Raw genomic sequence first — 60,948 nt, forward strand, 5'->3', positions numbered from 1 at the left:
TCCATGTCAATACCTTTAATTTAATCACACAGCAAAGTCCCCTTTACCATGTAAAGTAACACAGTCACAGGTTCCAGAGATTAGGATGGGACACTTTAGGGTGGCCATTGTTCTGTCTACCACAGCCAGGACATAGTCTAAAGAGAGTCTATTATCTATCATGACCCTTGACCTGCACAAAGGAGGTCAGACTGTTGGTCTTTAGTGTCACTGCCAATAATTACAGGGTGTGTGGGGAGATCGGGGGGGGGGGGGGGGAGATAGGTGGGTCAAAAAGTAGCTCCCATCCCCAGTGGTGAGACATTTCATGCCCATTTACTTCCACATACAAATATATAAACTGAAAGCATCCCAGTTATTCCAGAATGGGATTTTTGTTGTTAAACTTTATTCGAATCATCATTATATTGATATAGTTAATAAACGTAGACAGCATCCCCAAGTAGCTGCAGCTTCAGTCTGCATACACGGCATAACCCAAGGCTGCTCAGGCATCAGGAGAAGCATGTGAGCTTGTATCGGTCAAATTGAGATAATGCTGTGCCAGACTGCTTGTTTGTAACTGTTAATGACATCAGACACTGCAGAATAGTTCATGACCATTCAGGTCCCAGGTCCCTTTGCCCAGGCTGCCACCTGGAAAGTGTACCAAACAAGCTGACCTATGTTCGCTGTTAGGGTAAAGAAAGCTATGTCCAGGAATGGTCAGGATGAAATCACAAATTTTCAAAATAGGCCCATATAACTCTCTACTCCTTTTCTCTTCATCATTACCCAGCAGTGACCAAAAGGGATGAGTACTTTATGAGACAGCCACAGTAAGTGACCAAACTGCCTTACTAAGTGTGTGGACCAGGAAAAGGCAAGGGACAAAGAACCAGAAATCTTCTGAGTTGATTTTTGAAACTGCCATTCCAGCACTCAACAATACTGTGGACGGAAGGGAACATGGGGCGTCTGTTAAATTCTTTGACTATGAGCCCATCATTGCATGGTCTTTGCAAATGATCCAGAAAGCCTAACACATGAAACAGTTTAGTTGTAAGGGCCACAATGGCGTAGCTAGAGTCAGCTGGTTGGACTGGAAGCACAATACCATACCCTGAAAAACCATCAGCAGTGAGGTAACAGCAGTAGTCCCAAAAGGAGGGCAAAGCTTCAATGTAGTCCATTTGCCAGGAACAGAGAGGTAATGTTCCATGCAGGGAGTCTTCTTTCACCATTGAATAAACAAGCCAAATTTTTGCAGGAGTCACAAGTCTGGCGTGCATTGGAAGCCTCTGTGTCCCTCGGAAACACACAATCCTTTACCGTCGTCCTGTCTGTGAGAAGGAATGTTGCCACATCCAGTGCAATGATGACACCAGGTGCCAATGGCGGCAAGCTAGGCATTGCAGACTTGATCATGGCTACTTCTAGTTCATCTGACCAAAGAACAGGCCCTCACCATGAGTACCTACCCAAGTGACCATGACTGATGGGCAGATACAATTTGTTTGCCCCGTTCAGAGCCCCAAGGAGAGGTGTCTTTAATCCACTAGTGTTAGTCTTCCAAGTGGCAGACCAACTGGCTAGGCCATTGGTAACTGCCCAAAAGTCAGAAGGAGATCTCCCATCCGTGGTTTAACAAGCCTTCCGGGTGATTCTGATGTACACTGAAGTTTCAGAAAACCACTGACAGATGAAATCACTTGACACTTGTTTGGCCCAAATGTCTGCTTTTCACTTACTCATTCAGATTTATTAGCCACTTGAATGAATCCCAGCTAAGCTGCAGAATTATTTATCCTCCTCTGACTTGGCAGATGGGAACAGGGGTGGGAGACGTAGGAGCAGATCCTGCTCCGTAACCCAAGTGTAAATGCTTGTTTTGGCTGCTGTTCCTCTTCTTCACAGTTATCACAATTTCACCAATCATTCCCTCCATGTTTGTATTTTTCTTTTTTCTCCATTTCTTTATTTGTCAAGGAGTTGTTTCAATAGGCTCTTTTGTACATACGTGAATAGCTATGCATTTTACATAGATATATATTATCTTATGTAAATGAAAACCATGAGTTATCTTTCTGCTTTAAACATTTTATTAAATACTTCTAACAGTATGATTTTGCTGCAATATTCAGGGCCCATCATTTCTTTTTGATGCAATCAAAACAGAGTAAAGATACTTTGTGGAAAAACAGGACTTAATAACTAGCTTTTTGGCAAACTGTGAGAATGCCTCAATTCCATTCAGTGAGTGATACCAGTTTGAAAAATAAGGCTAATTTTGCTGCAGGTTTAAAGAAAGTGGAAATAACCTGTAAATAGTGGTGGATCTGTGCTTTGCAGTAGAAGGTTCTTAGTTTATACTTAATTGAAAAGGCTAGTTGCTGCTGAATTTTGAAAATCCTGGTAGAGTTCTTTAAAGTAATTTAATGTAGCATTTTACGGTTGCTTTTGTAGTTTGGAATTTGCGATGGATATCGAGGGATGCATCTCTCTTCTGATCCCTTAGATTTAATCAGACTTCTCACTTGCTTGCCTGCATAATGGTTTTTGGTACCTTTGATGATTTGCAGCCAACCTAGCACTTTTAATAATTTACTGTAAATGCCTTTAATTTTTAATGGACAAGAATGGGTTAGAGGTACCTTTTACATTGGTAAGTGCTCTCCTGAAGACTGGGGAAAAGGAAGAGCGTATTTAAATTCCAAACATTATTGAAAAGCATGAGTCGTATTACCAAAATCAAATGCATAATTGAAGAACATACCTAACCCCAAATTACTGCTGGTGCTTTATTTAACCAGAAGATAACATTGCATTCACAAGGCTATCATGAGGACATTTTTTCAACTTCTCTTTTTTTTTTCTTACCTTCCATGCCATTTTCAATATGCTGTCCCACCAGCTAAAGCAGACCTGCCACAGGGCGAGCATAGACGTCATTTTATTACATCTTGCTAATCAAGAAAAGCCCAGTGAAAGAACAGCTTGTAATGTCTGGTACATAAAAGAAATAGCATCTTACATTCATTTTCCTTAAAAGTTTTTCTAAAATCTCCATGTAATGTGCATACCTTGTAGCAATGCTATAGAAATAGCAATGATTTCACAACTAGTCTTAAAAATATAAGGTTTCCATGTGGAAGGAAAAATGGGAAGATGCCAGGATAAATATTTTTTAAGACTTGATGGAGTACAAAACATATCTTGCCTTCAGAGGCACATAAAAAACGTTCCAATGGTTGAATAATCCCTTTTTCAGATATGCCATATGTAAAAATAAGAATGGCTTCACAGGACTGCTTTCTGGGGAATCCTCTAAGAGCTTATAGCCCTGGAAACAGATTCTTCTGCTCTAACATTCCACAATGGATCGTCCTCAGGCTTAGCCTGAAATGTGCTTCAGGGAGAACTCCGATGGTCAAGGGTCCATGTCTGAGCTCTGTTTCTGAAACACCTTTGGAATTCAGACATTGGAGCGGCTACATAAGAATGTGAAACTCATGCTGTTTCACATGCTGAGTCTCACGCTGAGACTCACACAATCTGAGTCTCAGTCCTGCTACAGACCTCGGTTCTCAGGAACCTTTGGTACTTAGCCAAAAAGTGTGTGCCCTGTCAAAATAACCCCATGTAAAGGTGAAAGTTAGAGCATCTAGTCACCGTTCCACATTTGGTTTCCTGGGATGAGCCTGCAGGTACAAGATTTACCTGGTTAACTAGGACTGCGGGCTTCCTGGCAGTGGTTATATGTAAAACAGCTCCTTTCTCTATTAGCCAGATTCTCAGCTCCACCCGAGCTAATGAACAGAAACTTCTAGATCTGATCAATTGTCCCCACAGATTTGAAGAAGCAGGAATAGCTCCTGAGTAGACAAGTTCAGGGGCACATGGGGTGGGTGACCTTTACCAATCCCATATATAATCTCTCTTTCCTCTAGTTCTCCCAAATTCTTTATCTCGCAGCACCAACATTGACATTTAGAGTCCTTCGAGATCACCCAGCAATCTATAAATTTTCACATGAAGAAACTATAAGAGAAGTAATTGCCCGAGGTTCCACAGAAGCTGAAAATCTAGAATTTTCTAAACTGAGTGCTTTCTAGAGTACTACTCAAAATATGCTTTCTGAATCAAGTGCTTTGCCTTCTATGTCATGGAGTCTCCCTCTCCCCTTCCTCTGTTTCTTTCTTTCTCTCCTCCCCAGCTACTGTCATCCCTTTTGCTTTTTTTTTTTAGGCCTTCCCTTGGTACCAGGGGTGTCGCTTAGGTGTAGTGGTAGCCATCATTGCTAAAAAAAAAAAATAATAATAAAAAATTGAGGGATGGGGGGAGGGGGGCAGATAGTGGGTGTTCCTGGCCCCAGTCTAACCACCTTTCTGGTTTAATTCCCTTTTTCCTCCTCCTCTTCCAGTCAGGTGCGCTGCCTCTTTTTCACATTCTGACAACACTGCAAAGTGAATTGACTTAACCCTAGCTCATTGCCAGCCTGGTCTCTATGACAGAAACCTAATTAAGTTTCTTGTGCATATTAATTCCCCTCTTTTGATGCCCTTACCAGGTTAGAGCTTTGTGAATCATCTTCAAAACACAATAGGAGAAAAGAGTCAATATTATCATAATAACTTCGGGTGGTAACAAATGGTTACTTGACTTATTGTGGTGATCACATCATAAAGACTATAAATGTCAAATCACTATGTTGTACACCTGAAACACAGAATATTGTGTGTCAACTATACTTTAATTTTTTTAAGATAAAGAATAAGGAAATGTAGAAAAGAATATTGTAAATGTATCCTTCTAGCCTTCATCCTGGCCTGGTCCTCACATCCCCCAAATTTATACCAACCAAACACATGCAGTGATACACCAGAGTGTTAACATTGGTCACTCCATGGGCATACAGCCGCAGTGGGGTGGGGCCAGGGAAGGATATTATTATGTTTATTCTAGCACATCTTTTAAAAGATTTTAAAAAGGGGAGGAAAGAAGGAGAAAGGAGGAAGTGAGGGAGAGAACTGAGGAAAACATATCTAAACCACAATAAAATGTGTAAGCCTGAAACCTAGCGCGTATCAGAAATAAATGTTTTAAGTAGTATAAATGAAAGGGCTATAAGCATAATACAGTCAAATCTGTAATCCTTTAAATGAATAATGCTAGGTTTTTAAAAGACCTACAAATTCTATTTTCCCCATAGCAGTTAAAAAAAGGAAAATTCTGAGTTGCGGACCAGCCGTGAGTATAAACGGTAAAAAGTCTCTGTTATAACTCGGTGGTAGAATCTCCTGTCTACACCGCTCATGTCTACATGCAGAAATGGTCCAGCTTGTATTTTGCACAGGCTAAATGATTAACCATTTAACATCAGAGTCAATCTCAATCCCATCAACTGTGTGGAAATTAGTCTCTATAATGGAAAAAGTACTTAACTCAAAAGAGTTCGTTCATTAATCACATATCAACACACCAGAAAGATAATCTTTCTGCTTAAGTTCCCGGGCTCTACTTATTCACTCATTCCTGCAGCAGGTATTTGCTGGACTCTTAAAGTGAGGCTGGCACCCTGTAGGGCACTAAGAAGAAAAACACATTCCTTAAAATAAAGGAGAGTATAGCTTAGAAGGGGAAAAATAAAATATAAATAAATTAGCACATGATTTAAACATTAACATAGGTTTGCCCCCCACACACACACGCGCACAAATGTTATGGGGGTAGGGAGCAAAAGGGAACAATTATATACCTATTGTTGCACAAGTGGAGAAGTCTTCACAGAGGAAGTTGACACCTGAGCCAGGATTCAAGAGATAGATTGGGGTTCATCATAAAGTTTCCAATGAAAATCAAAGCCTGAAAATAGAAGAGGCCAAGTTCATGTAGACTTCTATTTGGCCAGCATTTTCCACTGTGTTCACAGATCTTATTTGGAAAGAAGAAAAAAAAACCCACCAGGAAATGCTGGATCCAGCAACATTAAACAGCTTTATTTACAGCAGAACTTCTTAGAACCTCTACACCCTCAAATTTTATGTCAACCAAATACATGAGATGATACACCCAAGGGTTAGCATTGGTTATTCCGTGGGTGTGGAACTGGAGTGGAGCAGAGCCAATAAGCATTGCAAACCTAGAAAAGAGGGACATTGTATGCAGTGAATCCTAGGCCTAAAGAAAGACCCTTTTCCTTTATAGAACTTGAGGGTCTGACTTGTCTCTGTACACACTTCCTGTCTGTATTTATGGTCTGTACTCATGGGTTTATTTTCATGTGTATTTCAGACTAAGGTAAGAAAAGGTAATTGTGTGCACCTCTAAGGCATGTCCGAATCCCTGTTGGGAAAAGCAGCAGACAAGTCTTAACGCTTATTATTACTGCTCTCAACACTACAGTCGCTCTCATTCCAAAGGGTTACTGTGGTCCTATAGGGTGAACTCTACAGAGGCTACGCCACCATTTTTCTGATGTCAGTGTAAGAAGAAGGCTAGAAACCCGGAGTGGGGTGACTAGACAGTACACGTGCATGGGGCTGGTGATCATGTACCAGACAACTCGTCCAAAAGCTTTTCTTCTTTGTATAATAATCAACAAAGAATTCATATAGGTTAATAACCAGATCTTTCCTTCAAACTCACTGCATGTTTGTGAAATAGTATCTTTTTCTGTTTATGAAAAACACACAATTTAAGTGTATTTTAAGGTGTACTTAATATTAATAAAAAGGGGAGAAATGCAGATGGTCTAGATAACATAGTAAAAGATGAATGACTTAGCGGGTCACTACTCCTGTGAATAGAACTTCCGAAACTGCCCAGAAAGAAAGACTTCAGGCCTGTTATATGACACTATTTAAAGCATGCACTACCTGTATAATAGGCTGGGGAAGGACTGATTCAATGGATGAAGGGTGATTTAGATCTATGGCTTACATTATCATGATGAATCCCATATTAATATTAAAGTTCTATCCATCACGTTGGAAATCTCCCTGCAGAGCTTTTAACATTTCCCTCGTGGCTGCTTTAACATGTAAATCACTGCCAACCTGCGAGGCCAGTGCAGAATCTCTGCTTATAACGTTTCCTGCATTTCATTTTTTTCCATTTTCTTTCTGGTCACACTGAGTCCTTTTTAGTTTTAGAAGGAAGAAAGTCACCCTCTCTACAGATTACCTGAGTGTATAACACCCTCCAAAACAGAGGGCTCTCATTCAGCTCCTCCACATTGTTCACTCTTTCCCTTTTGTCTGCTGGTGCTAAAATAACCAGCAGTGAGAAGAGGTCTGCTCTGTAGGCTTAGGAAACTTGGTTCAGGCTGTTAGTACAGGCAATAAATGCTGGCCAGCTTATATTTTGTAGCCTGTAAAATGTTGGATAATGTAGCTCAGACTCTTTGGTCGGTGGCCACAGTCCGCAAATGTCACAACTCCTCAAAATCACTTCAGCAACTGTTGTTCATGGGCCCATCCAAAGAGAGGGAGGGTGAGAGGGTGATGCAATCAGACCACGCGTGGGAGGAGTTACAGTCTCTGGGCGCTAATTTAAGCCTGTACTAAAAACAGTGCTGCCCCAGGTTCTCAGGTGTGGCAAAACTCTGAGGATCTCCTTGGCCCTAATTGCAAGATGCTCCAAATTCAATAACTTTTGAGATGGAGGGAGGGGGAGATGGCAGTGAGGAAAAAGAATTACAGGCCAAGAAGTATTCACTAGCCTGGTTCTCTCTTCAGTGCCAGAAAGAAAACCTATAAGATAGTAGTTCATCTTTTACCAGCTTTCTAATTATGCCCTTCTCCCACTGCCTCTCCCTCCCACCACGCAATTAGCTCTAAAGGACAGTGAGAATAAGAGCAGCGGCGGCAGCAGCAACCAGTAAATGACCTCTAGGGGTGATCTTCTGGGCGGGTGACTCAGCCCTGCTGAGGATTGGCTCAGTGGTTTCTCCAAACAGGCCGTTCAGACCTGACTGGGGCCACTGAACAGAAAATAGCGGGCACCGAGGCTGCCCTTCAGCCCGTGGCTCTAATTTGTTCCAGAGTGCAGCCAGCCCACATCACTCGCCCCCACTCCAACTGTGCTCATGGGGGGAAGGAAGCATGTGTCCTCTGCTCAGGCTCTACCCTGGAGAAGAGGGTCAGCATAACCCAGGGCATCCTGAACTTCCGTTTCGAGAGGTTGGTTAGAGGACAGGCTGTGGAACCAAATGGCCCGGCCTCTTAGATGGCGAGCACCCACGGCTAGCGATGGAAGGGAGAAATGTCCTGGCAGATTTTTCATTTAAAAAACTTTATAAATTTTTAAATCTTACTCTTTCAAAATGAGCCATAAATGGGTCAAATGATATAGAATAGTGAAATGGATGTGATATGAATTCTTTATAATTATGGAAATGGCAGCTTCCTTATTGGTTACATGAGTCACGTAATATGTAATTCCCTGCCTTGGGTTATTAATAATGGATACACAGTTATCAAATTGTTTTAATGAACACTTCTAAAATACTTTCTGTCACTGAAAGCAAATATTTTATTGTAGACAGATATGCTTGCAGGACTGAACTAGGATATCCCAGTATTACCACTTCCAATTTAATGTAAATACTGTCAAAAAATTGACAGAGAACAATGCAACTAATTACCAAAAGAATATATGCTTATATTTGGAATTGTACTCAAGAGTCCTATTTTTACCGTCTCCAAAATAAACACTCCTTACTGATCTCTACACTGTTCATTGTATAACGAGAGGGAACTCTGGATTGTTTCCAAGGGAAGACTTTTCAAGTGTCAGGCAGAGAATGGCAAATCTGCCAGCTTAATAAAAAAATAAACTTTCTTTCTCAAAAAACAACGAGTCCCTCTACTCCAGGTCATAGAACTCACCCGACCCTAATAAACTCAGTGGGAAGAAATGAGGCAAGAGGGTATCACCACAGCAAAACAAAGGACATGAAACATTTAGGAAAGAGGCCCAAGTTGAAAAAGAGGTTAGGACTATTTAGGGACCAAACCACCTGGCCTTGAAATTCTCAGGATAGCACTTCATAACTAGTGCTGAGAATAACACTGGAAACCGGAGCACCTCCAAATGCCAAAGAAAGACACCTGAGCCAGGGCTCTCACCTGCCAGGGGGAAAAGGGAGTCTTACAGGCCCTCAGAGTTGGCACTGCTTTTGATGGATATATAGAGAAATGGCTGGGAATTGTGCCTCAGCTGCCCCTGGGGAAGGAGGATCTAGAATTTGTTTTGTTTTGTTTTGTTTTTATCATCAAAGCCCCACATGAGCCACAAAAATATCGCACAAGAACACCTGCTTGCAAAAACAAAGACCCAGATGGCATAGATGAAAGCAGTGTCTGCTGGAATCGCCCGGCTCGGATAGAGACCTCCTCAGCATCTTGAGAGAGAAACAGAGAAATGTCCACACCGACAATGGATAAGTGGTCCTCTGAATCCAACTCAGAACTTAGTTTTTCATCAACTTGGGAAGTAGTTTTTCTCTGAACAGGGACATGGATTCAGGGAGAGAAGAGTCCAGATTTCCCTTATATCTATCCAGCTGTACTGGACACCTTTTTGATTTTAGTCTTCCCAGTAGCATCACTGACCCCCAACTCTTTCACAAGTTTGCAATTGGATCTTATATGTTCATGCAATTTGACCCACTTCTGGTCACAGATGATTGGTTCAGGATGGGGCACCTTATCTAGATGGGGCCAATCAGAATCTTTCGCTCGTATTTTGCATCTGTAACTGAGATAAAGCAGTTCCTTGAGGGATGGAGGGAGGGGCTGAAATTGAAGCTATGTAAACTCAGAAGGTATTAACAAATCGATAGAGAAGTAGAAAAATCAAGACAGCAGTAGGAGGGGATAATGAAACTAACACGCTGAGAGAAGAAATGAGAATCCAGGAGCAAGCGCCACTGGTAATCTGAGCCCTAGGCTTCAGATGTTCTGTAGTCCCAATCACATTCATAAGACATCCCAGTATCCTCATAATCAGTTCCCCATTTTGCTTACCCACATTAGAAATTTCAGTAACAGGCAACCAAGGAGATCTGAGCAATGTATCAGGTAAAGGAGAGCCTGTTTTTGCAGCTGTGCCAATATGAAAGCCACAGCTACAAAATATTTACAAGAACAGGAAACTGCTCCAGAGGCAGGGAGGTCCAAAGTGAGTCCACAGTGATTTCTCCCCTATTCCATCCTCACCATGCACCACTTAGCCCAGGATTCTGGGACTCCTTAACCCTGAATATTTTCACCCAAATCAGGTCAGGATAAGATACACAGTAAGGGAAGTTTTGAAATGGTAAATTTAAACAAACAAATCAGGCTAAAGACCCAGAGGTCGGCGGGTAGGGCGTGGGCAGAGGTGGTATTCACTGGAAGATCTACATGAGTCTTCCCAGTGGGATGCCTCTAGACCATAGATCATTGATGACTCCTATGAATGAATCAGGAACACACCCCTGTGGAGGGGGCAATAAAAGCAGAGTTGAAGAGAAGTGTAATCCCCTTCTCAGTGATGAAGTCCAGCCACTATGAACCCAATGACGCAGGAGACCACCGGTACAAGGTACCCACATGAGCTCAGACCTAGAGCAGAGGGGCAGATGGGATGACCAAAGCCAAAAGACTGGTAACAGAATGGAACAAAGGCCAAGTGCCAGTGTGTTAATGCAAGGGTGCACAGCCCTGCTTCCTGCTCACAACCACTGCAGTTGCACGGCTGCTGTGAACCTTTGGGGAAGCTCTCAACAGCCCTCTGGAGCACAGACACCACAGAAGCCCCCATCAGAGAAAAAATTCACATACATATTTCAATTAGCCCTGTTATCTTTTTCAAGAGAGGTGGAAGAGCAACTCACAGGGTCTGCATCAGTGATGATGCTCATCTGTACTAGCTACCCATCTGCGCTTATCCCTATTTGAGATGGGAAAACAGTCATCCTTTCTAAACATCCTCCAAACCCACCCTGGTGTAGGTTTAAGCAACAGATTTCCTCCCCGTTGTGGCTAGGCTAAGCCTAAGGAAAAAGCTTAAGGATTAGGCTAAGTTCTTTCTAAACTATTGAAATTGGCAAAGTTTCTTTTATGAAAGCAAATTATTATTTGCACGTTCCACTTTTCAGAGCAAGATCCTCCAAAACAAAGATAAAACAAAACTCAAAAAACTCAAAATTAAAAACCAAGATCTTGAAAAAGCACACACTTTGTCAGAAACTAAATTATTCTGCTTGGGTTGGAATAACAAGGTAGCTGCTGGCTTATTTTTAAAAATATCAAAAGCAAGACTAGCCAAAGAAAAAGAAAAAAATCCAGGTAAAGGTCTTAGTTTCTATTACCTATATTTGTATAAAAGCTACGTGTTGTTTTAACTAAACATATGGTCTTTGTCCCTCATGTAAAGAATTCTGAGTTTTCCTGACACTTTGGCAAGAGGTACCACAACCCCCTGCCAGGCCAGTAAAAATCACACATTTTTTTCTGCAAGGAAAAAAATGTCAATAAAAATGAGCATAAAAAGCATAAAAAGCTTGAATTGGAAAGCTGTGCTGGAGAGAGGCTGCTTCCTGATCAGCCTTGCACAGTGCTTTAACAGTTCTTTATACCACTAGCACTCCGCTCTGTTTGAGAGATCTAATACTGATACTGAACGTTTGTTCAATGTGTTGTTCTAAAATATGTCCTTTAGACAGAGGGACCTTGCCATTTAAACAACCTTCTAGAATAAATCACATGGATTAATTTTTATAAATATTTAATGTTCATTCTTGTATTGTACAAATTGATTCTTTAAGTTACTTCAACTAGAATTGAATTCCAACGGCTCTTAGTGCATGGAGGAATAATCTTTGTCTCATTTTCGTGTGGGCACCTTTCAAGGCCTTGGTATTGTAATCTGTCATAATAAAAAGCAGAGAAGTAAATATAATACTGCTATCAAAATATGACAAGCTCATTATAACAAGCCACTCATAAATCTTGAAACAAAGGCACCACCATACATTTTAAAAATAGTCATTTTATGCAATTTGCATAGGATGATTTTATTTGAAACCAAGGCAGGTATTTCTTTCTCTCGGCACACGTAATGCTGAAATGAATTATGCAGTAATTCCACCACACACCTCTAAAGAGGGCCTGAAATTAGTTAACAAATGGCTGCAAAACACTTTGCAATCATGAAATGCAAAATAAAACTATAATGCCCATAAATTCTTCTGCATAGCACAACTAGATTGTCAGTAGATGGAAAGGAGGGGAAAAAAAAACCCAACAGTGTAAAAAGGTAGATGCCCTGGAAGTAATCTGCTGGGTCAAGAGTGAGAGGAAGGGCTCTATAATGAGGTTCCTCTGGATATTAAAATTCAGCGCCTCTCTGGAAAGTCTCACCATGACCTCAGGAGACACAAATAAATGTGTGGAGTGAGCTAGCCCTTCTACATAAAGATTAAAATAACAACTTGCAGCCTGTGGTGCAAAAATAATCTCTAATTTTAAATATTTAAGTAGAGCCTTAAAAATTCCTAAACCCAACTCAAGTCAGCTCAGTTCCTGATTGGTGGAAATGATTTGCCCCTGTTATCTACCTGCCTGTCAGAGGTCAGGCTGCATCCAGTGGGCATGGAAAAATAATAAGCAATCAGAGAACCCTTTTCTGCCCCCAGCCAGAAGAGCCAGCAAGCCTATGAAGTCTGCAGGATGGGAGACCCGCAGGCATCATCAAGAGGCCCTCCATAGGACTGTGTAGTTCCTTATCACACCCTTCCTGGTGTTTGGGCCCATCAACACGGCCAGATCCATACTGAACCTGAAAAGCAGTATGCTGCACTACACTACAGTAAATCTAAACACACATCCAACCTACTTCTACCCGACTGTCCATGTATGGATCATGTATGGATCATGTATGGGCCTTTGTCCTGGAAAGCCTTACATGTGAATCCCCAACAAGAGAACGTTAAGACGTTATGATTTCAAGATAAGCCAATAAACAAAGCTCTGATCATGTGTAAGTCACAGTAAAGGGCCCAAACTGGGAAAAGCAATTCACCGGCAACCTCAGTTTTAACTCCTATTTCCAATACTAATGAAAAATGTATTCATTCATTTAGAAATAAAATATCCTGAGCACCTGGGACAATGGAAATGCCACTGTGGTCTGCACAAGCTAGGTCCTGCCTTCCTACAGTTTCCAGAGCACCAGAGGGGGAAACAAGGAAGCGAGACAGTGAGAGTGAACAGAGCCTCGATTAGGAACGAACAAAAGAGCCGTTTGTTGGAGCTGGAAGCCAGGAGAGACTTCTCAAGACCTGTGATGCCTCAGGTGAGACTCAAACAATGAAAAGGTGTAAGAAGTGGACGAATATTCCATGCACAGGAAAATCACGAACAAGAGGCTTGGAGGCAAGAGATAGCACATCCATTTGGCAGAACAGAAAAATGAGCGTCATAAAGCACAGAGTTGGAAGGGCGTGGAGAGAGGGAATGCTGGAGAAATAAGAGTACAAGTAATGAAAAGTGGGCTCTCTAAGGATTGTGAGAGAAGTGGGAAATCATAGAAAGGTATTAAAGAAGAAATCATAAATGTGTGTATTTTATTTTTAAAACTCTGATTGCATTCTGGAGGAAGAATTGGAGAGGACCGAGAGAAAGGTCTAGGCAGGAGAAAAAATGGTAGCTGAGTGATGGCAATTGCAACAGAGAGACCAATGTCAAAGCTATTTTGTAGTTAGTAGACACCAGACCCGATTGGGCAGGCTAGCACAGTGATGAAGTATTCAGATGGCTTAAGTTCAAATCCTGACTCGGCCACTTACAGAGAAAATTGCTTAATCCTTCTGCACCTCGGTTTCCCTTTCTGTAGTGTAGGAACAATAATAATAGCATCTGCTCATGGAATGATCATGAAAGATAAGCTAATTCACAAAGTACTTACAGCAGCTCATGGCACATTGTAAGTGCTCAAAAAAATACTGTCTATTGAGTGTAATAGCTCAAAACTAGAAACAATGGTTCATGAACGGCAGATGGGATAGGATGTGGGAGACGAGGAAGGAACAGTCATGGATCCACGAAGGCTTTTGGCCTGGACAAAAGGGTGGATGGTACTAACTGTGCCAGCGACAGATTTGCTGCCTCTTCGGCTCCAGATCCACTCTTCATTTCCTGCTCTGAGATCCCGGAGATGGGCCCAGTAAGCACTTCTCCTTCGCAGCTGGCATTTGGCTTTTTCTATAAAAGGCAGGAAGAAAGGACTTTTTCTGGTTCAGATGTGCTTCCATTTGCTTCTTTTTGCTCCTCCACAGGGCCGCCTATGGTGCATGTGAAGACACCCAGTACCACCCACCCCCACCAAACTCCAGTGGCCCAGGCCCACCGTGTCTGGGAAAGCCCAGAGGGTGCTTTTTCAGCCTTGGCCCACCTGCACCCTGGAAGGGTGTCTCCCACTTGTAATTGTGGCCAGGTGTGGCTGGGGGTAACCCAGCAAACTTCTCTACCATCCACACCTTCTTCCATACAGTCTAAATTCCAGGCACCTTGTCCTTTCCTTGGATAGTCTCCCTTGGCCCCAGGGTGTTATTTACCCTTTTACAGTTAGTCCCTGTTATAGTGCATAATTCTTTATGTTAATCATTTCCTGGTCAAATTACTGTGTCTCCTGATTGGACCCTGCCCAATACAGTACTCTTCATTGAAGTGGAAAACATAGGAGGAGAGGCAGGTATTGAAAAGATAAATTTCATTTTGGACATACTGGGTGTGAGACGCTTATTGGACATCCTGACAGCACTCTCTGGTGGGAAGCTGAGTACCTGGGGGTCTAGAGCTGAGGAGATGTGTCCAAGCTAGAGAGAGAGAGGCTTAGAAGAGAATAGCTTTAAAGTCTCCAGAATCTTAGTAAATGAAGCATGTATGTAAATGCCAAGTGCCAGGGAGACAAATATATATTTTTTAATTTTTTGCATGCTCATATGTCTCCTCAAGAACCCCTAAATGTGATGTATATGTGGCAGCACGTTTCATCAAATGACTTACGGTGATTTTGTATTGTGTGTGTGAGGTAATGTTGTTTTATATCTATTAACGTTTTCAAAGCTAACTGCAAGTAGGGTTGAAAATAGCCAAGCCCCATAATAAGATAACTCTAATTACACTCCCAACTTGGAAGCTTAACGCTGGTGGAGGTAGGGGAATCATTCATCATTCAGCTACTCCGGCTCTGTAAGCAGGAAAACGGCATGCAGCACTGAGGACTGGTGAACTGCTAGAGTGTGAGACAACTAGATACACACATATTTTAAAAGAGACCCAGGACAATCCCTTCCACTTTTTCCAGAGTGTGAACTCGACCAACATACGGTAACTTGCTCCCTGCTTCTCCCATCTCTCAAAAGTTCGGAGCTCCTGACCACAAAAAAAGGAAGTTCCATCAGCAGTTTGCGAAGAAACAATTTAGAAGAGAAATGTATTAAATCCTCAGGGAAATTAAACCCAAATAATCCAATAACAGCATTACAAAATTAACAATAGAGTATGAATTGAATCAATTGCCTCCTACTGTGGGGATCCTGTGGCTACCCACAGACCGAAACAAACACAGCCGATGATGTCCATTGCCTTCAGACAGGTGGTGGGCAAGGGTGGCCGGGGGTACCCCAGAGTTTACGCACTGGTGTTCTCAGCTTTCTGATTTATTCTGGACGTCTCTACTACAGAGAAAGGTCTTCACTTCTGCCCCTCTCCTCTCTCAGATGATGGCGGGTTAGTGAGAAAGGCCAAAGGTGCTACAATTCTTGAGACAGAAGATGCAGCTTTATGACTCGCTCTTTTGTGAATTCCCCTCTGTCTGTGTCTAGAAGTAGCCAGAGTGTTGGAAGTCAATCAGTGTAAGGTCTCTTTCTCCGGAGAGGGCTGAAGGACAGGTGGGAACAAGTAATGGCTTCTCTAGAACCTCAGCAGTCTAGTGATTAGGTGGGTCTTTGAGAATACCAGGCATCTGCTCCAGAAAAGACTCTGACGTTTCAGCAAATAAGCATTTATTTCTGTAACTTCTTTTCTTATGCTCTGATGTCTGTCTGCCTGTGGCAATGCGAGATTACTTAAATAACGTGGGCCAGGGGAGCCACAAAAGCCGCCTGTGTGCGACTTACCAAACCTCGGGCTCGGGTTCTTAAGGGCTTTGAGGAGGAAGGTAGGATGCAGCATCTCATAGAAATAAAATCCCGGTGATTTATACAGTTTTGCCCAATAAGGCCCACGGGGCAAATGCAAACGGCCTTGAACTGCCTCCAGCTTCCCCTGAGACAGCCAGTTTGTCCAACGCCTATCACAGGGCCTTATCACATGCACACCCTTCACGTTCGTTACAGCTGGCATTTACTCCTGAAGCTTTTTAATAACCAAACAGCATTTCACAAAAAGTTAATTAATGGCATTTTGTTTGGCTATTATGTGACTTAGAATTATTTTCACATTCTTAATCTTGTTTGACATTTTGAAAACACTATGCCTAATTCTTTTGTGTGGATTAAAAAAATGTTTTTAACGTGCCTAGCATGTACTGAATACTATTTTTTTCCTTCCCCCAAGAACTGACACAAACACCAATATACTTTTTGTTTGAGCTCGGAGAAATAAAGCATTCTGTTTGGAGTCTTAATTACTACGGTCCCAAACTTACCTAATTAGAAGCTCCTTTTTAATGAGAAAAAATGATTTTCGAAGTTAATGAATTTGCAAGCAGAAACACTGCTGTCTTTCAGAACGAATTACCCATGTTCCTCACAGACATATTTTTAGTTAAACACTCTAATTAATATTAGGACTGAAAACATGTGGGATTGATTTCCCTGTTACAGCAAGCTCTCCTTTGTTTTTAGACAGTCTAAAAAGACCACAGTTTCCTTCCTTGGAGACATCAGGCTGCACATATACACTTAATTCTAGATTTTGGACAAAATGGATGTTATTTCATCGAAACCATTCATTGTATTGACATAAGCCACTTTGAGCTTGTTAACATCAAACATCTTTTGTGCAGATGAGTTAACCATGTCCAATCTTCACAGCAAAGAAAATTATGACCAATATTCTGAAGCAAGTTTTTGACTCTCCTGTGACTAGCACTGACTATATATCTGTCCAGAGCCAGCGCTTTCATGAAGGGTAAGGAAGTGCTCGCTGTGCTTGTTTTTCGTCACGCGTCAGCCTTCCCGTGACAGTGGATTGATGTCACGCGTGTTTTCGAACCCAGCAGCGCACAGCCCGGCCTGTCCGATGACAGTGTACATGCAGGGTATGACACTTACTTAGCGAGCACAATGTGAGTTAATGCTTTCCATTGACTCAGAAGTACCCAGCTGTAATAAATAGTTGCAGAATTAAGATCTGGATACATTGAAGCTGGACATCTCAACTGTCTTCAAATAAAAACAAAAAATATGACATTTATATTTTCTACTTAGCAAATGCAAGCTGGTAAGTTTGTGGTAAATCTAACTAAAATGTTTATCCCTAGATGGTGGAATTGCAAGTTATTTTTATTTTCTTTATGCTTTTAGATATTCCAGATTTGCTGAAACAAGTATATGTTACTTTTTACAATCAGAAAGCAATCATTTAAAAATCCTTATATGGACAAACTTTCATGGTTAAACTAAATCTAATTATACAATTGCTGTATTTTAAATGGTTTGTTGAAAGTTGGCATATTACTGGGGCAGTAACCCACAAACTAATTGGTGCTTTGCTAAAAATGTGATTTATATACCAGGAAAAATACAATCTGTGTCTTGAGAAATGCTTTTAGGCTGGAACTCTGCATACGAACTGGTGAAAATGAAACTCCGGGGGGCGTCCTCCAACCGAACCTCAAAACCTGGCTCGCGTCTCTGTTTCCACGTACCCACCACGGAGGGGGAAAACGAGGGACAGGAAGAGATGCCAACAACATGAATCAAAACCCAAAAGAGAATAACTGCACTCAGATAAACTTTTGCCTCATTTCCTACCTCATTACATTCCTGCTGCTCAAACACATTGCTGTCTTCACTCTCTATATTTTATTAATATTTTATAGTTGTCTTACAATAGTCCAGAGACAGAGAAACTAGATTGCTTTAAGAAGCTGAATGCAAATTATTTATTCAAATATTCTGTACATGAAAATACAAACTTTGTTTATAGCTTTAACAATTCTACAGATTAAAGTTTGGATTTAAATTAATTTTCGGTTCAAAGCTATTGCTTATAATAATAATAAGTAATTCTAGTGATCATTTCTAATGGTAGCCTAGAGAAGACTTTACAGGGGAAAAGGAAATAAATCTCAATTTTGAAGAATTAAAAGACTGGGGTCCAAAAAATTTTACGAGGATGAGCACGCCTGCCGTCAACAACAGCAACAACAGCAGCAGCAATGCCACACTCAACAGCCACCCTGCCCTTGAGGGGGGGGGGGCCACGGGAGAGGAAAGAAGCACTGGAGCAATGGCCAACCCCCCGCTTTGACTTCTGTTGCTCACCCAGGGCGGCCTCAGGGGCTTGCAGCCCATGCAGTTACACAGGGTCCTGGGTTTGCTTAAACACCCTCTTGTTCCTGTCTCGAAATTCTTCATAACTTTGGACAAAGGGGCTGGTATTTTTATTCTGTACGAGGCCCAACCAATGACGTAGCCAGTCCTGCTCCCCCAAAACTTGGTCCTACTGACTCCTGTGCTCATATTCCCAACATCCAATGCCTCTCCATGTTTACCAATCAGAGTTTCCTACATAAAACCCAAGGGCCAGCCTGCCATGCAGGCCCAGCAGGTCTGCTTCCATCCTACAGTGAATATAAATGTAACCGTACAACTTGTGAGATGTGGTCAAAATGCAAATTTATCTTTGCATCCCACAATCCCCCTTAAAATGTAAGGGACAGGGAGAGGGTTGTGCAGAAATCTTCCCCAGCCTTGCATGAAAGCTTGGCCAGCAGCCATGAACTTCATTGCTGCTCTTAAGTGACGCCAGAACTTTGGCCTCTCTAAGTCAAAAACACACAGTCTCAATTGTACCGTAATCAAGATTTCAATGTGTTCAGCCATTCAGTCATCCACTCATTTATTCACCCATTCGTTGGTCCTCCACTGTTCCCAAGGGAGGCCCGAGTTCAGGGACAGGAGCATGGTCCAATTCTGTCTACTGTGTCTTCCAGCCTCACCTGGTTTCCTCACTCTCTGCTTTGCTGGACCTCACTGGGATGGAAGAGGATTCAAGATGAGAGGCAAAGAGATGGTGCAGTTCTTACCGGGTAGACAGATTCACTCCTGGGGCCCAGAGGATGGCACCGCCCACCATTGTGGGGCCCTCTCCCCGCAATTCTTCTGTTTCCCCTAACACCTTTCAACCCCCGGCCTCAGCGTTCACCCAGGAGCACAGGCACCCACTCTACTCATGTCCATTTCTCTTCTGGGGTCCTCTTCAGTGAGACTCAAAGGACCTTCTCTTTCCTGAAGCTTTTCTCTGCTCACCCCCGGCTCACCCCCCACACTGGAGGCCCTGCTCTATTCTGCCTCCCTGAGATGCGTTAGCTTTCTGGCCTAGGGTCGGGCACCAGGCCTTTGTTTCTCTCAACCACATGGAACACATTCCCTCATCCTATGGATGCCCCTCCCTGGCGAAGTAGAAGGGACTCAGTAATCCCCAGACACCTGGGCACGGGTGACAGGTGTTCACAGCAAGGTCACAAAGCACTTTAGAGAAGTCCCCTCATAAACCCAAACCCTGTCCTTTAATCATTGCCCAGTGGGTGAGGGAATGGAGAACTAGGAGAACTTTTCAACCACTTCCTTCAAAAAGTCTGCCAACAGTGATCTTGCTTTGGGAATCTGACATCTATTAGATTTTGGTGTTTTAGTTGAGGCTTCACTTTTGACATTCGTTGAAACAAAGATAAATCTGTCCTTAAAAGGACACTTATAGCTGGTAAAAATGACAACTTCTCTGAATCATTTCACATACATGCATTTTTCTGGGGAGAGAGTTTGGAGTTCTGGGGTTAAATTCCTTTTTTGTTTTTATTTTTTATTGATTTTGGGGAGAGAGAGGAAAGAAGAGAGGGGGGGAAACATCGATGTGTTGTTTCACTTACTGATGTATTTGTTGGCTGATTCTGGCATGCCCTGACCAGGAATCAAACCCACAACATTTGTGTGTTGGGTTGAGCCTCCACCCAGCTGAGCTCCCAGGTCAGGGCACGGGAGTTAAATTCTCATGACAGTTTATAATCTCGTGAAGTTCAAGAAATACTGCGATAGAAGGTTTTTATTTCTAGAATTATTTTAAATTAATATCTAATTCAATTTATAAATGAATAGTGTTATCTGAAAGGTCATTAAAATGATATGAACAGAATGCCAAAATAATCAGAATCACTCAGGTGCTTTAGTCCATCCCTCCTCCCAAGGCTGGCTTTTTAACGGCAGCATAAAACAGAAGGAGAAGGTAATTATGCTCCTCTCCTCCATGTGCTTTTCCAGGCTCACCCTCAAATACCGTCTCTTCCAACACTTCCCTTCCCCAAGGAAATCCCACCTGGATCGGTACTGACCCAAAACTCAAGCAGCCTATAAAGGTGAGTGGAGGGTAGGGGCTTTGGGGGAAGCTGGGGACGACACCAGTTATTCGTCGATGACTTTCATGGAAGGCAACTACCGTGTGATCTCAGGCCCCCTTTCATACATCACACCAAGGACACCAGTGACCTTGAGAAATACAGAAAGGAAAAAAACAAGCACTGGCTCGGAGACCAATTTCTCAGTGAGAACAATGAAAGGTCGGTGCTCACCTAAGTGTGACCAACAAAACGAAATAGTCAAGAAAGGGGAGAGCGCGGCCTCCGCTTCATGCACGTGTGTGTGTGTGTGTGTGTGCTTTTCCCCAGAATGCAGACTTTACGGGACTCTTCTCCTTTGGATGGTCTCAAACTACATGTTATTTCTACAAACATGCGCTTTCACATTTCTGTATCTTTGTCCATTCTGATTCCTTCACCTCAAAAGCCCCTTTTCTGTTAAAATCCTTCAATACACAGTTCAAATTTGGAGGCAGCTGTGTATAACAGAAAACCTAAATAACCTTGTTTTAACCAAGAGAGACATTTTTTTTTTCTTGCATAAAAATATCTGGAAGGAAGCAGTGCTGGGCTGGTGTGGAAACTCCACAGTGGTGAAGAATCCAGACTCCCACCATCTTTCTCACCCACAGTCCTAAGCGTGTGGCTCCCACCTGGCCATCATGTCCCCTTCCAGGCAGCAGAAACAAAGGGACAGGCAAAGGGGCACTCTTTTCCAAAGGGACCCCTAAAGATCACCATCCAACATCTCTCATGTCATTGGCCACCCCAATCAGCAAGTGAAGCTGGGAAACGTATTTCTCCATGGGACGCACTGCCCCCACCGCTGTAACTACAGCTAAAAAAGAAGGCACGTTGGATGGACAACTAGAGGGTCCTCTCAGCCTCGATAAGCTCACTTCTTGGTTATCTAAAATATATAATATTTCAGTTTTTTTTTTTTTACCAGGTCCAAGGCAACACTATCGACTTTTTAGGTAATTCTTTGCTGTAGGTAGCTGCCTTGTGCCAGAGGGTACTTAACAGCACCCCTAGCCTCTACCCACTAGATAGCAGTAGCACCAGCCCACAAATGTGACAATGAAAAAGGTCCCCAGACATTACCAAATGGTCCCTGAGGTGCAAAATCCTTCTTAATTAGGAACCACTGCACTAGACTGTCCTGCTCTTCCCCAGCTTAATAATACAATGAGAGCCACTATTTGTTGTTATGATAACTATGTCTGTTTTAACATTTAATGCTGTTGTACCCATTTCTGCTCGTTTGTATACATGAGGGCTGAGCTCAGAAAGGACTTTCTGAAGAAGTGGAGTTAACAAGTGGGCCCCACTGGGATCCGTCTGGGCCCATAGTCTGTGCGCTTCTCCCCCAGCCACCACCTGTCCACAGCCCAGCCCTCAAACGTGTTAAGCATTCAGGCTACATTTGTTGAATTAAGCTTTAAAAGAAAACATGAGTGCTCTGGAGCCCAGGAATAGATCCTAAGTGTTTTATAACACCACATACAGATTTCATAAAGAGGAAAGGAAGAAAGAGAAAGGGAGGGAAGGAAAGAGGAAGGAAGGAAGGAAGGAAGGGAGGGAGGGAGGGAGGGAGGGAGGGAGGGAGGGAGGGAGGGAGGGAGGGAGGGAGGGAGGAAAAAGACCATAGATTCCTGGACAGCTTTAATAAAGTATTTATCTTTAAGAGCAGGTACGGAGGGGACCACCTCCTCAGTAACGCACAGAATAAATGCCGGACCACTTTGACCTGAGACTCTAAAGGGGCAATCGATGATTCCCCCCTCCCTGGAGCACACCAAGTGCTTTTGTTGAGGATGCAACTCAACTATTAGTTTCTTCTTCAATGGAGAACTGAACTGCTCGAGAGAGCCCTGAAATATGCAGTCACTGGCATGTGGGGTGGGGAAAAGGTGTCAGTAGACAAACTTCTGCAAGGATAGATCTTTCAGTCTCTGGGTTATTTTCAGTCTCTACGGATCTCATTCATGACTTAGGACAAAGCATGAAAGGAATTAAAATAAATCCGAAAACAACTCACTGACATGAATTGTAAGAGTGTTGCAGTATTGAAGCCATCCCCGTCTTTCCCCCAGACTGAGGTTTGTTTCCAGCGGCTCTGTGGAAAATAGAATCACTTTGCTTCGTAGAGTCAGGCTTGAATTAGGAAAATACTGTGTGACAAATGCTCATCCCTCTTTATGACATCCAATGTTTATGTTAACTTACTATTTATTAAGTGGCCCTGAGTACTGAACATATTTATTGGGTATGGCACATATTATTCATTATTGTTAGAAGTATTAAAAAATCAGGGAAATTTCAGTTGCCTTTTTAATGTATTTTTTTACTGTGGTAAAATATACATAACGTAAAATTTACTGTTTAACCATCTTTAGTGTACAAGTCAGTGGCATTAAGTGCATTTCTCTTCCCTTCCTACATAGTCTATTCTCTAATTATACTCACACTATTAATACCTAAATAACCATTCCCAACACTTTAGTGTTGTTTTGCCTACCAAAAAAAAAAAAAATTCCCGCGACAACAACAAGGTTGATGCTTTCGGAGCTGCCCTGACTCTGACAGACTCACATATTATTCAGCAGCGTCACATTTCCCAGCGAACATTAAATTTCCCCTATATTCACTTCAAGCTCATTTGGAGCCGGGTAATCGTTGCCCATCTTTTTTCCCCCAGAACTGTGTTATCATCTCAACAGCTCATATGATATTGGATCACCTGGGGCCAGGGCCAATGCTTCTCCGGAAGTACCTGGGACAGTCAGGTATGAGGAGGTAATGATTTCATAACAGTAATGGAACTGAAAAGTTTGGTTAGTTTTATTTTCCTGAGAAATAAAGAATGGCCAACAAATATCCATAAGCTATTTTTATAGCCCTTCCCTTTGAACTTCAGCGCTCTATCCCATTCTTGCTAATAGTTCATTTTATCATATGTCATGAAGTTTTCCTCTCATAATATAACATTCATGGATCGCATTTATCCGTATGTGTAGCTTAGGAAATGGGAAGTACGTTGCCCATTATTCTCTTTCTAAATATAGAAGCTAACATATGAAAGGAGTGAAGCAGGAAAATCACAATTAGAATCAGGAGTGAAATTAAATTATAATGAGATTAGTGTCAAATCAATACTCTTTGTAGAGGTATAAAAATATTATTTAATCCTGAAGAAAAATTATCTCAAAATTTATTTTACGTCTTGCCAGATTTCCAGGCATTGGTATATTGTGGTTAATAAAATATAAAACTATTGTGTCTCTTAAAATATGCAACAATACTAATTAGCTACAGCAATGCACCTACACAATTTTCAAACTGCTTTAAAAATAACATGTACCTTTTTTATGTGATTGTATATTTTTACTTTGTTCAGTTACAGTTGTCTTCATTTTTCCCTGTTGCTTTCCCCTTCTAACTTAAAGCACAGAAATGTAACCAACAATGCAAAACTGCTTATAACCACTAGAGGGCAGAATATGCTCCACAGTTGTACTTAACTAATTTTAAATTACTTGACCAAAATAACAAAAACCACCACCACTACCACAACAAAGTCTCTAAGATCCTCTGGTTGCATACTGCACAATATACTGTACACTTAAGGCCCAGTTAACAACTTTAAAATTTTTAACTAATGTACAATTACCTACATTCAACAGTTTACAAAAGGCAAAATTAACAGTTTTGCAGCCTGAGTCTAGCCATGGGTTAAGGATTATTAACATCAGGGAATCTGTACATACTCAAGGAAAGGCAGAGTACTTCAAACAAAACAAACTGTGATTGAGAATCAGCCATATTCTTCCTGTGTTAAAATATCTGCAATGAAATGCAAGAGTTGTATTTATTATAAAATTTAAATAGTCACTGAAGTTACAAGGTGATAAAATGTTACAATATTAACATTTCACTCTTGAATTTCCATGGGTACCTTTTTTTTTTTTTTACCACAAACCAACTGTAGATCTAACAGTGACAAAGATGTTTTTAGTCTCCTCTTAATACATCTTTTGACCTAATTAACTTTTGTTTCCCTCCAAATTAGGCCATTTGCATTTCAGTAGCTAAAGCACTACTTTGTTTGATTAGAAACCACAACCTCTTCACTTTTTCACTCTCATTAATTAAAACACATCATGGTAAATTAAGCCATTTGGGTTTCAGTCTGGATGGGTGACATTTTAACAATTGCCCCTTCAACCTTCTCTCTCCGTCAATCTTGGCCATGTCCTACATCACAGGACAGTGCAGAGGCAGTGGTGGCAGCCTGATAGGGGATTGGAGCGGGCATGGACCTGGGGGTGATACATCACTGAAGTGAGCGATTTCTCAGATGCATGAGCTGTTCACCTGCCAATCAAACTTGATAAGGCTTCTACCTTATAGGGTTAGGCATGACCTTACCCAAGACACTAAATCATTTCTGAAGTCTCATTTCTTAACCTAAGCAAACCTTCTCTCCCCACTTTTCAGGTCTACAGGCCCTATGCACTCTAATACTAATAAACACAAGGGTCGTGGTTCAGAAAAGGTGGGGGACCAGACAAAGTAGCAGTGTCACTTCTTTTTGGACTAAGGAGAGCAATGCACTTTTAAAATCAGGGCTCGTCATAGAAGAGAAAGGGTTCTGTGTTATTGCCCACTGGCGGAACTGGCAAGTTTAAAGAAACTGCTCACAGTTACAGCTGCCCTGTAACAGATCTAACGTGAGCCAAGAAAAGGTGTGTGAGCACAGGCTGGGTGGTTGTACATGAGGGATATCACCAATGTCATTTCTGCATGGGCTGTACTAATGAACTTCCAAAGCCTTATCAGTCTCCTTTTAACATTACTTTTATGTTGGAAAGACATGCATAAAGTTAAAAAAGCCATAAGAATTCGACAGGGCTTATAATTAGGGTGACTGCATCCCATTTTCTAGGAACATTTCTGATTTATGCTCACTATCCCAGTGTAGTTTTAAGAGTGCCCCCCTTTCATCCTTAAAAGTGTCCCAGGTGAATGAACAACTACTGCCTCAAGCCCAACCTCATCACCCCTGATTTCTATTCCCCAGAACCAACTACTCTGAATTTATTTAGATTTTTTTCTATATAACTTCAAATTTCTAAAGCAAACAAGAGGCAAAGAATGAAATGATTATATTACTTGTATGAATTAAAAAATTGCCTTTGAATTCCAGTGGATGGGGGGTCAACTTAAACGAATAGAGATGCCCAGAAGGTACATTGTTTGAACACTTACTCCTCTAAAAATGACTTCTCCTCCATCACACTTTGCTGAGATTTCATATATATACAAATTCTCAACCAAATGTTAGAATTTTAGATCAACAAACTGTAGAGGTAGGGAAAGAAATGTCATTGTTCACACACGGCACCTACACCTCCCTTCGAAGTCAGATATGGTGCTGTCAGCTATTAACATCTTCTTTAACCTTTATCACCGGTATGTATATATAGGAAAAACAGGGTTTTTCCCTAAATAGGGTTCGGAACTGTCCACAGTGCCAGGTATCTGCTGGGGCTCTGGAAACGTATCCCCCCAGGATGAGGGGGAACTACTGCAATTTATTTCCCATATGCTATGTAGATGCTATGATGTAAGTCCGTGTGTGTGTGTTGGGGGGAGGTGTATGTAATTTGAAATCCCACAACACCCCTAAGAGGTAGATATTATCCTCATCTGACATATGAGGAATATAACTTAGGTTTGCCTGGAGATCGAAGCTATGCTCTTATCCCCTTTACTATCCTGATTTTCCTGTCTTCTCTGTGGAAAGTTCAATATTCCCTCTTATGTTCCGCCCTTAGTGAAGTGCCTCGGTACTACAGCACTAATATTGCAATATCTATTGGTTTATGTGATTTGCCTCCCTCGATCTGGCCTCACTGTCCCCGATTAAAGCGAGGAGAGAGGAAGGACCCGTCGAATGCTCTCGTCTCACTAGGGTTTCCTTCCACTCCTTTTCCCCGGCCCCGCGCTCTTCCTCAGTTCACTAGACACAAAAGGACGTCCCAGCCCCGAGACACCGCTAGAACAGGCATCCCTCCAAAGAGAAAGGATGCCGCCGCCAGAGGGCGCCTGTGGGCGGGTCGGTGAGCGGGGGGGTGGGGGCGGGGCCAAGGGAGGGGCGGGTCCGGAGCTGAGGGCCAGATAGGAGGTCGAAAGCCTATTTCACCCCCGGACGACTGAGCCTCGGGTCTTCTTTCCTCACTTCCGTTTCCGCTTCCGATTCCCACCTGTCCGGGAGCTCCTGGTTCGGCTTCCTGCGAAGCTTCACGCGCTGCCGACCGCCCCGCAAGAATGCATTACCTAGTGCCACGGTCACGGTCGCCGTCACAGGCACCCAAGACCGCACCCCTGGCCTACTCGCAGTCCCTCTCTCTCCCTCACCCGCACCTGCCCGCAAGCTCCCCGGGGCCGCAGGTGCGGACGACGGCGGAATTCCACGCTCCGCGAAGGCCCGCCAGCTCTGGGGAGGGGAACGGGAGGCGCGGTCCGGTGCCGCTCCCAAGCGGATGTCCCAGGTGCGTGGGGAACCCCGAGGTGCCGGTCGGCGGGGCGCCGAAGGCCGGGAGGCTTGGCCTCAGCTCCCCGGGCCCGCGGTCCTAGCCGCCGCGCCTCCGTGGCGTCCCCCTTCAGTCCAAGGGAGGGGTGGCATTTTCACCCTTCGGGGTCCCGCTCACGCTCCACCACTGATTATCCACCTCTCTGCAAATGACTTAACCTCGTTCGGGATACTCCAAGACCTAAGGAGCTGTTAATTTTGTTGGATAATCTCCCTACGTTTTAGAGAGGCCGTGAGGGGCTGGGGGAAGGGGGTGGTGGCCTGATCAGCTAAGTTTTCCTGAATAGTTATGGTTAAATTTGAGGCAAGAATGGAATGCCAGCCCATGTCCGCGAAGTAGAGAGGCCTTGTGTGGACCTAGAATACCTTGGAACATCTTCCACTTCGTGGATTTGTTTCCGTTGAAATTAATTTCCGTAGAACTGCAGTTGCTGTTTATTACTGATGTGACATCTGAGGATCCACGGAGGAGCTCTGGGGAGGAAGGAAGGCCCTGATTCTCTGCGGCTTTGCGCTGAACAGTTTAGCTGTAGGAAGCATGTCTGCTGCCTGCCCTGCGGGAGGGGCAGTGTGACAGTGACCCAGTCAGTCCACTCCCACCCAAATCAGGTGTGTCCTCCTTTCTCCCAGGTTGTGCCTTGTTAGCCCGGAAGCATGGAGGTAATCCACCACAGGCCCTGCTGCTGCAGGGAGCTGGAAGGAGCTGACATACTGTCAGACACCTTTTACTCCAATGCGCTGCACACTCCACTACAGACGGCTACTCGCCCAACTGCCTCTGAGGACAGGTAACAACAAAAACTAGGGAAAGCAAAACAATTTAAAAGGGTTTTAATAGATTTGAATATTTTTATATATGAGAAAAAACACTTAGGGTTATGGGGCTCTTCCGTTCATCACACCATAAGGCAGTAACATGGCAATTATCTAAAATCTTAACGTGCTCACATCTGTTAGGGACTCGATAAAAAGTAAGTTGGTGCGTGTGTTTTTAAAAGTAGACATCAAATTCATCCACGACAGTCTAGAATTCTAGAATGATTGGTTCCTTCATTTGATGATTAATCTGTTTAATTTTTTTTATTTTGTAAGACCATCTGGTTAAACATACTCCCATAGTCTGTTGTTCATGGTTGCTGCCTAAATTTGTGCTTTACCAAATTTCCTATAACATATTAATTACAGGTTCTGATTAAAATTGCATCTAATATATATTTAGTCGTTACTCTATGTGGACACTGTACCAAACACTTTCTACAGAGTAACTCTTTTAATCCTCAAACAACCCAGTAAGGAAAGGACTATTATTTCCCCCATTGTATGTATGAAGTAACGGGTAAAACAAAGTTTCCAAGATCTTAGTGCCAGCTTTTCTATATTGTATTTACTCGAAGCATTTGGGGGGGGGGGGGCGATTCTCAGAACACATGGACAGTGAAAAACTAGCCTGTGTGGTTGCTTTCTTGTTTTTATTTTTTAATTTCACTTTGCCAGACCTCTTATTTAAGAATTATTTCTTTAAGAAACCCAACAGGGAGTCACCTAGCCTCAGTTTAAACACTTGCAAACTGAGACATCACCGCCGCACAGGCAGAGCCATTCCCATTCCAAATGTTGCTGATGGTTAGATAATTTTCTTCCCACTCATAACATTTTTCCTCCTTGTAAGTTCTACCTGCTGACCCTGGTTCTTCCCTCTGAAGCCTTGCAAAGTAAGAAAAATCGGTCATTTCCAGGGCAGCAGCCTTTGCTCAGAGTTCTCTTTGCCAGGCTGAACTCCAGCTCTCAACAGACTTTCCAATTGCATCTTCTTTCTTCTTTCATCTAAGCTTCCACCATCTTGATCAGAATTGAATGGCCTGTTCCAGTTTTCAACATGCTCTTTATATGAAAAAGGAGAAAGGCAGCTAGTTATAAAACTAACACGTTCCTTGTGAATAATTTAGAACTCATGGAATTCCACAAAGAAACATTTTTGACAGAAAAATTATGAAATTAAAGCACAAGGAAGAAAACCTCTGTGCTTCCTTTGTTGACCACTGTTAACATCTCAACTTGCTTTCTCTCCATTCTTTTTCATTTAAAGATCATATTCAACTTATTTTTCGGAAACTGCTATTTTCATATTTGTGGGGAAGAGGGTTCAGCTCACTTCTACTGAGTCAGTCCTTGCTGCACCTGCTTTTCTACTATGACCTGATTCCAAAAAGTGGCTGTCAGCCCAAAATTCCTAATCAGCTCCGAGGGCCAGCAGATTATCCAGAGCTTCCCTGGAGTCAGAGGGAACCCTTAGCAGGTCGTGTGCGATCTGGGAATGAGCAGCTGACCCCGGCTCACAAGCAGCATTGTGAGGTTTCCTACTTGGCCAAAAGGGACCTGAGTAGGACTTGAGGCAGCCATATCTGATTGATTCTTTATCCCCTCAAAAGTTCTCATCTACCCCTGGCTGGTGTGGCTCAGTGGATTGAGCACTGGCCTGCAAATCAAAGAGTCGCCGGTTCGATTCCCAGTCAGGGCACATGCCCGGGTTGCGGGCCAGGTCTTCAGTGGGTGACACAAGACAGGCAGCCACACACTGATGTTTCTCTCCTTCTCTCCCTCCCTTCCGCTCTTTCTAAAAAATAAATGAAATCTTAAAAAAAAAGTCCTCATCTAAGGCTTTTCACTGAAATTTTGATCCCTTCTATCTAAATTGTCTCATGATTGGTTAGTATTTGGCTCCAAAACCCTTTAATGGTAGGAAATCAAGAGAAGCATCTTTGAGAAAGTAATTGTTTTTCATTAACTGACTATAAAATTAAACACGTTCAATTACCTATGCAATGCAACAAGGTATTATTTGAGCAATAAAGCAATATCTACATACAACCATGTCCTTGCTCCTAAATACTAACACTTCCTTTCTCCTTTACTCCCTGTGACCTTTCCTTTCCTCATCCCTAAATGGGAAAGCCAGATTGATCATGTATCCTCAGAAGTCCTCCTACTCACTCCCTCTTGAATCAGCTGGGCAGCTTACAGAAATAGAAGTCCGCTTGTCTCTCTGTTGTTCTTCTGAGCTGCTCTGGAAGGTGCCGTCAGGAGCACTTGATTGGCACCTCTGCTTATCAATGCTGACACTTATTTCTGCAGACCAGGTTCAGGCCCAGTGACTCCGGACTCAAATCTCAAAACAAAACAAAAAGCTGGCTTTTAGGAATTACCCTTCATAATGGTGAGGATGAACATAAGTCCTAGTATACTCAGCTCTCAGCAGCTTAGTCTTCTAAACATGGATGTGCTGAAAGGGATGTCTTTTTTAAATATAATGTATTTTGAACTAAGTTAGTCCTCTTAATAGCAGTGCAAAAGGATTTGCTCACATCAGCCTACTTTTTTTTTCTTTCAAGAATAGGCAACACAGTGTAGCGCCATTGTTACCCACCACTGGTATGCAGACAGGGTGCATCAAAACCACCTGAGGAGCTTTCTGAAATTACCAACTCCCAGGCTGTCTGCAGATATTCTAGCTCGGTAGGTTTAAAGTGAATCTAGGGAATCTGAATATTTAGAAGTTTTTTTCAGCTTATTTTGAGAACCACTGGGCTGGTAGAAAGCACTGAAAACAGTAAGAAAACCAGGATTATGGTTCTGGCTTACCCATGGTCCTAGGGCAAGTTAATCTTCATGCTTCACTTACTTTCTTTGCTGGTAAATTTTGAGGCAATTACAGTAGTCACTGGTGTATATATTCAGTTGGTTGCCTCTTAAAATAGTAATAAATAGATGATTCTTTTGTATTTCTTCCATTGAAAAGCAACAAGCAACTTGTTAACAATTGCTTTTAAGAACATGTTTTTTTCATTTCTTTTCAGCATTGTTTTGTTTTGTCTTCTCTGGGCCAATCAATAAGGTCAAATAGAAATAGAATTCAACTTCCTCAAGAAAATTTAACCCCAAATACAACTGGTTCCCTTTTTAAGATTTTCATATCATTGTCCACTCTCTAGGAAAACTACCTAGTCAATAAATATTTGTTGAACGTCATATCTTTGCAAAACACTGAGCTATATATATCCTGGGGATTCTGCAGTGAGTGTGGTAGACACCTCGTCTATACTGGCTTGTCCTCATTTTGCTCTGCAGTGGCAACTGTGATGAATCAATGTTCTTTATTCCCTAGAACATTATACTCTTCATCTCTTGGTGATAGGTAACTGTTTTATTATAACAGGATATAACTCAGGAACAGCCAGATGGAAGAGATGCATAGGGCAAGGCATTGTGGGAAGAGGCACAGAGCTTCATGCTTGAGCATGCTACTCTCCCTACATCTCCATGTGTTCACCAACACAGAAGCTCCCTTTTCAGCGTTTTCAGTTGTTTTCGGTGGGAAGGTTGGTCCAAATAATCTAGGCTGTTGCCATCACTGGAAACTGGAAGTCATTAAACCCTTCCTAATTAGGAAGCAGATCTTTTGCCATAGTCTTAAGTGTTTTGTGAGACCGTCTCCCTGGCCTGAATCTTTGATTACTGTGTCATTGGCTGCAGCCCTAGAAACAAATCTATCTCTTTGGTTCTTGCCCACTCACTTATGTATGCGTGCATTCAACAGGTGTCCATTTAGTACCTCCTGTATAACATGGATACAACAGTGAACCAGGCAGAGTCCTTGCCCTTCACTTCCTTATTAAGAAAGAGCAGAAAGAGTCTTCTGAACTGTCAGCCACTTTAGGAAACTTCCATGTCTCTGGCCCATGGAATGGTACAGTTGTAAGGGGTCGGACTATTGGAGACCTGGTTTCTGGGAAAGGTAACTGCTGAATAAGGAAATGTTTCTAAAACTTTAGCATGTATAGGAATTATCTAGAGGGCTTGTTATAACAGATTATTGGGTTCCACCCACAGAAATTCTGATTCCTAGGTCTGACGTGGAGGCTGAGAATTTGTATTTCTAACATGCTCTTAGAAAATGCTGATGTTGCTGGTTCATGGTCCACACTTTAAGAATCACTATTAAAGAAGCTCTAGATAGCGCTTAGGAGCAGGTGTTTCTGCACTTTTACAGTACTCTCCATTTTTTAATGTCAAAAGATCATCTGTAGCCAAGACCAGTCAATGGGGGAAGAATAGTCTTTTCAACAAATGGTGCTGGGACAACTGGATATCCACATGCAAAAGGATGAGAGTGCACCCTTATCTCACGTCGTGCATAAAATGAACTCAGCATGGGTCAGAGGCCTGAGTTTAAGAGCTGAAACTAAAACACTGTCAGAAAAACACATGGGGGTAAATCTTCATGACCTTGGATTTGGCAGTATATTCTTAGATATGACACTAAAAGCACAAGCAACAAAACTACAAAATAGATAAATTGGGCTTCATTTAAGTTAAAAACTTGTACTTCAAAGGATGCTACACAAAATGAAAAGATAACGTACAGAAAAGGAGAAGATACTTGCAAATCCTCTCTCTGATCAGAGACTTGTATCAAGATGTATGAAGAACTCGTACATCTCAATAAGACAACCCAGTTTAAAAATGACCAAGGCTCTGAGCAGACCTTTCTTCAAGGGACATATACGAATGGCCAGTTAGCACATGAAAAGATGTTCAACATCATCAGTCATTAGGAAAACGCAAATCACAACCACAAAAAGACACCACTTCACATGCACTAGAATGGCTATAATTTTTTTTTAAAAAAAGGAAATTAGCAAGTGTTGGCAAGCATGTGGAGAAACTGGAACCCTTGTACATTGGTCGTGGTAGAAATTTTCCACTGTGGAAAACCGTTTGACAGTTCTTCAAAAAATTAAGAATTACTGTGTGACCCAGCATTCCACTGCTAGGTATATACCTGAAAGACTTAAAAAACAGGTATTCAAACAAAAACTTGCACATAAGTGTGCAGAGCAGCTTATTGACAGTAGCCAAGGCAGAAACAACCCAAATTTCCATCAGCAGATGAGTGGATAAAGAAAACGTCTTAGAGCCGTAAATGGAATACTGTTCAGCCGTTAAAAGGGATGAATGACTGATACGTGATGTAGTCACAAAAGACCACATGTCGATTTCATTTATGTGAAATATCCAGAATAGGCAAATCTGTAGAGATAGAAAATAGAACAGTGGTCGCTTAGGGCTGGGTTTGGGAGGGGAAAGTGGGGGGATGATAGCTAAAGAATACAAAGTTTCTTTTTCAGGTGATTAAGAAAGATGTCCTAAAGTAATTGTGGTGATAGTTGTACATATTTGTGAATATACTGAAAACAATTTAATTGTACGCTTTAAATGCATGGATTGTATGCCATGTGAATTGTATCAATAAAGACACTTAAATAAGCATACATACTACAAATGTAACAATAAAAGCGATCATCTGTCGGCCCCCGGGAATCTGACCTCATCCCTTCAGCAACCCAGTGCTGCCTCAGTAACCAGTATCTGTCACAATCTGCTTGGCACTGCGAATTCCGTCCATGTTCCCAAAATGTAATGTGAAAATAATTTCGAAGCCTTGGGAATTGTAGTTGTTTGTCTCAGTCCGCTTGCGCAGCTATAACACACATCCGCGGACTGGGTAGCTCATAAACAAGGAGCATTTATTTCTCACCGTTGTGGAGCCTGGAGAAGTCCAGGATGTGGCCCCAGCAGGGACGCGTTCTGCTGAGAGCCTTCCTCCTGGCCCATAGCTGGCACCTCCGTGCTGTGTCCTCACGAGGTGGAAGGGGCTAGCAACCCCCCTGGGGTCTCTTTCTAAGAGTATTCGTTGCATTCATAAGGGCCCCACCTGTGTGAGCTAGCCACCTCCTAAAGGCCCCGCCTTCTTGTACCATCACTTTGGGCGTTAGGGTTTCCACACCCAAATTTGGGGGGGACACAGATGTTTGGACCACAGCATTCCATACTGAAGCTATTTGAAGTCTCTCCTCTTTCACAGGTATCAGGACTTCAGGGAGTCGCTCCAGCAGTGTAGGCTTCCATGGGGCGCTGACAGGGGACACAGCTGCACGATCCCCACTGTGCTCCCTGAGGTGCAGAGGCCGCAGTGTCGCCTCCCGGGCATGGGGCACCAGCACTGTGGATCTGGTGGAGAAACCTGGCCGAGGTAAACAGTCTTTCCGCCTTTCGCATCAACGTCCTAGTGTTCATTTTATTTCTAGTGTGCGTCCTTTTTAACTTCCTCTACCTCCAAACTTACTTCTTTTACTGTTTATAAGAAGACACAGATGGAAAAACTAATCATACAATTTCTAACTGGGAAGTCAGTAAAAAAAAAATAAAATCTGTGTTTATGGTTGTCTTTCTGTCCTTAGAAGTGTTCAAGTATTATGATCAGAAACTTGGATTAATTTAACTCCCTTTTAGTAGTCACATTTTATCTAAAACTAAATAGGAATATTCCTGAGAGAGACTCAGTTAAAAATGTGTTTGCTTGAGCCAATAGCTGGTCTCACTTACACAGATGTTCTTGATTTTGGGGGGACTTTTGATTTCTAATTTGTTCGTCAGTCTATAGTCTTTAGAATCTATTTGGCATTGTTTTCAATTATTGAAATATTTCAGTAATTATTTATGAACTTAAAAGTCTCTCTTTCAGCAACTTTATTTAAAACACAGGTTAAAACTGAAGGGAAAGGGAAAAACCTGAGCAGCCAAGGAAATGTCACATTAATTGTTTACGAAAAATTATGAAATTTAGTCAAAATAAAGTCCATCAAACCTTCACACAGAGCCTCCTCATTCCTACTTTCTCTAACAATCCTGCTTACCTAGTTTACGAGCAGTCTAGTTTAGTTTGTTGTTCTAAAGCCGTCAAAAGAATTTAGGAAAGACAAGCCACAGCTAGAGAGAGACAGTGACAATGGGTCGTGGCAGCCAATGACCTTATCAAAGCCTAAGTAAAGCCACACAAAGCAGACAAGGGAAAGGTGCTGGCCCCCGGAAGGGGACGACCCAAACAGCCCCGAGTGCAGGATCTCTGTGTGACGTTCGCTCCTGTCTAGTTCAGTTACAAACTTGTCCCGATGACCCACACTGTGCCCTTGATAACCACCACTAACACACCCTACATGGAAAAATAAGGAAAAGGAGAGGAAAAATTAGTTAATATATTAAAGTATAAGGACATAGCAAGGACGAAAATATAGGATGTGACTACAGTGTTTCTTTCTACAGCTGGCCTGAGGCTCTTGTTGGTGTTACAGTTCCCTTCCCCCACCACCCAGTCCAAGTTCCCTTGCCCTCAGCCCAACCCTGAGCTGGTAGTTCATTGTCAGGGAGGCGGGGGGCAACCCCAAATTCTGTTCCTGAGAGATGAAAGCTTTTAGTGTGAGGTTGCCACAGTATTCCATTAACTTTATGCCACTGGAAACAATACTAGGAGGTGTCAAAAAAACTCTTTGGGGTCTAGAAATACTCCTCTGATACTCCCATCATTGTATATCAGCAATCCTTTGCCCTTGACTTTAAGGATCAATCATCCCAGCCTACTTGGTACAGTCCTTTCCTGCCTGCTTTCTCCAGAGTCATAAGGAGCCCCAGATTACCACATTCTCAGTTCAGCTTCCAGTTCAGTGGAATCATTGTTGTGTTCTCTGATAGAAGTATTTCACCCTTGACCTCTAAACCAGCAAAGACCCGGGCTGTGGAGGAAGTTTACTTCTCAAGTGTAACAGAAAGTAAAGAGTGAGAGGCATCACCCCCACTTCTACTCTTTGCTTTTTCGACCATGCATTCTGGCTTTGGGGGAAACTGTTGACTGGTCATTGCTTCAGAGCTTGTGCCACAGGCAGCCGTAACTGCATCTGCAGTAGCTCTTCTGGCGTTCTGTGTATCTGAAAAGACCAGCGAGTCCTTTAATTCAACCATTGCCTTATTTCTTGTGTGGTAAAAGTCGAAGGTACTGTCGTTCGAATGGCATGCAGTGACTAATGCATTCGGGAAGTCCACCAGTGGTGTGCCCGGCAGGAGTGCAGTGAGAAGGAAAGGGAAATCCACGTTCACAGGTGTCTCATCCTGTGAGGATAAATCCGTCTTTCACGGTGGAAGGGCCCGGTGCAATCAACCTCCCACCAGATGGCTGGCTAAGACACCCAGGGAGATTTTTCTCTCTGCAGTATTTAGGGTTTTGGTGACTTCGGGCAAACTCCAACATGGCCAGGTCTGTTCTGATGAGGGTGAAGTTCATGTTGACAAGTCCACACAAAACAACTTCTGTCTTTTCTGCCTCTGTGCTAGCTCAGTTTATGCACCCATCGAGCGAGCACTGGGGTGACCAGAGAAAGCCGGACTGATGCTGACAGAGGTGCTCCTTTTATCTACCTTGTTAATCAGAACAATCATGGGGTTTTCTGGGTGAGCATTCTGTGGGGTACAAAAAACCCTCACACTCTACGGCCATTCTTAGAGGCTGAGAAAGCAAGTTTTTTGGAATCTACGTTGGGGGGATGAGATATAAGGCTGGTGTTCAAAAGATACCGGGCAGCCACAGGGACAGGTGAGTGCTACAATCTATTAAAACATTACGAGCACTAAGAGTGAAGGCTTTAGGTGGTAACGTGTTCGTGTAGGTTCATCGATTGTAACTGATAGACACTCTGGTGGGAGATGTTGGCTGTGAGTGAGGCTCAGGATGTGGGAGGGTAACGTGGATATGGGAAATCTCTCTACCTGCCTCCCAACTTTGCTGGGAAATTGAAACTGCTCTAAAAATTTGTCTTTAAAAAAAAAAAATCTATGAGGTCCAGCCTCCTTTGACCACCACCCCACCAATGCCAGTCTCTCTCCCAGAGAGAACTGCAGGTACCATTTTGGTGTGTCTCCTTGATTCACTCCTTTTGCTGTGCGTTTGTGTACTCACGCAGGCACCCATCGAAAACATATTGTGTTATTGTATGTGTGGGTACATTAATACATGGTATGTAGGCAAGTTAGTTGTTTTTACTGCTACATAATCTAGCCATTATAAATACAGATCTACCTCATTCTTTTTAATTTCTCATAGTATTCCACAATATGGATACAGCATAAATTATTTAGCCATTCTTGTAGTATTTCCCCCATTTTTGTTTTTTGTGTAAGGGTTTTTTTTTTTTTTTTTTTTTTTTTTTTTGCATTAACTGTAAGTAATGAATGTACCCAAACAATCCTGCTTGAGCTCATACTCAAATGTTTCCCTGGGGAAAATCCTAAGTGGAAGTTATGGATTACAATGTATAAATATTTTCAATTTTGGTAGACATAGCCCCAGTGCTTTGTATTCTCTTGGTAGTGGCTGAAAGTATCCGTTTCCCCATACTCTCGGCCAACTGTATTATAGTGTCAAACTGTACAATTTTTGCCTATCTAATGAGTATCTTGGTTATCAGAATGCATTTCTCTGCTTAGGTTGAGTACGTTTTTCTTAGGTATTGCCATTTACATTTTCTTTTCTGTTCTTTTTCTTTCTCCATTTTTATTGTCTTTTAGCTGTAGATTCTTAGTTGTTCTTTATGTTCTGTATATTAATCCTTTACACATCTTCATTGCAAGTATTTCTTCCAGTCTGTGTTTTATTTGAGATTTTTATGCTGTCCTGTCTTTACATTTTTCTTTTTTTAAGTACATTTTATTGATTATACTATTAGAGTTGTCCCATTTTTTTTTCTCCCCTTTATCCTCCTCTGCCTTGCACACCCCCTCCCACCAGCATTCCCCCCATTAGTTCACGTGCATATAAGTTCTCTGACTTCTCCATTTCCTATACTATTCTTATCCTCCCTGTGTCTATTTTCTACCTACCAATTATGCTTCTTATTTCCAGTACCTTTTCTTCCCATTCTCTTCCCACTCCCTCCCTGCTGATAACCCTCCATGTGATCTCCATTTCTGTGATTCTGTTCCTGTTCTAGTTATTTGCTTAGTTTGCTTTTGTTTTTGTTTTTAGGCTTGGTTGTTGGTAGTTGTGAGTTTGTTATCATTTTACTGTTCATATTTTTGATCTTTTTCTTAGATGAGTCCCTTTAACATTTCATATAATAAAGGCTTGGTGATGATGAACTCCTTGAACTTGACCTTATCTGGAAGCACTTTATCTGTCCTTCCATTCTAAAGAATAGCTTTGCTGGATAGAGTGATATAGGTTGTAGGTCCTTGCTTTTTATCACTTTGAATACTTCTTTCCAGCCCCTTCTTGTCTGCAAGGTTTCTTTTGAGAAATCAGTTGATACTCTAATGGGAACTCCTTTGTAGGTAACTGTTTCCTTTTCTCTTGCTGCTTTTAAGATTCTCTCCTGCTCTTTAATCTTGGGTAATGTACTTATGATGTGTCTTGGTGTGTGCTTCCTTGGGTCCAACTTCTTTGGGACTCTCTGAGCTTCCTGGACTTGAATGTCTAGTTCCTCTGCCAGATTGGGGAAGTTTCCCTTCGTTATGTTTTCAAATAACTTTTCAATTTCTTGCTCTTCCTCTTCTCCTGGCACCCCTATGATTTGGATATTGGAACCTTTAAAGTTGTCCCTGAGGTTCCTAAGCTTCTCCTTATTTTTTGAATTCTTGTTTCTTAATTCTGTACCAGTTGAATGTTTATTTCTTCCTTCTGTTCCAAATCTTTGATTTGAGTCCCCATTTCCTTCCCTTTACTGTTGATTCCTTGTATATTTTTCTTTTTTCTTTTTTTAAAAATTATTTTATTTATTTATTTTTAGAGAGAGGAGAAAAGAAGAAGAGAGGGAGAGAAACATCAATGTGTGGTTGCATCCCACGAGCCCCCCACTGGGGACCTGGCCCACAACCCAGGCATGTGCCCTGACAGGGAATCAAACCAGTGAACCTTTGGTTCACAGACCAGCACTTAACCCACTGAGCCACACCAGGCAGGGCTGTATATTTTTCTTTATTTCACTTTGTATAGACTTCACTTCTTCCTTTATTTTGCATTTGTACTCAATCATTTCTGTGAGCATCTTGATTACCAGTGTTTTGAACTCTGCATCTGATAGGTTGGCTACCTCCTCGTTGCTTAGTTCTTCTTCTGAAGTTTTGATCTATTCTTTTATTTGGGCCATATTTCTTTGTCTCAGTGCACCTGTTACATTGTAAGGGACAGAGCATTAGGTATTCCCCAGGATGGGGCAACCCACATTGCTATATTGTGGCACACTGTATGTAAGGAGGGGTCAGAAAGAGAACAATGCCACTTGCTTGGTTCTCACCCTGGTTTCAGTCACTTTCCTCGCTTCCCACAAGCAGATGTGCCCTTTGAGGTGCTGATTCCCGGGTGGGTGGGTGGGTTTGTATATATTCTAGGACACCATGGGTCTCTCCATTGAACTCTCCTGTGAGGCTAGGAGTTTTTCCTGCTGCCTCAACACCCACAAGTTTTTACAGCCAGAGGTTTTGAGGCTTTTTTCCCCTGTACTGGAACCCTGGGTTACACGGTCTGTCTTGCTCCCCAGTTGTTTCTCCCAACTTATCTGCACACGAATGTGGGACCAGTCTGCCAGCTGCCACCTCGCCCGCCCTGGTCCTCCAGCCACCTTCAGGACGTCCTTCCACCAGGCTTTCCATCTCTGCCCCTCCTACCAGTCTGGATGAATGTTTCCTTAATGCCTTGGTTGTCACGCTTCCACACAGTTTGATTTTCTGGCAGTTTTCGTTGGTTTTGGTTTTTAAATTGGTGGTTGTCCTTATTTCGTGCAAGGAAGTGAAGCTTACCTACCTATGCCTCCGTCTTTGCCAGAAGCTTCTGAAACTTCACATTTTTTATTCGATGTTATTGTATGTCCTTTTGGTTTTTGACTTTTAAAAGAAAAATCTTATTTAAAATATTTTTCCTACCACCAAGACAAAAAAAATTCTTGTATATTTTCTTTTAATATTTGTCTGTATTTCCCAATTCTTTAGATTTTAATCCATCCGAAATTATTTTTGTGAGTAGTACAAAACAGAAATCTATTTTTTTCCAAATGGCTAGTGAATTTTTCCTGCATGGTTTATTTTTTCTTTTCTTTTTTTATTGAATTTCTTGGGGTGATATTAGTTAATAAAATTACATAGGTTTCAGGTATACAATTCTACAATATGTAATCTGTATTATTGTATTTTATTCACCACCCCAAGTCAAGTCTCCTTCCATCACCATTTATCCCCCCTTTACCCTCTTCTTCCTCCCTCCACCCTCCTTCCCTCTCCTGTGCTCTTTATTGAAAAGTAAATCCTTCTCTGCTGATTTAAAATGCCTCCTTTTCATAAACTGAATTTCCATATGCATATAGTTGTACTTGTCTATTTGTCTCTTCCTATCTCATATTACACTGTATTAATTTGAAAAGATGTTCAATTTAATATTTTCTTTCTTTTCAGAAAGCTTCCTATTGAACAATTCTATTATTTGACACAGAACAAAAAAAGCGACATCTATGGAAACGATTCATTGTAAGTTTTGGGTTTATTTTCCTTATATAAATCAAATAACATTTTTAAGTGAAAAAATGAGAAATAAAAAAGCCCCAAAATGGAAACTTTTAGAAAACACAAAAGTGTTCCTTTTTTAAAAATAGAGAGTGTTAATAATAAAAACGAAGACCAAACAAATGACGAAAATAAAACAAATAAACCTAAAACACACTAGTTGTTTGTGGTATCTAAACAAGTAAAGAAAATATTGGATATATGGAAGAGTAATGTTTGAAGGGATTTGTACAGTCCATCTCAGTCATTTCCCTGCCTTTGACCTAGTTAGTCAATCTAATGGGAACATTACTTTTCTTTAAATGTTCACAGAAAATGCCCCAGTGCCCTCAACAAACTGTTTACTTAGAATTTTCTAAGATGTTCATTGTGATAATCTATAAATAGCTTAGTAAGATTATTCCCTAAGTCTCTTTTGGGTGAGGAATACTTGGTCATTTTTTTTTACTCATTGAAATAGTTTGTTATATATAATATAAAAATCATACTTTTTAATATTCAGATAAAAATAAAATGCTGACAGTATTGAAGTAACAATGAAAATATTTCTTCTTTGCCTTTATTAGAATTATTAGGAATCTGTTTATAAGTAAGAAGTTAATATAGATCTTAACCACAAGAGGGAGCCAAAAAGACATATTTGTGGTCACTAAAACTTGTTTATCCCTTTGGAATTAGTTAACTTGGAAAAGTAGATACAGAGTACAGCAGTAAAATACTAGAATGATTCAGGTCAAGGAATTGGTGTCTCTAAGCCTATTTTCTTTTCATTCATTTTATTTTCAAACTTTGAGGGTTGTTTTTTCTTTTAGAAGCTTTCGTATCATAGTTAAATTTGTCACACAAGGAAATTTGTACATGCTGACTTGGTGTTTCATAAATAACAGCCAATCTAGTATCTCTAGATCCCTTGGATTTTTATATTCATTGTCCCACTTTCCCCAATTCACCCAGAAATATAACTGGAAGATGAAACATTTTTTTTTAGTTCAAAATCTATAAACTTAGAATCCAAATAAAGAAGGGTATAAACGTTTTATAGTTTATGTGTTAATAATATAGACTAACAAAATTATATGGTTAATATACCACTTTCTAAACAGAGAAACCTAAAAGTTAAAGAGTATATGCAATTTTACTGATCTTTACTGTCAACTGATGAACAGCCTGTTCATTTTTTTTGCCTGAAATATTTGAGAAATATTTGAGTAATTTGAAACTAATGGTTAGAATCCGATGGACGTGGATGGCAGTCCTTCCATAGTGTGGACTTTGTTCCTGTGCAGCATAATTAGTAAATACACAGCCTTCAAATGAACTGACTCAGAAAAGGCATACCTTCAGAAGCTCGTCAGTCTCGTCCTAGCCTCTCTGTCGATTGGGAGAGAACTGCAATCCTAGGCAAAAGGTCAAAGAACTTACAGTACTGATATATCTTCTCCAACCAGGCCACACTCAGGTGACTTTAGGTCATGTAACTGCACCACATGCGTGGTGGCGGGCTGCCTCAGAGAACTTTTACTACCCCCTGACTATGAGGGTGAATGTCAGAAAAACCAGAGCTCTCTTATCATTAGAAGTAGGCAGTCCTAACTGCACTGCAAATCAGAAATGCAGAACAGAACATCTACTACATTAGGCCACTCACCAAGCCTGGGAGACATAGCAGCTGGACCTAGTACATAGGAACATACAGGGAGGTAGCCAAAATGAGGTGACAAGAAACAGATCCCGAATGAAATAACAGAACAAAAAGCCAGAAAAAAAAAATGGAGACAAGTAATCTAATAGATACCGAGTTCAAAACACTGGTTACGAGACTCAAGGAACTTAGTGAGGACTTCAACAGCATAAAAAAGGACTAGTCACAAATAAAGGATACACTAACTGAAATGAAGAATAATTTACAGGGAATCAACAGTAGAGTAGATGAAGCTAAAAATCAAATCACCAATTTGGAACACAAGAAAGCAAAAACACCCAGTCAGAATAGCAAGAACACAAAAGAACCCAAAAATACTAGGATAGTGTAAGAAGCCATCTAGGACAGCTTCAAGTGTATCAACATTCACATCATGGAGGTGCCAGAAGTAGAAGAGATAGAGCAAGAAATTGAAAACCTGTTTGAAAAAATAGCAACAGAAAACTTCCCTAACCTGGTGAAGGAAATAGACATACAAGTCCAGGAGAGTCCCAAACAAGATGAACCCAAAAAGGCCCATACCAAGACACATCATAAATAAAATATTGGGATGGCCAAAAAGTTAATTCGGTTTTTCTGTAAGATGGCTCTAGTTGTGCTTAGTTGTCTTTAACTTCATTCGAAACAATGTTGTTATAACAATAAAAAATTAAAATTAAAAAAAAACAATTTTGTTAGATTGTATTGTGACAGCTGTCATACCAGCATGCATTTAAAAAATCTTATCAAAGTTGATAAATGTGTAGCCATTTTAATATTGAAGATGGAAGAAAATATGCAACATTTTCAGCATATTATGGTTTATTATTTCAAGAAAGGTAAGAACACAACTGAAACACAACAAAAGATTTGTGCAGTGTATGGAGAAGGTGCTGCGACTGATCAAACATGTCAGAAGTGGTTTGCAAAGTTTCATGCTGGAGATTTTTTGCTGAACAATGTCTATAGTCCAGTAGAAGTTGATAGCAATCAAATCAAGACATTAATTGAGGACAACCAACATTATACCATGCAGGAGACAGCCGGCATACTCAAAACATACAAATCAATAATAAAGTTATTGGTGAAAATGAAAAATGTGTCTTTCATTTTTTCACAAAAACTAAACCGACTTTTTGGCCAACACAATAAAAAAGGTTAAAGACAGAATGAATCTTAAAAGCAGCAAGAGAAAAACAGTTGGCTACCTACAAGGGAGCTCCCATAAGACTGTCGACTGATTTGTCAACAGAAACTTTTGAGGCCAGAAGGGACTGGCAAGAAATATTCAAAGTCATGAAAAGTGGGGACCCACAGCCAAGACAGCTCTACCCAGCAAAACTATCATTTAGAATCAAAGAGCAGATAAAGAGCTTCCCAGACAAGAAAAAACTAAAGGAGTTCACCATCGCCAAACCATTATTACATGAAATGTTAAAGGGACTTATTTAAGAAAAAGAAGAATAAAACTATGAATAATAAAATGACAATAAATACATATCTATCAACAATTGAATCTAAAACAGACTAAGCAAACAAGAACAACAGAGACAGAATCCTGGATACGGAGAGCATTTTGGTGGTTGCCAGATTGGAGGGGGGAATGGGGGAATGAGTGAAGAGGTGAGGGGGTTAAGAAGTACAAATAGGTAGTTACTGAATAGCCATGGGGATATAAAGTACAGTATAGGAAATAGAGTAGCCAAAGAACTTACACGCATGACCCATGGACATGGACAATGGTATGAGGATTGTCTGAGGGAGCGGGGTGTACTGGGTGCAGGGGGGGAAAGGGGGAAAATTTGGGACAACTGTAATACCATAATCAGTTAAATATAATTTTTAAAAAAGATTATATAAAGTCAGTATTATCTTAGAGACACTGTAGTTGGAAAATGGAAATTTTTTATTCTTATGCAAGTTTCTAATAGGAATGTAAGCTTTAAAAAGTCTTTAATAAAAATTAAGATTTGTTTGCTGTCTTTATTCTAGGATGCCCAAACCACCTAATTCAATAGTACGGTAAGTATACAATTTGTACTTCCCCGCTCTATTCAAGAAAACAGTATTGGAATTTCTGCAGGTCCTAGTGTGAGGACAAATGAGACTTTTCATGAAAGGTTTTTTAACAGGTGGCAGGAGAGGCTGGCAGAAGTCCAAAGTAACAGTATTACTCTTTTTCTCCAATTATATCCCCTGCTTTTCTTATTTTTTTTTAATCCTCATTGAGGATATGTTTATTTTTATTCATTTTAGAGAGAGAGGAGGTGCGGGGGAGAAAAACAACGATGTGAGAAATTTCCATTGGTTGCCTCCCATACGTGCCCTGGCCAGGGACCAAACCCACAACCTGGGGATGTGCCCTGACCACAGATGAACCCACAACCCTTTTTTGCATGGGACAGTGCTCCAACCAACTAAGCCACCCGGCCAGGGCACTAATCTCACCTTTTACTTTTGTTTTCTAATAATATATAAACATTTTTCTATTCCATGTACTTCCTAATCTCCTTTTCTTCTAATTTAGATAGCTCTCCCAGGTTTTTTAAACCTCTGCTGGTTTGTAAAATGATAGGAAAATTATATCCTTGTGATCTTTTTAACTTGTTGAGTTTTCTTTCTTTGAGTGTACTAGCTACCTTCGGCTTTTTGATTTCTGAACGGCACTGTGTACATATACAGGCAGTATATATTGTTGATGGATTGCTTAAAGAAACAGATGGCCTGCCCTAACCAGTATGGCTCAAGGGGTTGAGCATCGTCCCCAAAACCAGAAGGTCGCTGGTTCGATTCCCAGTCAGGGCACATGCGTAGGTTGCAGGCAGGTCTCAGCTTGGGGGTGTGCGAGTGGAAACCGATTGGCATTTCTCTCGTGCATCAGTGTTTCACTCCCTCTCCTTCTCCCTCCCTTCTCCTCTTTCTAAAGATAAATAAAATCTTAAAAAAAAAAAAAATTGAAAGAAAGAAACGGATGGCCTGGGTTGAAAGTTCAGTCCAAGATGGTCAGAGATCACTTTGTATACTGAAGCTAAATGCTCAAAATTATTCCGTAAAATAAAGTACTAGAATCCTCTTAAAACAAGAGGCAAGAATTAAAAGCAACTAAAAATTCTGAAAACTATGAAATTCATGTATCTTCTGCTTCATATTTTTATGTCAGCTGTGAAAGTTATTCACTATAAAGAATTCATTATCATTTTAAAAATTATGGTAAATTTATTTTTTATTTGTCTAGCAAAATTAAGAAAATTTCAGGCATGGCTGGTTGTGGTTCAGTAGATTGAACTCCGACCTGAGAACCAAAGGGTCGCTAGTTCAATTCCTAGTCAGGGCACATGCCTGGGCTGCGGGCCAGGTCCCCAGGAGGGGGAGTGCAAGAGACAACCATACGTTGATGTTTCTCTCCCTCCCTTCCCCTCTCTCTAAAAATAAGTAAATACAATCTTTTCTAAAATTTTCTTATCTTTTATGGTATATATTCTACCAGAATGCTGACTCCATGAGTATAGGGACCTTGGCTCACTGTCATATCCCCAGGGATTAGACCAGTACCTGCCACAAAGAAGGGTTCCGATGAATACTTGATTAAGTTTTCAAAAGTGCACTTCTGTTTTGTTTGCTCAACTAAATCTCAGCAAGATCTGCTGCCCGTACCCGATCGAACACCCCTACCACACCCACATCTGTCGCGGTGCCATGTTCCCAACCTTTACGTCACCCGAGGACCTCTACACTGGCATCAAAGCCCGGAGCCAGCGGCCATGTCCACCTACCGTGCCGACGAAGGCTTATGATACAACGGTTCTGAAGACAAGAGGTAAAGTAGGATTTAAAATCAGAACAGTGTTCATTCTTCTTACATTTGGAGTTTATTCAATACTAAAACTAAAGAAAGTAGGGCAAAGGACTCAAGTCACAGAAGTGTGACCCATCAGATTAGAAAAGTTGTTCTCAGCTGTGGCTGCACTTTCGAATCTGCTGAGAGCTCACCACCCACCCATTTCATTCAGATACTTTGCAGATGCTCTTAACCTTTCATCTTTATACAGAGCCTCCCCTGGCAGAATCAGAAACAAACATTGTAGTATTGGGTGTTTTTATTCAACTTAGATTTTGTTTTTATTTCCTTTTTGCTCCTTCGGTTTAGCTTTGAAAAATTCTGTCCTAGCTCAGGTGATCCGCCCAAGGGACAGTGGTGGGTTCAGAGCTCAGAGTCTGGACCTGATGTCGCAGCCGTGATGAAAGGAAAAGGTCCTCATTGAAATAAGACTCAGAGAGTGACGGGAGCAGTTCGTTCAGTTCCTCCTAACACCTGGGAGCACTTTACCACAGGCGAACACGGGGGTCGTCCCAAATGGGTCTTATACAAAGGACAGTACGCCCTTACACTGGTCACCGAGTCTCTCCCGCACTAGACACCTCACGACAGAGAAGGAACCGATGGCAAAAGAGCGAAGGCAGCTGCAGGTGGCAGAAAGGGTGCACGGTAGGCAGAGATAAGTATTTGTTGGATATGTGTGGTCTGTGAAGAAGGTGAGACCCAAGAACTGTTGGTTAATGCAGGCCCTCTGTACACGAACACTTGAACCCACCAGTAAGAGCAGACACTGCCATCCTCTCTCCCAGCCTCAGTGCTGCCTTAGGAGACAGTAAGGGTTTGAGAGACATTGTGGTGGAGTGTTTAAGCGCACGGACTGCGGAGTCAGGCTGCAGGGGGAGAACTCTGGCTCCGCCACTTACTCATCACAGACCTGGGCATGTTTCTTCACTTCTGTGCCCCCACTTCCCAATCTGTAAAATAGAAATACCACGACTGCCTCATGGAAAACAGAGGTAAGTGTTAGCAGTTACTGTTCTTATTACTCAGTTACCCACAGTCAACCAGGGTCCAAAAATATTAAATGGAAAATTCCAAAACTAAACAATTCACAAGCTTTACACTGCGCACCACTCTGAGTAGTGTGATGAAATCTCCTGATGTCCCACTCTGTCCCCCCCCCCCCCGACGTAAGTCATTCCTCTGTCCTGTGCGACCATGCTGTGTGCACTACCCACCCACGAGTCCCTGGGAAGGCATCTGGGTTGTCGGACTGGGAACACAGAGGGTGTATGCGGTTCAGTACTATCCTCGGTTTCACGTACCCCCTGCAGATGAGGGAAGAATACCGCACCACCAATGCCCAGGAAACTGGATTCGTTAAGATGTTCTCTTTCAATGCCTGTTTAGTAAGCAAGTACTAACTCTGTTTCTTGACATATAGGCAGGGAAAAGTCAAAACAGGTAGTTTAAATGAGAAAGAGGATACAGGAAGACTTGTGATTGACCTAAAAATTCCTTTCATTAAGAAGAAAGGTGGAGGACCCGTCCTCCCACTGCTGGAGACTGGGGCTAGAGAGTCATGCTCAGTTTAGGAAGCCCTCACGCTGGGCCTTAAGGGGGCGAGGGCGAGAAGTCAAACAGTTACAACTGTAAAGCTACGGTGTGCACCTGCAATCCTCTCCACCTCATATTTTCTCGTTTCCATGTACTGCACCCGTAACTCCATTAATCAGAAGACGATTCCGTATACTCAGGGTAACAGTGCTTTCCCTGAATTTTCAGGAAATCCTTACAGATATGAGCTGCTTGACTTTCCCATGGATTCGAAGAAGAAAGCCTTGACTTGGCCAGGCCAGGGGGTATATTATGATGTAAGTGTTTTTTTTAATTGTGTCTAAAACAAAGTTAAAAAAATGTTTATAAAAAATCCAAAAGATGAATTGTTTCTATATTCTCTCTGGGTGAAAATTTTGAGATTTTTAACCAGGATTCACTTTTTTTGTCTTGTTTTGTTTTCTTCGCTGATTTCTGGTACTTTTGGCAGTCATGTAACATTTCCAGTTACAAAAAAAAGGTTCCTCCAGAGAGAAGGCAGAAAAGGGCTGGATTTCACTGACTTTGTATCCCGCAACTCCATCTTTACGGTTCATAATGTAGCGAGTAACTCCAAATATGCATAGAGGAAATGGGAGATTTTTTCAGAAAGATTCACAATGTATTGTGCTAACCATTATATTTGTGTAGAACCAAAAATAAAATAAAACAATAGCCACTGTTTATTAAGAAGTTGCTACCCACACTAACCACTTGAGACCACTTCATATATAGTACTTACAATGAGCTCCAAAGGTCAGGATCAGCATCCCCATTTCATGGATGAGGAAACTGAGGCTGAGACTTTGTGACTCTCCTATTATCACAGCAGTCGGGCTTGTGAGGCTTCCATCTCTGCTCTTAACCTCCATGCCATGACTCCACATGGCTCAAAAAAGAACATTTTTTGAGAGTATGTTTTTTATAGCTGGGGACAGTGGAGCAAGGAACGCCTAGAAGATAGAAGGGACAGAAGAAGGGATGAGACGAGCCGAGGCTGGGCCGCTTTGGCTCCCTAGAAACTTTTTGGGAAAGAAGTGAGCCAAGGTGGGGCTGCTGTCAGCTCACTGGAAAGTCAGAGAAAAGGGGGCCCTGCAGACAGGTTCAGGGGTGAGCCCCGGAGAGCTGCGCTGCCCATGGCTCCCCTGGTTGCAAGTCTTGTCGGGACCCTTAGAACTTAGGGAGAAAGAGCATGCCTGGGAAAGAAAGGCGTGGGCATGCTCCCGGGAAGGAGTGTGCCAAAAAAGAAAATTTTAAATCCTAAAGGAAAGTATCTAGAAATTTGAAAATGATACTAGTTACCATTCATTGGCCAGTGAGTTTGTGAGGGGCAGGGCCAAGTGCTTCCCATCGGGTCTCTCCTAGTGCCTAACTAACAGTCTGTGAGGTAGGCAGGAAATAACTGTGGAAGGCTGGAAACCTTTGATTTCCATTTAGAAAGACGGTGGCGGCATGCCACAGTGCGGTCACTGCAATGTCACACAGCCGTTACAAAGTAAGCAGTTTCCTGTTTGTGTTTTCTGAAGTTGTACATCGAGAAAAGCCCTTAAAGAATCATCTGTTTTACTGGATCTCTTTCATTCTTTCAAGTAAAATCTAAGCAACCCAGAAATATGAGAAGTTATTCTAGAGATCACCCTGTCATTACACGTTCTTAGAGCCGAAGTTTCCACCTCTGGAGTTGAGTCTCTTCTTTCAATTTCCCTCATTTCCCCCTGCTCTTTCAAGTGATGCTTTCCTCACGTCACGCCCCTTTGCAACAGCCTTGACTGGCTCTCCTTCACCTAAGTGTGAATGCCAGAGCTCTCACTGAGCCGGGAAGACACTTCAGGGTCTTTCTCCCTTCCTACACCTGGCTCTACTTCCTAGTCCTCCAACAGGTTCGTGGCCGTTTCCTGTTTCTGAATGCCCTCCCTTCATGGCCTCTCACCTACCCAAAACTTGCCCACTCTTCCAAGCTCAGCTCAACTCTCATTGTGTCTGTTGCCTGGAAGTCCTTTGCCCCCACCCCTGGTGAGACAGTGAGTCAGCTCTTGTTCTATTAGATGACATTAATAGCAATAATCTTGTATGTTCATATTCTAGCTTCCTAAATGTGTTGAGAAAAACAAGCAAATATTCTACCCCAAACCTCCTAAAACCTTCGCTCCTAACGCTTGTTTCAATTCCTGGGATCATATTAACTCTCTAAAAGAAGCCAACATACAAAGGAATCTTGAGAAGTCCCACTGGATCACTTCATACAATCATGATTTTACAGGTACGAGTTCACCTTCATACAGATAAAAAGAACAAAATTAGAGAGCTGACAAATGCTGTTACAAGCTTTCACCTTCTAATATTTCTCCTTGTTTCTTAATCTAAATACTAGTAGAAATTAAGGTGGGTGGTAAGTTTCTCTCAGCAGGTAACTGGGAGGTTAAGTTGGTTTTCATTTTATTGGTCCTCATTATATTCCAGAGGGGAATGGGTACGTTTTCTCCAAGAGGTCATTTGCGTGTCATTTTTCATTTAACTCAATGACAAGGTGTGATGTTTCTGTTAAGGTCTGGGGCCCATGAACCCCCTTGAACTGGACAATTACCATGAAAAGGAGGTGGCAGAGTTAACTGGACGTATGGGATTCGACCCAAAGCCTGTAAGTACTTGCAGGCAGCTCTCAATTATTTGGGGGAAAGTGTCCACGAGTTGGTCTCTTCCTTGCTTTGCCCACTTCTTTCTGAGTATTGGTGACTAAACTAGAAAGAGGAACATCTAACTCATGTCAGAAATTAATTCTGAACGGATTCCAACTGGTGTGAATACCTTTCTCCACTGTGTTGAAGGACAAGCAAGGTTTCCTTTTTCTCTTCATGATACTGGTGGTGGTTGGTTTTTTTTTCCCAGCAGATTTTATACTGTGTTGCTGTTGCTAAAATTGACAAAGGAATTGATTTACAAAAGCTTACCTAGCAATTTAACGGGATTCTTAAATGCTGTGAATCTTTGCCTATTAGCATATCTTGTACATTATCACTGCTTTTGCAAAGATAAAGCCTTCTTCCTGAAATCCACAATAATTGAAAGTTGGCTGAATTACAATCAAAAGCTAATAAATTCTCTGTAAATATCAGGTTTCTTGATCAATTATGTGAAATGGTCTTAAAGTACTAGTCATGCCCTTTAGTGACAGAAGCTATAAACTGTCGGCTTAATTGTGTAAATGAAGTAAAATGACCTAATAGTAGTCATTTATTGTTTTATTTGGGTCTAAATTTTATCCTCTAAAACTACAAAATTTTGAAAACAAAATTAATAGTTTCAAAGATAGAAATTATGGAAAAACACATTACAAAACAACTCTAAGCTATTTCAATATGCACTCTTTTTATGCTGAACTGTACACGTTTTTTTACATTAGCTTCAGTATTTCCCAAAGCAATATAAAATCATTAACACCAGAAGTAGGTCCATAGACTGTGCTGTATCATTCACTGAAGGGTTTTTGATTTCTTTATTTCTCACTTGCAACAAGCATTCTCTGAGGCCAGGAGAGATGAGACGCACACCCTGACACTGGCAGGTGTGTTCAGAAACTGTCCGGATTTCCACAGATCTGACCCTGGGGCCTCGCCCCTCAGGAAGCGGCTTTATCATTTTTTATGAAACACACCTACAGTTATACAAAGGATGCTTGTCAAGTACATTATATGCAGAATTACTGTGCAAGTAGATCAACACCTAAGTTTTTATTAGTAACATGATAAAGTATGCCTAAAGTAGTTGGAATTTTCAGTGAATCCTGCTGGTTTCTGACTAAAGCATAAATAACAGATCTGGGAAGGCATGTTTTAGTGGTAATAAATATGTGTATGAAATACTTTACTGTAGTAGAATAAAATAATGGTATTAAAAACTGCTTCTTGCATTAAGGGATACTGTCAAAGTAGGATACTATACACCCTATACTTTTAGTTTATGGAAAATTAAACAAAGCATTTCAAAGAGCTGGGGGTTTTTTTTTTTCCTTTTTTTTTAAAGTGTCTACTCAAACGTGATTAAAGCTTATAACAAATTTGTTAATAACAGTATGGAAATTTCTCTGACTATGAACAAAGTAGGTTCCAAAAGGATGTTCCCAAGTCCATTTTTTTCTAAGTCCAAACTACTGTTACTTTCTCAACATTCTCATTTTTATCTCTGCTATCTATTCCATCATCGTCATACATCCATTGTTTTTCACTCTTTTCTTCAACATATAAAAATTTTCAAACACAGAAAAGTTTAAATAATTTTACAGCATAGTCAGCATGCATGTGCCCATCGCCTGGACTCCACCATCAGCATTTTACTCTACTTACCGCATAATTCATCTTTCCATCCCTCCAGCCACTGCATCAATACTTACTATTTTTCTTTTTTTAAAGATTGTATTTATTTATTTTTAGAGAGAGGGAAAGGGAGGGAGAAAGAAAGGGAGAGAAACATCAATGTGTGGTTGCCTCTCGCATGCTCCCAACTGGGGACCTGGCCCACACCCCAGGCATGTGCCCTGACCAGGAATCAAACCGGCAACCTTTAGGTTTGCAGGCCAACACTCAGTCCCCTGAGCCACACCAGCCGGAGCAATACAGTTATTATTTTTATACATTTCTGAGTAAATTGAAGACATTAGTATACTTTACCCCTAAACATTCAGTACGCATATCATTAACCAGAGTTCAATTTGTTTGAAGTTTCTTCTTTTAAGGTAAAATAAACGTTCAGTGATTCACACAGATCTTCAGTGTACACTCAGTGAGTTTTGCAAATGCACACACCTCCGAAACCCAAACCTCTATCAATGTATTGAAAATGACTGTCATCCCACAAAGTTCCCTCGTGCCCCTTCCAAGTCAACTCCTCCCCTCGTCCTCCTGCCCCCGCAGACCTGTATCTATCACCAACCCTTTCAATACACTCGCTACTTGTGCAGTTGTGGACATGACTGAGGTCACAATTGCTATAAAACATCTCAAAAAACAAGAATAGATATGACTAAGTCCTCTCAGACCGGTGTTTCTCAAGCATCCTTAGCCACAGCATCACCAAGATGCTTGTTAACAAAGCAGGTTCCCGAGCCCACTGCGGATCTTCTGACTCACAGTCTCAGAGGATCAAGTCTAGGATCTCATTTTCCTCCAGCTGCAAAGCTGATTCTAATTCAGCCGAGTTTAAGAACTCTTGCCTTGGCCTAATAAAGAAGACTTTAGCAGAGACTTAATTGCCCAAAACTGTTAACATCATCTGTTGCTGATGGGCAGAAGTTTTGTTCCAGGGATTTTTTTATATCTTTGAAAGTTTGAAAGCAGAGTTCCTACCTAGAAGAATTTCTATATCGCCAAGTAAAAATACACCCTTTCCATGTTAGCAAAGATGGGTAGAGGAGGAAAATGTGCTTATTAGGGCCCAAATCTCACCATCTTTAAATATCAGACAGTGGAATATGGGCTGTTACACCCATCCTGTGTTTATGACAGCGAGAACCGGCAGGACTCCTGACTTGCCATGTGGCTACACCCTTACCATGCCGTGTTTACTAACGCATCACTTTTCTCCTTTTTATCCCACCACTCCAGCCAGAGAAATCCCACCCCGCCCTAAAAACCACCAGACCCTTGGAAGGACGACTTGCTCGATTGCTTCAGAACCGACGTCCCCTGGAGGCTATTGTCCAGCAAAGGCCACCTTCCTGTCCCGATTGTACCCCTCGAGTTTTGTGTAATTTTCATACCTTCGTACCCAGTTCTACAGAAATGATGGCACTTAGTGATAACACACCAGCAGGTCTGACCAACAAATACCAGGAAATTGAAGAGAAGATTAAGGAAGAACAAAGCTTGTCTCCCTACGCACGCCAACCGTGTTACCCAACGAAAGACCTGACTGACATTTATGGCGTACAGCCATTTCCAAAAATCACGGATACTCAAAAGACAGAGGATTTGTACTGGAGACAGCTGTTGTCGAAACCCCAGCCTACACCTTACAGCGCCCCAGACCATTACATTCCATACGAACATTTTAAATCGGCCTTACATGACCCGTATGCTATGTGTCAAAATCCTGTTAGCCTTGGTAAGCCTAGTATTTTACAACGTAAACTGGACTCGGAAGCTTTGGATCTAGAACGCTTTTTAGGTAAGCCAAAAGAACAGTTGACCTTCAGCACAGAAAACGATGAGGAAACAAGATCGCTTCTGGGTTGGATTCCTAGAGTTGGAGAGGCCAAGACTCAAACCGACCTGCTGGAGCTTAAGAACTCTTTTTCAAAAAGCAGTGCACAAAAACGTTTCCATCAGTCAGTTCTAGAAGACCATAAGGACCTCAGGGATAAGGTGCATTCCGGGATGAGACACCAATTCTATGGCCATAATGCCTATTATTTCTATAATTGAGATAATCATCTTTCCCTTCAAAACCCAGCCTCTTGCAAGAAAAGAAAATGTAATCGAATTTCTTCCCTGTTGCTGGATTCTGTTTTATAGAGGAGCCATACTGACCTTGTTAATGAGGTTTATGTTTTCAGGAATTTAAGTTAGGATCTGGTCAGAGGAACCCAGAGAAGGTGATGTTTTGACTTCTTGAAAAGTTTAACAATTTGACAATAAAATATTAGTACCAGAAAAACTTGAGTCTTTAATCTCATTTTCAAATTATACTCCAAGGAATTTTTCTAAAACCACGAAAAACAATGTGTATGACAAAGTTTATATTATTTTTAAAAAATGAATATTTGAAAAAAACTCAAATGCCCAATAACTGACCGATGTCTATACAATTCATATTAGCTTAATAAAATAAATATGTGAACACTATCCCATTATGTAAATGTTTGTACAAAATCACATTAGGTACAAAAGGCCAGACTCAAATGCCCAGTTAACTGAGGATTGAACAACCCTACGAACTGCATTACCTTAATGAAGTAGGTGTGTGGGTCATCTTTTTTTATGTAAACGTGGACAAAATAAGTCAGTAGAAAAAGATGAAACCCAAAACGCTCAGCATGCACGCATTCTAAGCCGGATGTTTCTTTTCCTTTAACCTTCTGGTAGAGAAACAACCATTTCTTTAATGCAGAAAAAAAATGATTGTAGTGAGAAGACCGGGCCAGGGCTTCAATTAGTAACTGGTGAGTTCTCGTTGTGGTAAGAAAGGATGGTGTCTTAGTCCATTACATAACAAAATACCACATACCAGGTAGCCTATAAACAACAAACTTATTTCTCACAGTTCTGGAGCCAGGAAAGGTCCCAGGTCATGGCCCTGGCACATTGGGTGTCTGGTGAGGTTCTCACTGTCACCTTGGGCTGGGGGGGGGGGGGGACCTCTCAGGGAACCCTTTTATAAGGGCACTAATCCCATTCGTGAGGGTTCCACCTTCAGGACAAATCAGCTCCCAAGGCCCCATCCTCAAAAATAACGTTGGGGGTTAGGATTTCAACATATGAATTTTAGGGTACACAAACATTTAGACCAAGCAATGGCTTAATATTACCCTAAAGCCAAACATCATCATTTTTGGAAGGTGTCCACAAGAGTTTGGCCAACCCCAGATGTAGGTCAATTTATTTAACGTGCCAATGCTACAGGGGAGGTCTGGCCAGATGGCTGGGGAGTGGGGAGGGAAACCAGCGGCGTGGGAGTCTGCCTTCCCGTCAGAAGGGAGGGTTGGGAAGTGCCCATACCCTCCGCGCCCCCCGCCCCCTCACCCGTAAGGATAAACGAACTATCGAACTATCGTGGCTGCTATCGTGGCAGGAGGAAAAATTTGTCATTTTTCGTATGGGTTTTTCATACCTTTTTCTCACCAGGTGTTTTTCTGTTGTATTAGTCCATTATTTTACTTTCAAACTTCTTGTACTCCTATGTTTTAGATGCATTTTTTCTAAAGACCAAATATTCCAGTTTTTGAAATATCCTAATTTAAAAATATTTGATAACTACAAAATTTAGTTCATTTACTGTAGTAACTGATCTACTTGGGTTTGAAATTACCATCTTGCAGTGCGGGGTTTTTTTGTATTTTTACTACCTGCTTATTTTTCCCTCTTTTCTCTTGCATTTAAAAAAATATTTATCGCCATTCCACTTTTTCTCTTACTTTGGAAAATATACACAACTTTTCTATTATTTTATTTCTCTAGAATCTAAAATATGCCCTCTTCCTGGATAATGAAAGGACGTTAGAATATTTTAACACAACTTTTCTACTGGCTTATATGCCATTGTTATTCCTTTCATTTATATGTGTGTGTGTGTGTGACATACACTATACACGTGTGTGTATATATATACACACGTACACACACATATGGCTTAGTTTTGCTTGTCCTCAGTCTTTGCACAAAGCTCATACTAAATGCAGTTTACTTCAATGGTTATAATTTTCATTTCTAGAAGTTACTTCTAGCTCCTTTGAAAATATGCCTGGTAAACAATATCAGGTCTTCAAAAGTACAGGCCAAATGTGCAAGGTGTTGCTAAATTTGCTCTTTTACTAACTCATTTGTAGCCAAATGAGCCTACTTGAGTAGTACACCTAAATGCTCGTTATTTTGGTCCCTTCCTAAAGCCACAAGAGGTCTTAAATAGTGTGATTTCTGCGGTTTTATAGCGCAGTTCTGTGGCAATAGTGTGTGAGCTTAGAGAGAAGAGAACTGGAAATGAGGACACAGTCACAGGAAATCGGGTGGTCTGGAGCAGAAATCATATGCCCAGCGGTTTGAAGGGATAAGGTAATCTGGTTCAACATCCTAGTATCTGTTGCTGAACTTGGGGGCTGGAGAAAGTTGCTAGAATGGAAGTTTGATGAGAAAAAGTCCTCAATGATTTACTCTAGGAATTGTACATATGTATTCAGTAAACACTTGACTGAATGAATACGACAGTGCTGGATAGAATATGAGGGAAAATTCAATACAACTCGAGAACTGAATTTGAGGGACAAGGGAGTCAAGAAGAAACTTTTCAGTAACCTAGTTGAGCAGGAAGGGGGAGCTAATTCAGGAGAAAAAAATATACAGCTGGAAGCTGTAGTAATCAAACCTGTATTCTAATATGACCCCAAACACATTAGCTTACTTGAACATGACCTTCACCTAGGTTAGATGGGATGCAAATCCAGTCTAGATTTCCAAGAATTTTCTAACCACGTAACAATGTTGCTTCCTAGATGCCTCCTACACACCTTCCTGGTTCTTTCTGCACACCAACGCGAGGGAGAAACTGGTGTTGGCAGAAAAGCCAGCGGGTAAGAGGCCGGAGCTGTAATCCGGTCTGCAGCACCACCCCGTCCTGGGGCGGCCATCGAGGGGAACTTTGGAAGATGACTTAAAGGAACGCGGTGGAGGAAGAACAAGGTCAGGTGCACGTGTCCAACCCCTAGAACTCCTGACTCCAGTTATCAGTTTGGGTGCAGCCGGCGCCAGCCGTGAAAGTGCGACCAAGTACGGGAAAAGGTCGCCAGCGGAAGGAAAGGTAGCCAGGAGACGTCTCTCTTCCGGGCTGGCAAAACGCCATCCGGAACTGCTGGACATAACCGACCACTGGAGCAGCTACCACAGCAGGATAACGCCCTCAGTCCACCAGGGCACTCCACTCCCGCTCCCCGTCGGCGCACGCACGCACGTGGGGGCTGGAAGGTGACGTAAGCTCGGTGCCGTACGTCCAGCGGCCTGTCGTAACTGCCAGGCAAGTGAGGCTTCAAGAGGAAGGGCACCCCGCGATACACCCTACCCTGCTAGCTGGCATGCGCGCGCAGGTCGCTGGCGCAGGCCCTGGCGATTAAAGCCAATAAAATGTGGTAACGTCACTGCGTACGAGTCGACTCTGCCGCACGGCGAGCCGCAAAAAGGCGGAGCGAGCTCGGTTGCACCAACACCGGTACTTAGGCGTAGACCAGCGTGTCCTTGGAATTAGAGAGCGGGACGTCCGGCTTGCGAGCGGGAACTTCTGTGTTTCGTGGGACGAAAGAGCGGTGAGCGCAGAGCACAGAGTACGCAGCAGGCGGAGGCTTAGCCATGGGGGCGCGCACTGGCGTGGGGAACGCGCGGGCTGTTGGAGGCCTGCGCTTGGGATCTCCGAGCGGAGCCCGCGCGGGCCGGCCCGGCCGGGAGTTAGGACCCCGGCCTTTGGCCAGGCTGAAACCGGTGGGCTACGGCTTGAGGTGGGGTGGAACTTCCCCACTCCCCGAAACTAGGTCAAGGCCCTGAAATCCCGGAGGCATCTTGGAAGCGGATGGGACTGAACGCGGTCTTCCTGTTGTGGGGACTGAGTAGCGGTGGAAATAGTAGACAAGACTTATTGGGGTCAGGGAGGGCGGGAGGACGGGAGGACGGTGTGCTGTGCTTCGCGTTCTCCTTCAAAGAGAGCAAAAACTGCTGCTCTTCCGATAAGGGGTAATTTTTTTTCTGATCTCTTGTCGCTTCTCCTCCTGACCTGCGCAGGCATCTCAGGAAGTCAAAATCACGGTCTCCTTGAGACCGGCCCACATGGTTGACCTGGTGGTCAGTCCCCAGGGATCCCGGAGGTGGAGAACGCGGTTCTTTGGGCGACCTCGCAGCCCGCCGCTGACCTCTCACCCACAGCAAGGCCATTTAGAGTGACCTGAGCAAGCTGACTCAATCTTGACCTCTTAATGTACTTTGCTCATTGTCGGAGGGAGGTGCCTTAAGTTATAGTGTGAATAAATAGACATTCTTAGTCGAAGTTTAGGTGGTTTGGGCTTAATGCACTAACCTTGAAACGGAATCAGATTTCGTGACTTTCTGTGACCTTGACTTCATCTTTTGAAACAGTTTCGAACTATGTTCCCAGTTTGCTTACTTGGGGTTTAACCGTCCCTCATGTAAACACATGGATGTGTTTTTAAGGAAGTTCTTCCAAATAGTGTTTGCGGTATTGAAGTGTCTGTTGCAAGTGTACTAAGTAAAACAAGATTGAGCCTGGTACTGAAAGTCACAGATTTACAGTGGTTCAGTAACGAAGTGGTCATTGGTTGGTTACCACCGTGTTTTTACTTGGAGGAAAAACTTAATAAACTGAGTCTTTCGTTTCTAGATTTTAAAATGGGTGATGTTGAGAAAGGCAAGAAGATTTTTGTTCAGAAGTGTGCCCAGTGCCATACTGTGGAAAAGGGAGGCAAGCACAAGACTGGGCCAAATCTCCATGGTCTGTTTGGGCGAAAGACGGGTCAGGCCCCTGGATTTTCTTACACGGATGCCAACAAGAATAAAGGTAAGAAGGAGGCAGTTAAATAACAAAAGTATCCATTGTGTGAGTGTAACCTATGGTAAACCCTTTATCGGGAGTGTATCATACTTAACAATACCCCTCTTCTCCTTTAGGGATCACCTGGGGAGAGGCTACACTGATGGAGTATTTGGAGAACCCCAAGAAGTACATCCCTGGAACAAAAATGATCTTCGCTGGCATTAAGAAGAGTTCAGAAAGGGCAGATTTGATAGCTTATCTCAAAAAAGCTACTAATGAGTAATAGTTGGCCACTGCCTTATTTATTACAAATGTCTCGTGACTTTTTTTATGTCTACCATATTTAAATTGATCTCATACACCAGACTTCAGATCATGAATGGCTGATAGAGCATTTCTTTTGGGCAGTTGTGATTTAGATAATACTGGCTTGTGGTTAAATGAATATGATCAGCTTTTTGAACTTTGATGGTAATTTTGGTTCAGCAACTGCTATCACTATTTTTTCCCCTTCTAAAAATATGATTGGACTTGGTTTGTAATATTCACCTTTTCACAGAGATGGTGAATGCTGTCTCAAAACCTGTAGGAGATTGGTTTTTTATTTAGATTTATGTAACTGGTTATATAAACATTTTAAATACTGAGAAAATCCCTTCACTGTTTATTAGAAAAGCAGGACTCACTCGTGTTTCAGATTGTGTTCATTAGCCTGTTAAAGGCAAGGGCTGAAGAAAAGCTGGCAGTGTCCATTTTATCTTTTTGGTCCTAACTACGCCAATTTAATTAAAACATCCTGTATCTGAACTGTTGCCTTTGACTTAATGAAAGGCATTTTAGTGTGGTTTGTGTATAATATCAAATAAAGAATATTTACCACTTCTCACATTTTATAGATGATCTATAAGGTCAGATGCTTTGACAAGATAAAGTAGCAAACTTTGAATTCTTTAAGTCAGACTAAGTTATAATTCAGGATTGTCTTGAACAGCTGTTCAAAAATGACTGTAGAGTTACTACATATGTGCGATTGATAATGGTGCTTTTGCCAACTCACTAAAAGGATTAAAGTAGAGGAGAATAGATCACAAAATTGTAAATTACGTGATTATAAGCCTTAGGATAATTAAAAACAAAGTCACAGATCATGATTTTTCTAATGTGATTGATTTAATGCCTGATTCCCAAATTGTAATGGTTGAAAAGGACAATAGTCCTAAATATTGATGCAGTGGTGTTACTAGTTATATTACTAGATTGTATTTACTTGGTCTTCTGGAACAGCCTGAACTAGAACAACACTTAATAATTCACCCTTCCAGGTCTTTGGCCAGTGTGACCACTGTAGCATTGATGCCAAATGTGGACAGAAGAGTGTACTTCCGGTCGTGTGTTGTTTATGCACTAAATCATGAGAGAAAGTAAGTCCTGGTCTGAGTGTTACAGGTAGGAAATGTAAAAGACGCATCCTGGAAATCTGTCAGAGGTAAAGGCTTTGTACCAGGACTTGGTAACCATAAGTTAGTGGTGGTCAGGGACAGTGTAGAAGTTTAGCTTGTAAGAGATGATCTGAACTCAGGTGGAAGGGGAGTTGATCTGTTTCTGTGCCTCCTACGTCAACTAAGGCCAAGGTTGGCAGAGATTGTTACCGAGTAGCTGCTGTGTTCTGGGCCGGTTACACTCAGTAAGGGCCAATGTAAGTGATCCTAGTAAGTTCAACAGAAGGCCTATTCCTAGCTGTGAGGGCTATATGGTCTTAAAAATAAATGAGACAGGCCCTGGCTAGGTTGTCTGGTCTAAAACCAATTTTAAAAACCCTTGGTGAGGACTTAGGGAAGAAAGGAGGACAATAGTCTAGCAGTGCATTACCCATGTGTCCAAGTGCCCGTCCACCCGGGTTTTGTGTTTCGCTTTAATCGACAAGCTTACCCGGCACGAGTGGGTGGTGTGTTGGCAGTGCACAGCAACAAGTGG

General features: G+C 41.9%; 2 protein-coding genes across 4 annotated transcripts; both read left to right on the forward strand.

Annotated features, from left to right (window-relative positions):
- Positions 1 to 26,875: 26,875 nt before the first annotated feature.
- SPMIP4 (sperm microtubule inner protein 4) lies at positions 26,876 to 54,502 on the forward strand. 3 transcript variants are annotated; one of them, XM_024563028.3, is made up of 10 exons: positions 26,876 to 27,170; positions 27,842 to 27,999; positions 34,134 to 34,301; positions 40,538 to 40,609; positions 44,319 to 44,348; positions 45,962 to 46,143; positions 47,929 to 48,017; positions 49,825 to 49,999; positions 50,286 to 50,377; positions 53,337 to 54,501. In XM_024563028.3, exons 2-10 carry the CDS (start codon positions 27,866 to 27,868, stop codon positions 54,153 to 54,155), a joined length of 1,761 nt encoding a protein of 586 aa, XP_024418796.2. In that variant the 5' UTR covers positions 26,876 to 27,170; positions 27,842 to 27,865; the 3' UTR covers positions 54,156 to 54,501. The 3 variants fall into 3 exon arrangements, with proteins under 3 accessions (XP_024418796.2, XP_045053360.2, XP_045053361.2); XM_045197425.2 differs by lacking the exon at positions 34,134 to 34,301 and having other exon boundaries at positions 53,337 to 54,502; XM_045197426.3 differs by lacking the exons at positions 26,876 to 27,170; positions 27,842 to 27,999; positions 34,134 to 34,301 and adding an exon at positions 36,515 to 36,692 and having other exon boundaries at positions 53,337 to 54,502.
- A 3,101-nt stretch (positions 54,503 to 57,603) lies between these two features.
- CYCS (cytochrome c, somatic) lies at positions 57,604 to 59,860 on the forward strand. Its single transcript, XM_045197390.3, has 3 exons — positions 57,604 to 57,757; positions 58,822 to 58,998; positions 59,109 to 59,860. The coding sequence occupies exons 2-3, from the start codon at positions 58,830 to 58,832 to the stop codon at positions 59,255 to 59,257; spliced, it is 318 nt and encodes a 105-aa protein (XP_045053325.1). The 5' UTR covers positions 57,604 to 57,757; positions 58,822 to 58,829; the 3' UTR covers positions 59,258 to 59,860.
- The last annotated feature ends 1,088 nt before the right edge of the window (positions 59,861 to 60,948 follow it).

Source organism: Desmodus rotundus, chromosome 6 (genome assembly GCF_022682495.2).
Source record: "Desmodus rotundus isolate HL8 chromosome 6, HLdesRot8A.1, whole genome shotgun sequence".
Taxonomy (NCBI): domain Eukaryota; kingdom Metazoa; phylum Chordata; class Mammalia; order Chiroptera; family Phyllostomidae; genus Desmodus; species Desmodus rotundus.

Bases quoted from the DNA above. Each gene is read 5' to 3' on its own strand.
- SPMIP4 (XM_024563028.3), top strand. From the start codon at position 27,866: ATGGAGGTAATCCACCACAGGCCCTGCTGCTGCAGGGAGCTGGAAGGA. The intron at 34,302-40,537 runs GTAAACAGTCTT...CTTTCTTTTCAG, and splicing joins GGTGGAGAAACCTGGCCGAG to AAAGCTTCCTATTGAACAAT. The intron at 50,378-53,336 runs GTAAGTACTTGC...CCACCACTCCAG, and splicing joins TGGGATTCGACCCAAAGCCT to CCAGAGAAATCCCACCCCGC.
- CYCS (XM_045197390.3), top strand. From the start codon at position 58,830: ATGGGTGATGTTGAGAAAGGCAAGAAGATTTTTGTTCAGAAGTGTGCC. The intron at 58,999-59,108 runs GTAAGAAGGAGG...CTTCTCCTTTAG, and splicing joins GGATGCCAACAAGAATAAAG to GGATCACCTGGGGAGAGGCT.